Below are 72,089 nucleotides of genomic sequence, written 5' to 3'. Positions count from 1 at the left end.
TGTGATTTCAAGAACCAAAGCCTCCTTTATATAGTGTGGTGGATTAGGGTTACATCCATGTAAACCCTAATACCCATGTCTATTGATTTCCATGAGATCCATGGGTTAAAGCTCCATGGAGTATCCATGGACTTTCCAAGCAAGCCTAGCCCATTCCAAATAAGCATTAGCCCACACTATATAAATATAAGAGCCCATATTTAATTAGTAATACTTTTGATCTCTAAATTAATTCTAGATTAATTATAGATCAATACTAATTAAATAATATGATTTTATATTAATATATTAGAACTTATAATATATTAATAAATCATAACTTATACTATACTCAAAAGATTATCCATAAATTGTTTGGGTGAAGTGCAACCCAAATGGACCATGTCGGGTCGGGTCAAGTACATACCAAATATAGTTATAATCTTCTGCAAGTATGACTTCAGGAACCGATTAGCAATTGTAGCTCTTTAACCTCTGTTGAACTCGAACGCGACATTTTAGATAAGTGATCATATAATCCTTTGTTCTAGATATCAGCCGGACAAATACATGGAACATGGTCTTGCTTATTGTCCAGCATTTGTTTCCCGATTTCCGATTTGTTTGACATAGAACATAACTGAACACATCAGTTTAGTTCTGGCCGGGCCCGGTACATAGGTCAAAACAAAATCATCGAGGGGCCCAGATATCACTTCTAATCCTAGAAGGAACAGATAAACTTTGACTCATATGTTTGCTCTACTACTTGTTGAATTACACACAAAAACACGGTTTATAACATCGAGTTACCAATGCGTTTACGTGAAATCAATGCATAACCAACTCATAGGCAACAAATCATATCTCTAGGTTTGAAGACTTATATGATATTACCGTCTCACGATCACTCGAGATGAATTCCATGAAGTGATACAAGTGAGCGTGGGTTGAATCCAATACTCAGAACTTATGAGCACTCATGAGTGTTGTAGCCACGCTTTGTCTAACATCTTAGACCTCTAAAAGCCAACCCATGACAGTCTTGATTCATATCTACTTCCAACATATGACCGACTGTGGAGAGTTTGAATAATATGATATAAACCATAACATAATTATTCTGGAAGTCAAAACATGCAAAAAGAAATAATAGTAAACGATTGACAAGAGATAGCAACACTTTACTCACAAGTAACAGCTTTTATTTATCATCAAATGTCAATTACATTTTACAAATTTCAAGATTATCTAATGACTAAAACTAATATCATCCTTCAGCCCTATGCTCCGATCATGCTGGAGATGCTTAGCCCGAGTCAGTCCCTTCGTGAGGGGATCTGCTGGGTTCTCATCCGATGATACCCTCTTTGCCACGAGGATTCCTTCTTCTATTTAATGTCTGATGAAGTGATACTTTCTGTCAACGTGTCAGGATCTCCCATAATCTCTTGGTTCCTTGGCTAAGGCAACCGCACTATTGCTGTCACATAAAATCTCCATTGGCTCCTTTACAGCTGGTACAACTGCAAGGTCTCCGATAAAGTTCTTTAGCCATATAGCTTCGTTTGCTGCCTCGCTTGCTGCTATATACTCTGATTCACAAGTGGAATCAACCAATGTCTCCTGCTTGGAACTTTTCCAAGTGATTTCCCCTTCGTTTAGGGTAAAGACCCAGCCCGAATGAGAGCGGAAATTATCCTTGTCAGTCTGAAAGCTAGCATCACTGTACCCTACAACTCTCAAGTCATCACTCCCACCGAGGGTAAGGACCCAATCCTTAGTCCTTCGCATATACTTGAGGATATTCTTTACCACAGTCCAGTGTGCCTTGCCAGGGTTCCCCTGATACCTGCTAACCATGCTCAAAGCAAAGGCTACATCAGGTCAAGTACACGTCATAACATACATGATCGATCCTACAGTTGAAGCATAAGGTATTCGACTCATTTCTGCTATCTTAGCCTCAGTACTAGGGCTTTGTGTCTTACTTAATCGGGCGTTACTCTAGATGGGTAACTCTCCTTTCTTGGAGTTATGCATGTTGAACCTTTTCAACACTTTTTCCACATAGGTGCTTTGACTAAGTCCAATTAGTCTTTTACTCCTGTTTCTCAAAATCCTTATCCATAGGATATAGGCAGCTTCACCAAGGTCCTTCATAGCAAAACACTTCCTAAGCCAGGACTTAACTTCCTGCAGGGTTGGGATGTCATTTCCTATGAGTAGTATGTCATCCACATACAGTACAAAAAAACTGACTATACTCCCACTAGCCTTGACATAGACACAAAATTCATCTTCACTCCTTGAAAAGCCAAATTCTTTGACTTTCTCATCGAAACAAAGATTCCATCTACAAGGTGCCTGTTTCAATCCATAAATGGATTTCTCGAGCTTACACACTCTATTGGGATACTCTGAACTGACAAAACCCTCTAGCTGAACCATGTAAACATCATCAGCCAACTTTCCCTTAAGGAAAGCGGTTTTGACATCCATTTCCCATATTTCATAGTCATGAAATGCAGCAATGGCTAACAGAACCCTAATAGACTTAATCTTGGCCACTGGTGAAAATGTCTCATCATAATCAACTCCCGGAGTTTGAGAATAACCCTTTGTAACCAGTCGTGCCTTATAAGTGTGTACATTACCATCCATGTCGGTCTTCTTCTTGAAGATCCATTTGCACCCAACTATCTTACGATTAGGTACATTGTCAACCAAGTTCCAAACTTGATTGTCATACATGGACTATATCTCGCTATCCATAGCCTCTTTCCATTTAGCATCCTCAAGGCCTGCCATGGCTTCCGTGTAGCTGTTAGGCTCATCCAGATTTACTAGTGTGTTATCATTGATAAGTGTCTCACCTTTTGCAGTAATATGGAAAACATAATAATGCTCAGGTGCATTTCTAACTCTGGTGGAACGCCTCAGAGGTATAGATTCTTCAGTCGGCTCAACAGGAGTTTCCTCCTCAGGTTGAGGGCTAGGGTTTGAGATTCCTTCTCCACTTGACTCTTGAATTTCCTCAAGGTCAATTTGCCTCCCACTGTCTCCTTGGTTCATGAATTCTCTCTCTCGAAAGAATCCTCTTCTTGCTACAAAGACCACATTATCACTGGGTCTGTAGAAGATGTAGCCAAAGGATTTCTGTCGATAGCTGATGAAAATACACCTTTCGCTTCGGGGTTCGAGCTTATTGTGAGTCTTGCGTCTCACGAAAGCCTCGCAACCCTAAATCTTGATGTGGTCTAGATTGGGAACTTTTCCAGTCCACACCTCGTGAGGTGTTTTGGCAACCTTCTTTGTAGGGACTAGATTAAGGATATGGGTGGCAGTTTCTAAGGCATACCCCCAAAATGAGATCGGTAGCGAAGCTCGACTCGTCATGGAACAAACCATGTGCAACAAGGTCCGATTGCGCCTCTCAGCTACACCATTCAACTGTGGTGTCCTAGGAGGTGTCAATTGTGAGTCAATCCCACATTCCTTAAGATAGTCAAGGAACTCAATACTAAGATACCCACCACCACGATCGGATCGAAACATCTTAATGTTCTTGCCCAACTAATTCTCCACTTCTTGCTTAAACTCTTTGAATTTCTCAAAGGTTTCTGACTTATGCTTGATTAAGTAGACATATCCATATTTACTAAAATCATAAGTAAAAGTCACATAGAACCGATTAGCATCTCTTGTGGCGGTTCTGAAGGGTCCACACACATTTGTGTGTATGAGGTCCAACAAACCTTCACCCCTAGCACAAGTTCCAGTAAAAGGTGACTTTGCCATTTTACCAAGCAAACAAGATTCACAACTATCATCTGACTTTAGGTCAAATGACTCCAAGACTCCATCCTTTTGGAGTTCGCCTATGCGTTTCTTGCTTACATGTCCAAGACAACAATGCCATAAAGATGCTTTATCTAAGCAAGTGGAAGAGTCAATACACAATACATTATTTCCAAGATTATCTACAACAGATACAATTTCATACACTCCATCACAAGGTAATACTTTAAAATAAAGAACATTATTAAAGAAAGCATCAATACTACCATTATTATTATCAAAATAAAAGGTGAAACCTTGTTTATACAATGCATGAAAGGAAATAACATTTCTTGCCATTTCTGGCGAATAATAACATTTATTCAAATCTGTAAACCCACTATTTAGCACTAAGGGATAAACTCCTATTTTGGTGACAGGTGAAGCTTTCCTGTTTCCCATGATCAAGTTTATCTCTCCCTGCTCCACATTCTCACTTCTTCTTAGTCCCTGCAAATCACAACATCTGTGAATACCACAACCTGTATCAAGGACCCAATACTTAGAATGAGGTGAGTTATTAGACAATATATTGTATATACCTGCATGGTTGGGTTTTACTTTCCCATCCTTCAAATCTTGCTGGTACTTCGGGCAGTTTCGCTTCCAATGTGACTTTTCATGGCAATAAAAGCATTCAGCCTCATTAGGGTTAGCAAAAGGAGTAGGAGTAGGAGTAGTAACAACCGACTTACCCTTTAGACCACTTTCGGCGGTCTTCAAGAGTCCTTGAAGTTTGCTGAGGGTGACTTCTTCCTTGTTCATGTGATATGTCATGCGGAATTGATCATAGCACGATGGCAAGGAGTGCCAAAATGATGTCTATTGCTAACTCCTTAGGGAAGTTCACATTCAGCTTCAGTAAACGGTCCACATACCTTTGCATTTTCTGCATGTGGCCCGGGATTGGTTCACCATCCTTCATTCGGGTTGTTATCATGGAGGAGATTATTTCATATCGCTCTTGACAAGCACTCTGATGTTAGCGGTCCATCAAGTCCTGGTGCATCTCAAAAGGATAATAGTCCTCATAGGACTTTTGGAGCTTGGCTGTCATGGTGGCCATCATGATGCATGCCAATTTTGTAGCATCTCTTTCATGTACCTCATATTCAACAAGCTCTTCAGGAGTAGCAGTTGGCTCGGGTACCTTCATCTCTTTGTCGAGAACATATTCTTTGTTCTCATACCGAGTGACCATCCTGATGTTTCTGATGACTCTCCCACAAAGATTCATGAGAGAGAAGGAGCTAGTAGGGTTTGAGCCAGAAGCATTTTTATTGGAAGACATCTGAAAAGAAGAGGGAATAGATTAGATTAGATTTAGAGATAGTCCTTAATAAAACACCCAAATGTAGTATTAAGGCTAGGACCCAACACAATATTTTATAACTTAGAAGAGGGATGTCATAATCTAAGCTATAAGATATTTGAAGGTAGGTGAATGACGATTCACCAATTTCCACCATGAAAAATGAAATATTTAATTAGGTTTTAATTGGTTTAGAAACTCCTAGATTCTTTGAGATTCATTGAACTTTCTTCAATGGCATGTTTCAATCTCGAGTGTGCCCTTCAAGTTTTATGACTGGGATGCCGAGGATCACAAAACAAGGTGTGAAGTAACCATGCAAATTACTTGGTACCCTTAATGTATTACCCCTCAATCGATGTGCCGGTTAACCACACACTCTCCATCGATACTATGATAAACATTAACTCACCCTTTACCTACCTTGTTAAGTTCAAGTTAGTGTGCCTGTACCACACACGCTCCACTAACGACTTAAACAGAGTGGAAAGTGTAATTTCATGGATTAGCACCTTATTCACATATTCCTAAAATAACTAATATTGGGAATTTAATAAGGTTTAGTTACTTTGGTATTATCATTATACTTTTAATGAGAATTTATAAGTCCTTGTCCTACCCGTTCGGCTAACGACCCTCCACCGATCAAGGAAGCGGTGGGTGAGAGTGGACACCCATTAAGTTTCCATTTTATAGGCAACAACCTTATACCCCCTTATAGACTGGCTTCGTGAATGAGGTGTACTAGCGGTAAGACGACTTGATCTTATACACAAATATATATATATATATATATATATATATATATATATATATATATATATATATATATATATATATATATATATTAACTTATAATATTATAAAGTATAAGGGTTGAATTTTAACTTTTAAAATTCTAAGGGTTGGAACTAAAGTTTTAATCATGACTTTACTTGTTCCAAAACTTGAGGGCAAGTTTTGTAAACTTTCAAAACTTTCCATTTCTTATAACTTATTAATTTAATTGAGTATTAAAAATGAAAACTCTTCATTTTTATAACCCTTGTGTTCTTTTAATGGTTTTTATTAAAGTGTGATCTTTGGATTTCCATAACTTGAGGAAAAGTTATGGACTCCATTAAAACACATAATGATCAAAAATTAATCCTAAACAATTCAGCAAATAATTCCTATCATCTTCTAAATTCATAAGAACATGAACATGATCATCAAAGTTTCAAGGATTATATGAACACATACAAAGCATGAAATTTTGATATAAGCTATTGTAAATGGATTAGAACAACCATTACACCAACTAAAACAAGTTTTAAAACACCAAAACAGTTTAGGGTAATGTTTCTAGTCCATTTCCAGCAGCAAAAGTCGAAAATCTGCATTCTAAGGCTTCTACTCGTCGAGTGAACGAACCTACTCGACGAGTAAGATGAATTTAGTCATGGACTTGGCGAGTTCATCATGCAGACAGCAAGAAAATCGACTTTTTTTTCACTATTTTGCATCAAGTATCAAACAGACAAGTCTAGGCTCTGATACCACTGATGAGTTTTGAGCATTCTAACACTCCTATGGTGTACATGCAACCCTAAAAACCTTGGATCTATGTTTTACTAAGATACATTCAAATAATTATTTTTCCAAGGTTCTTATCCTATCTAGCATGGCATGGGGAACTTGAATCAAATAAAGCTAGTAGAATTACTTACCTTGTGCTTGTAGTTGATTTCTTGGAGTTTTAGATCCTAGCACCAATAGTGTGGATGCCTCAAATGGAAATCACAAATCACCACAAACTTGGAACTTTGAGAGAATAGTAATCTTCTTTCTTGAAATCGGCCCTCTTGCTTTACTCACCACAACTAGTGTGATTTCGAGAACCAAAGCCTCCTTTATATAGTGTGGTGGATTAGGGTTACATCCATGTAAACCCTAATACCCATGTCTTTTCATTTCCATGAGATCCATGGGTTAAAGCTCCATGGAGTATCCATGGACTTTCCAAGCAAGCCTAGCCCATTCCAAATAAGCATTAGCCCACACTATATAAATATAAGAGCCCATATTTAATTAGTAATATTTTTGATCTCTAAATTAATTCTAGATTAATTATAGATCAATACTAATTAAATAATATGATTTTATATTAATATATTAGAACTTATAATATATTAATAAATCATAACTTATACTATCCTCAAAAGATTATCCATAAATTGTTCGGGTGAAGTGCAACCCAAATGGACCATGTCGGGTCGGGTCAAGTACATACCAAATATAGTTATGGACTTAGACACTATATCCAACACTCAACACAAAAAATCTCGAGCATACATCCCCGAATCACATCAATCGCAAACACTACATGCTCGTCGGCTATGGAAACTCTCAGAGGTCAACTCAGCGCCTCTCGTCGGATACTGATGTGACAACTAAACGCTAACGATACAAATGACCGACTCGCACATGAGTCAAATAACACCAAAACAGGTACAGAACTCACAAGAAAAGTACTTATGCATATCACAATGTAAGCACAATATAAATCGAAACAGAATAAGTAAAAGAAAACATATCGGCCAAAACATCAGGTCTTGTGCGGACCTCCTCCATTGTTAGTTGGAAGGCTCTTCCATGAACCCTTGGTACCTCGGCCTTCACTGGCCAGCTCTTTGTAACTCATGTAGCAGCAGGGGTAGATCCGTGTGCTGATCCCTGTAGCAGTTGTGGGCACTCGGCCTTCTGATGGCCGGTCTAGTTGCAGTGAAACAGACTGTGAACCCCTAGGGGAAATCCCTCGCGATATGCCCCTCCTTGCCATACTTCTAGCAAAAACCAGCTCAACATACCCCCTCATGACTCTTGCCGCACTTTCCACAAGTGCAGCCCTTCTGGCCTCCAGATCTCGAATCAGCGGGCTTTGCCCACTTGGCTGCCGGCTGAGACTGTGTCGGTTGTCGATCCCTCCCCTGAGACTCCGCATCCTCTCTGGCATGAGTCTCCAGCTCAATCTCCCTCTTCCGAGCATTTTCCTGAAGCTCAACAAATGTCCGATAGGTCGAGTTCTCCACAAACTCTCGAATATCCCTCCTCAGAATGCTCAAATACTGGCCCATTCATGCTTGCTCGGTAGACACGTGATCAAGGCAGAACATTTCCCTCTCATGGAACATCCTCGTAATCACTGTCACTAACTTTGTCCTCTGCTTGAGGGACAGAAACACCTGGTCCAACCATTCCCTCTCCACCGGGGGAACATACCCATCTCGAAACATAGCAGTAAACCTCTCCCATGACACTGCAGCGAGCTCTGCAGAAGTGAAACTGGTTGTCACAAACTTCCACCAGTCCTTCGCTCCTAAGCGAAGCTGGTTCAGCGCGAACCGTACCCTCAAATGTTCCGGACAGGAACAAGGGTAGAAACACCCCTCGATGTCAGAGATCCATCTCATCGCGATAATCGGATCCTGAGTCCCGTCAAAATTTGGTGGCTTCGTGTTGTTGTACTGCAGGGCCACACCACATCTTTGATCACCCCAAGTCCTCCTCCTAGGATTCTAGATTGCAAGTACTCTATATCTCGTTGAACATACACTACTCTCATAAGATCATTTCTGCTACAAACTCGTTCTCAAAGCAAATCACATGTAGCAGTAACTCCTAGGCTAAGGCATCACAAATCAGGTCACTCTAGTCCTAAAATATCAAGTACCTAGCCTACTATCTGGCATGTATAACATATCTGTGACAACCTGGAATTTGTATTCAGTACAAACATATCAAGTCAATAGAAGTCAGAACAGTTGCTGTTAATTTTCAGACTTTCTAGAATAAGGTTGAGTATTTCAGGATTTACACTTTAAGAGATATCAGGAGAGAGGATGCACTAGGGTTTATTGTGCAACACTGTTATTCCAAAACTCCAACAAATTAGAGTTTACTGCCTGAATAAAATATTTACAGCCAAAAACCCTAAATTTGGGAGTATATATATGACGATTAGTCATTATTTACACTTTTTCCAAATCTCAAGATCCAAATCCATTTCTCTCTCAAGTATCATCCAAACGTTTTTCAAGATCTTCAATCTAGTAAGTGTTCTAGCCTTCTTAAGTGATTATATGCCTTAATCTAGTGTTTTAACACACTTCTAACCGTGAAATCATTCCAAAAGGTTGATTCATCAGTTTTCACCAAGAACACACACTAGTGTTCTTGGACTTTTAGCTCATTTCAAGCTTCTATATAGTAAGTACTTCTATCCTAGAGTCTTATAAAGCTTGTTACATTCCCTTACATCAAGAAATCGTCCCAAGAACACCAAGAACAAGGTGTTTATGGTCCAAGAAGTTCTTGGACCGTAAACCCCAAATAAAGGTGCCAAAGTGTGCCCTAGTCCTTCACAAGCCTTAGAAACATGTCTAAATCCTTTCCTTGATGAGCTAAGGACTTGGAAAACCTCAAAAGACCATTAACCATATGATTTTACGGTAGTAAACTCAAAGGAAAATGGTTTAGGAACCGTAAACTCCAATTAGGAGTGAAATGGTGCCCTAATTCGTACCATAGACACATACTTCAAGTAGAAAAGCTTCTAGGTACTTTTAAGGCTTCAAATCATCAAATGGTCAAAAGTGGAGGAGCTTATGGCCGTAAACTCAAGGGTTTACGATCGTAAACTCATTTGTTGATGACCATAAAACTGTAAACTCCATGATGGAGTTTTCCTTGAACCCCAAGCACACTAGCCATGCCCTACAACACTTAGATGCAATCCTTGGGACTTATAACACTTATATAAGGTGTTTAGCATGTCCTAGGGTGTTTTAACTTTGTTATTAGTTGTTTAGAGACTAATTGGATACATATATGTGATATTATATGACAACTAGGATCCTTGTGTGTGTTCAAAAATTCACTTGACACCTAGCAATTCTGTTTCATCAGTTTATCCATACCACTCACTATAGGTGAGTTCATACCCCTTAATTAACTTTTTAAATGTTTTTAAATGCTTTTATGGGGGGGATACATGTTGAACGATTTCTGGTTATTATATCAATCACTTGTGATTAATAACTACCAAACTAGTGGATTATTACTTTTCAAACTGTGTTACCAAACTACTTTACTTCAAACTGTTTTACAAACTCTTTTACTTATCAAATACTTTTACTTAAACTCTTTCATACTTATATATTGTCAAATTCATGTCTATGTATGTATAGTTATATAAGCAATGTTTAAAAGACTTAGAAAGGCCAGCTCGCTTTAATTCCTTTTCCTTGTTTGGATGTGGCTTTAGGGCATCGGTTATCCGTCCGAAGGTCGTTTAAATATTAGTTGTATATCATGTATACATGCATAGTCATAAAAGTTCCTTCAATCAGTTCTATACCTTTGGGTAGCAAGGATATACAAACATGATCATACATTACTAGTAAGCTATCATAGGGGTAGTTTAGGAAGATACTAAAACTATTGCTAGAACAATGAAACATACAATGAGTCAGTTCATTCATGAGTCAACACTTTCTAGATAGAGAGAGAGAGAGCACATAATACAGGTAGTACACACAGTACATTACTATACATGCTAGATAGAAAGAGAACACACATTACAGCTAGCACACGCAGAACATTACAGTACATACAGGCTAGATAGAGAAAGAACACACAATACAGCTAGCACATTCATTACATATACATTCATGCAGTTATGTGAACTATTAAACGGGGCATGACACTACCTGCCATGACCATTTTTGTATCCAAAATCTCCTTAATTGGGGAGCGTATGAGTTTGCGTATAGATCTATACTGGATTGACTATCCTACACCTTGCTGCTCGATACAGTGGGACTTGCAAGTCTACGGGTGCCAAATGTCATTTCTTATGGCGTCTTACATCGTCGTTTTACTAGAGTCGGTAGCAGGATACATGTCGATCACAGGTTACTTTAAATATCAATTGGTTTAAGGTAGTTAGTACAGCAGTAGTCACTTATTACAAATACTACAGTACTATGATATTTTCCCATTACATTCACTTCGTGAATATTCACACGATGCACGGTAATGTAAAAACTATATTTTTGGTTAATGATAGTCGGATTTGGGAAAATACGCATTTTTACAAGAGACACATACACCGATACTAGATGCCTTGGTAGAAGGCTATAATTAGTAGGAAACATAGGGTTTTCTAGGAGAGTTCAAACATTTTACAAAACATCTTACAAATGCTTTCATACAAACACAGACACTAATATACTTATGATCTCACCAGCTTTAAAGCTAATACTCGCTTTGAAAATAACTTGTATTCTCAGGTCACCAGTAGACAGGTACAGGTGCCGGATTTTGAGAAGATGGAGTTCGTTCAAGACTCGTCTTTTATTTTTGATATGTATTTTTGGTGTCTATATAACCTGTCTAGAACACACTTGTATGAAATTATATTATTAATGCAATGGATGATGTTGTTGCTTGTTTACTACTATTTATTGTTGTGATATTGTACATGACGTCCTCCGCCCCAGAACGTTTCCGCCGTTCATGGTTTTAGGGTGTGACAATATCCCATAATATCTCATAAATATCTCATAACACTGATAGTAATGGTATTTTGGGAAAATCACCGTACGGGCGCTGGCTGATTGTACACACTGCTCTTTCTTGTTTTTCTCTTTATAACTCTTACTTATTTTAGAAAAAATTATTTCTCTTGAAATGTTTTCTCAAATCCTCAGTTTGAGTCCAGACATACCCGAAGGTGCATCCGAATCCCTCAAACCAAGGCTCTGATACCAACTTGTAACGACGTAATTTTCCAAACAAATTTATCATTTTTAAAACACGTAAAACTCATATATTATATTTCATAAAATCACAAGTGTCTCAAAGTCAACATAAATCCACAACAAAAGTCAAATCCCAAAATCCTCCACATAATCTTGAACAAGTGTGTACAATCACGCCGGTGCCTTCCCGCGATCCTCGGAAGTACCTGAAACACATAACACACAACATGGTAAGCATAAAGCATAGTGAGTTCCATAAAATACCATGCACAAGTAAGTAGCCACTCGAGGCTATAGCTCTGTAAGACCCTCTAGTCAATGTGTCTCAGTGGGACCCTCCAGTCTCACAGCTCGTCAGACCCTCTGGTCCGGTCTAAGTGAGGACCCTCCGGCCTCATAGTTCATTGGACCCTCTGGTCGGGTCTACGTATCAAATAATAGAGTACACAACACATATCACACAGAAAATGCATAACTCAAGTAAGCACATACTCTGGTCACACATAATTACCACACTAGGTAAAGTATAGTGAGAAGACTCATCTGGTAAGCTAGCTAGTAAAATCTCGTGCTCGAAATCCTCGATCTAGCCTCCGCCTATCACAAGGACAATATCTCTAATTAATACTCTCCTCAAAATCGGCTACACCATTCATTAATCTCTCTTACACCCTTAGTCCTAGAAATGGGTAAAAGACCATTTTACCCTTCCCTGACCTTTATTATTCATTTGACCAAACCTTAAAGTCACCAAAAGTCAAACACTAGTTAACAATCCGAAATTGACTAGACTCGCCGAGTGTATTCGTGCGACTCATAGAGTCCCGTCGATTATTGACCATCTCATGAAGGTCCAGCTCGTCGAGTTAACCCCAAACTCGCCGAGCTCTCGCATGATCCAACTAACCAGGACAATCCTAATCTACTCGCCGAGTCGGCTCAACAACTCGGCGAGTCCATTTAGACTCAACTTGCATTCAGATGATTTTAAGGCAGGATACTTTTCCAAACTCCAGATCCACACTCTCAGGGCTCATTTATCACGTACAGTCATAAACTTTATGTTCATGCATGGCATTTTGGGCATAAAATGCCAAGAACATGATCTAAATGGGTTTTTCACTCATAAATCTCCCCCAAGGTTGAATAAAGTAGGAACCTTTAGATGCTAGGGACCTCTGATGGTCCAGATATGGAGTTCAAGCTTCCTCATGAACCCCAAATCCTCAAAGTCCCAAAATATAAAGAAAAGAAGCCCTAATCTTCAAAAGGGGAGATCTACTCAAACAAGAGAGAAAGGTTCGAACTTGATACCTCTAACAGAAGCCCTTGGATGTATAATGACAAATCTACAACCTTCTTTTGCTCCTTGCTTGATAACCTTCTTCTTTCCTTGTAAATATATACAAAATGCTCAAGATTATCTCTCTCTCTATATATATTAGCTCAAAGATCGTCTAGGGTTTCTCTCTGGGGAAAGTGGCTGCAAGGGGGGGCTATAAGTGCCTTTAAATAGGCCACATGCCTGAGAAATTAGGGTTTCCACTCACAGCGCCTACTCGGCGATTCTTCCCTCGGATTCGTCGAGTAGATCATTAGACTCACGTGGCCAAACCCCCTTCTACTCGGCGAGTCATAGCACCAACTTGTAGAGTAGATCAATGAACCTCAAAATGAATAATAATTAAAATAATATACCTGGGAATCCGGATGTTACATACTAAGTCGACGACATTCATGGAAGCTTGAAAAATGTTCCTGCAACATTGCAGGTTTTGTTAAGTTGCTCACCTTCTTCAACTTTATACGCAATATAATGTTCTTCAATCAATTAAATCATTTCTATAATTGTTTCTTGATGCATGCCCCGATCGTCGAGGCCCTTTTAATTTCATTTTCATTAAAAAAAATTGGTTTTGAATTTGGGGTTATTGAAGGTTCGAAAAAGGGTTTCGTTTACAGGTTTTAGGAGAAAGAGAGAGAGAGAGAGAAAGAGAGGCCCCTCTTACATTTTTTAATTATTAAAATAAATAAATAGGTATTAAATTTTAAAATAAATGAAAGAAAAATAGAAAATAAATACCCAAGCGTATTACATTCATTTCAATATTCGGAGGACCAAATACGTAATGAAACTAGCTCAAAAGGACCACTAATTCAAAAAATTAAGGTTTTGATCAAAACGCGGAAAAATACATACTATATGGACCATTTTTGTAGTTTTGTCATGAAACAGAGAAGGTAGAACTAGAAGCCCATTTAATTGTTGCTCCAAATCGGAAAGGGAAACATAGGAAGCACAATACACTCTCGATCACTGCATCCCTACCTATTTTCTTTACTACATTCTTATTTGCCAACCTCCTGCTGCCGAAAACCTCATCTTTTGGCAACCTCCTATCAGGCGACGTCTACTTCGGTGACCCCCCCCCCCCCCCCTTCAATCCCACCCTACCCCTTCATAACGAAACAAGCAGGTTGTTATTGTTAATAGTTATTAGGTTATTTTAATTTTTCTTATTTATCATTGTGTTGAAAAACTTAAAATTCGCAATTAGGCATTTAATTAGAAACTTATGTTAATAATTAGTCTGATAGCTCTGGGAACCTCCTTGTCCGCTTACAAGATTGAAACAAGTACGATTTAAGTTGTTTTAAGGGTTATTTCAATTATTTCTCATTTTATTGAAAACTTGAAAAAACTAGAAATTAGCAATTATGTTTGTTTGATTAGGATTAATACTTAGTTATTACTTGTTTTTGTTATTGAATTCAAGTTTTTTACTGAATCTTGAAATTAGCTATTCCTTATTGGAGAAGTTTATTATTAACAATAGAATTTAAAGTATAAGATGGAAATGAAATCAATGTTTTATGATTTCTCCATTAAATGTATATGCTTTATAACTATAATTTTTGTCATTAGAAACTTAGGGTTGATAGTTAGTTATTGTTGAAACTTGAAAGCAAGTTTTTAGTTGAAACTTGGAAATTAAGTTTTTAGCTGAATTGTTGAAATTAAGTTTTTACTTGAATTGTTCAAATCTTTTCAAAAGACAATTAGATTTGGTAACAAGGAGCTTCATTGAAATAAGGCACTACTCACCAAATGTAAGATTCAACTACCGAAATTGCAATTATATATAGTCTCTCTAAATTGCAAAAAATTGAACCCGTTTAACCCGAAACCATTTAACTTGAATGTGACATCCCCAATTTCACGATCATTTTAAAATTTTTATTTATGCTTATTTAAAAATCAGAGTATCTATTTTAATGAATAATATTGCGGAATTTGTTCCCAGAAAACATGCTAATGATTTTATCAAGGCATTTCCGAAGAAATGTATTTTGTTTATATTAAAACATTGGGTTGTCATCGTTAATACAAAAACATAAGCATAAAGAGACCTTACATTCATTTACGCTAATGATTTACATCTCTGTTAATCTCTTAGTGTAATGTAGTTTCGTATCGACACATGTGATACAAATAAACTGAGTGTGTCGGGTTGGGTAACCTGGTAAGTACATAGGATTTCAACCTACAATAATATAATTATAGGGGTTAATCATCAAACAGTTAACCCAGTTACCCATCCCCGTTATCTTCTTTATTCATAAGTATCTTCCTTAAGAATCATCTATTCCTCAATATTATTCCTAAGGATTTTCCTAAGGAATAGGCGCGAAGTCCATCACCGTTAGGGTTTATCTAACAGGCACTAAGTCCATAGTTGCCGATGAAATCTGTTAGGAACTAAGTCCATAGCTGCCAATGTTCGTCTATAGGGCACTAAATCCATAGCTGCCAACGTTCATTTGTAAGGCACTAAGTCCATAGTTGCCATGGCTTTTAGAGTGCATCTGGTGAACACTTAGTTCAAAAACACCTACATGTTACAAGCCTGCTAGCGTTCCATTGGACCGTCTAGAATAGTCTATGGTCGTCATCTATACTCTGTTAGATGACTGGATCATCATTAAGGTCAAGGCTTTTCATCATCTTTCACCTCTCATCATCTATATCTTCTTTCATCTAACCATCTTTACCCATCATATTTATAGGTATAAAATACATATACAATTTAAATTGAATAAAACATGTATATTTTGTTCATCCAGCATAGATATCAAGAACATAGGTAATATGCACACATAACACGTAATTTATATTAAATACTTCATATCTATGTGTAAGATGAAAGTAATTATGCACTCACTTGTTAAAGTGATGATTCCAAACTCGGACAGTGCTTTGCTTCTAACAATTTTATTATCCTTCGACGAAACCTAGTATCATTATCACTAGATTTTAGTCAATTATTTATTGCGACTAATTATTAGTATAGATTTATCATTAACTCAAGGTCTACAAGCAATATTGTTTTTCTTGTATTATATAAGTGTCAAATAATGTTTTTCAACTATTATGTACAGACAGGGGCCAGACTTGAAACACCGGAGGGCAGGACCATTTAGGCATTTAAGTTGTTCTGAAATCCAACAACCCTGTGCGGCCCTTCAAACCAGATTCCCCGTACCGATAGCGGTTAAAAGGTATTATAATAACACTTTGCATAATTTATAATACTTAGTTCATGTATATGCTCATAATAACGATAATGAACTCAAACATAAGCTATACTTAAAGTAGGGTAAGCATAACTCACTTACAATGGAGTTTAGCTAGGAGCCGGGCTCTGCGGGGACGGAACTTCTGAGCCAAAAGCTCTTTTTCTCGAATCCTTATAGTGCTCCGGGACTCGCCTCTAACACTTAGGAAGTGCTAGGGTATCACACCCCCAAACCGGATGGCGGAAACGTCTGGGGGTGGAACGATGATCACAGTATCACAATAATTGTATACATTGAAACACAAGTACATAAACAACCACCATATCATATGATTATATCAGTTACATGACCCAAATGTTACTTAGTATCAAAATACATTAAATGGTTTGCATGTTATTAAATAGAGTGGTTCTCGTAATGATATTTGGTGTCTTGTCTTCAAAAGTAGCTCCACTGACCCGAGCTTAATTGTTTCCTGAGATTACACGCCATTTTAAAAGTCAACATAAAGTTGACGAGTTCATAAGAGTTCAGTTGTAGAAAAATCCGATATTTTTCCTTGTGTAAAAACCGTATCCTTGTAAAATGTTTTATATTTGTAAGCCTTCAGTGTAAAAGAAGAATGTATGTGTTTAGTATGTATCCAAAAGCATTTATAGAATAAAAGTTCCCATAACTTCTAAACTTATAAAAAGTGTGACTTGTCATGTGATTTTTATTATTCAAAAATCGAGTGTATAAGTAAATAACCATACTTATAAATGTAGTATATAAGTAAATAACTATACTTAGAAATATTGTGTATAAGTAAATAACCATACTTATAAATGCAGTGCATAAGTAATAAACATACTTATAAATGTAGTGTATAAGTACATAACCTTGCTTATAAAAGTAGTGTATAAGTAAATAACCATACTTAAAAATGTAGTGTAAAAGTAATAACCATACTTATAAATGTAGTCTATAAGTAAACAACCTTACTTATAAAAGTACTATACAAGTAAATAACCATACTTAAAAATGTAGTGTTTGATCCCAGAAAATCCAATATTTCCTTTAAAATGAGTTGTAGTCTTAAAAACCTTAAGACCAAAAATGTATAAGTAATTCTATACTTAAAGTAGTATTACTTAGTCGTATTCTTATATCAAACCATACGAATGATGTTACCCCGTAAATTAAATGTATCGTTGATTTCCCATTTGAGTTATTACAACCTTGCTAAAACCAAAGTTAGCCTGCTCCGACGTTCTTCAGGCATCAGAATGTTAGACATTTGTCACCCCAGACCTGTCGGTCTAGCTGTAGCTAGAAGCTTAGGTGCGAGATTATCAGTTCCGTATAGATCTATACACAAGTATCACACTCTCTTATCGAGATTATGGTTATAATTTAGGACTTTAGTGTGTACTCTGGAAAGTACGGTAAAGAATTTGTCTCACATAATTGTTTTAACAAGTTTACGTTTTTGTGTAATGAAAACCCTTTGCATGTGTAAATATCACTATTCCATAGTATTAATATAGTGTATAATAGTATTACCCAATTGATAATGGTATTATCCAAGGGGTAATGGTTTTATCCAATGTGTAAACACAAAATTTTAATCTTTCAAAACTAGAATTTTGGTAAAAATGTTAGTTTGTGTAAATCCAATGTGTAATAATATTATCCAATGGATAAATGTATTATCCATCATACAATAGATCTAGTACTAGGAACTTGTGCATATAATGGAACGAGACTTGTGTGCTTTCTTTGAAAACATGAATATATGTATATATCTTCATAAAAAGAACATAAACAACATGTAATGGTATTACCCAAAGGTTAAAAGTTTTATCCAACATATTAGATTTATGACCTTTTTGTAAAGTTGTTGTCCAAAATGTATTTTGTTTGCATGACATGTAACCTCCCCCAAAAGTGTAAAATGAGTGAAAACTAGTAGAAAAAGGGGTATGAACTCACCTTTTGTGCTTTCCCTAGAAGATGGAAAGAAATGGTGAAAAATATGAGGTAGGAATCAAGCTTTGGAAGACAACACCTCCTTCAACTTCAAGATCTTGCCTAGGGTTTTTGTTTCAAGATTGAAATGAGATAACCAAAAGCTGATGGTAGGGAGAAGATAGAAATCACGAAAAAATGAAGAGAACTTACCAAAAATCCTTGCTAAACACTTGCCAAAAATTTTGGAATCAACTAGAGAGTGCTTGGAGAGTTTACAGAGAGTGAGAGTAAGTTTGAAGATGAAGTGAGTGAGGGGGCGGGGGGAGGGGCTTAGGCCGAAATTTATAAGGGAGGGGGGGATGGGGTGGCTTGCATGGGGAAGTAGCATGGAGAGTTCTTTTGATTTGTTTATTTAGGGTTATGGTCAGTTGAATATAAAATTTCAAAGTAGAGTTTACTTTATGTTATTATATATAAAATATGTTTTCTTTTGATTATAAAACATAAAGTTGGTACGATTGTGTTGGATATGGGGAGATATGTTGGAAGAGGAGAGACATAATTTTCTTATATGGTTTTTATAAAAGCCTAGCCCTTTTTATAAAAGTTTTACATTTTTATAAAAGTGTGGTGGGATTTGAGAAATTGGTAAGGTTTAATAACTAATAAAAATATTGTTATTTAATATTATTAACAATAATATTAACACCTTATGATAAAATTGTTTTCTCAAATTTGTCGTATAAAATGTGAGCGTTAACGTGATAATTTTTGTTTTCTTGATGTATGATCTTTTCTGGTAATTTACCGAAGTATCAAGCTAAATGCTAGATCATATAATGTTTGCAACATGTTTATGGCTTTGTGAACACGTAAACCTCGTGTCATGAATATTACCCAATATCTGGCAATATTTGTGTGTTTTATTGAATTGCTACTCTACCGTAGTTTATTGATAGCAATAAAAACGTGTATTCAATAATGGATTTAAAATAGCGTACGTAGCATTATAATATTTGATAATACATTAGGGATGTTATGAAAATCACAATTCGCCTTTTTGACCTAATATACGAACAATTAACTTTTGTTGACCCTTGTTGACTTTTGTTGACCAAAATTTGACGGTTGTCACATAGGGAATGGGAGGGGCTAAGAGAGGTAATTGAGAGAGAAAGAATGGGAAAGGTGTGAGCTTTTTTGGGGTAATCCTCACATCTATTTATAGGCTACAACCTCAGAGTATGTTGGGCGTAACTTTAGAGTACGTTGGGCTTACTCAGTACTCAAGGCATCCAAAGCCTTACGCTGCACATACGAGGGGCAGGTGTCATCATCTCATGCGAAGCCGCGGGGAGAAAGGAAGGGTCCGGATCTTGCCACGTGTCAGCCTCTCATCAATCCATAATTTAATTAACTTTCTAAATTCCGTAACTTTCACATATGAGCTCCGTTTTTATATTCTTTATATCCACGCGTAGCTAGCGACGTGATCTACAACTTTCGTTTAGACTCTGCCGGCTAAGTTTTGACTTTATTATTAATGTTATATTTTAACAGACTTAGACAGGTAAAATCCGTTAAAAATTCATAACTTTGTCATCCGACGTCCGTTTTCGTCTATCTTTATATCGTTGAGTTCATATTAATTAGGTCTTCAATTCTTGTTTAGGTTGTGTCGACTAAAACTCGATCGGTCTAAAATTCGATTTATGAGTTGTTTACTACTATGCAAAATTTTAGAAAAATCATAGCGTCATCAAACGGAGTCAAATTTGTAGGTTCTCTATATGCACGCTCTCGATTTAACGTATACTACGACTTTCATTTAGATCGATAAGGCTAAAAAGTAGTTTATCAAAAATTCACTTTTTACGATACGCGGCGTCGTGTCGGTTTTGTCGCAAAACTTCGACGGGTCGTAAATTCTTTGTTATAAGTAGGAGTGTTCGTTTGGATGGATCGGTTTGATCCGACCCAATCAAGTAAATGCAAATTGATTTCGGTTTTCAAAACATGGATTCGAATAGTCCAAACTAAATTCAAATCCGATCCGATCCGATCTAATTACAATTCGGTTGGATCGGTTTTTATAATTCGGTTTTCAAAAACCGAAACATTTTAAAACGACATATAATTATAGTATTACCCAATTTTACACAAGAAACGAAAACGAATTATTTAGTTGTGATTTGAAAATTATAAACAATTAATAAGAAGATATATTATAGTTAAATATTTTATCAAATAGAAATTTTTTTAGAGATAATACATATTGATGTTTTTTTTTGTCGGGTGAAATGTCTTGAACTTATTTGAAAAAATAAATTACAAAATTAATAAATAACTATAGATATATATTATAAATAAATAAACAATAAATGTTTATTCGGTTTTTTTAGACTATTTGTTCTTATTTTATAACCAAAGTCAATCCGAAATCCAAAGTAATAATTCGGTTTTGTTGAAAACCAATCCAAAAATCCAGATATCCGAACCAAATAGTCCAATCCAAATTATCCGCTTGGACAATTCGGTTTTATCCAAATAGTGAACAACCCTAGTTATAAGTCGAATTCCAGCGTTCTTTATATGTACGAAATCTTTGTGACATATACTATACTTTGGTTAAGATTATTTATTCTAAATAATCTTCTATCAAAAAGTCATTTTTAACGATTGTTGTCTCTAAATTGACTAGCCCAAATCTGCAGGTGTTATATCGAACCCAAAAAAAGTCATATTATATATTATGCAGTAAAAAATTATATTACCCCTGCTCTCTCTCTCTCTCTCTCTCTCTCTCTCTCTCTCTCTCTCTCTCTCTCTCTCTCATAAACAAGTATTACTTTTAGTTTTTACTAAACTTGTTCAATTTACTTGTTTTATTTTAATCTACTTGGTCAAGTGGTTAGTGAAATTGTGAAGTTTTTAATTCTTTAATTGTGATTTCAATAGTTTCGTTGGATTTTTAAAAAAAATCAAATATGGATAACAGTGATGAAATTGGTGGAGGAAAAAGTCCCAACCACAAGTTTCACACTCTATTCTAAGAATTAATTTTGATATTAACGATTTTCCTTCATACTCGACATATTATCATCCAAATCAAATGGATGAAATAAGAAGAGCATATCGGATTAAATGGCTTTCTTAACCAAACGATCATGATTTTCCAACAACAAAAGTTAGTGCTAAGAATAGACATTTTGGTACTGTGTTTGGTAGAGAGAAATAAAGTTATAGTAGAGAATGGAAATGCAGAGAAAGAGAATTAAGATGGAGAAAGAATTTACACCATTATTTGGTAGAACTGAGAATTAGCTAGAGAAATGTTTCTAAGGACTACAATTTGGAAAAACAATCAACTCATGCTAAGTTCGTATGAAGATTTTATGATTGTTTAAAGTTAGACAAAATTTCTAAAAACCGTTAAAATATTATACAACAATCCTAAAAGCCCATATTTATGGTTGCATAACTCAGGCCGAACTTAACAAAATAAGCTATATTTTATGCTAAAATGTGGACAAGGCAGATGACTACAATCTTAAAAAAAATCACTTCATTCGAGCTCATATGAAGATTTTATGATGGTTTAAAGTTGAAGAAACTTTTTACAAAAAGCTGAAATACTAACCAATATCCCTAATAACCCTTTTTAGGGCTAAATAACTCAGTCAATCTTAACCAATTAAACTATTTTTAGCCTAAAACATAGTCAAGCCAAATGACTACAATCTAGGAAAACAATCTATTCATTCCAAGATTGTATGAAGATTTTATGGGTGTTCAAATTAGAGAAAAAAAAATCTACAAAAAAACTCGAAATTGTAAAAGAAAAAATTGTTTTTGTACATACAACTCAAACACAAACAAGTAACAAATGGCAATTGATCATCATTCAACACTTTTCTACAAGATTCAAACATCAAGAATCGATTTTAATATAACAAGATTCAAAAACTAGGAATTAAACACTAATCTACTAGTATGTAAACCTTGAATCCACACATAATTGGTTTTAACATAGAAAGAATCGATTTTAAGATCAAGAATAGATTTTAACATCAAAAACACAATTCAGACATGTACAAATAATCGATTCATAGCAAGATTTTAACATAATTCTTGAATTGGAATTTAAGAACATAATTCAGAGCAAGATTAATAATCATATCTTGATGGAAAGAATGAAACTTGATGATCAACTTGAGGTCTATTAGGACTCTTTTATATATGATGCAAAATTTGATAATTTGAGGGAAATTGCGATTTCTCATTGATGGTGGAAACAAGGAAACATCGTTCATTTCCTTTGGTTTCCAGGGTATTAAAGTTAACTTTGGTTTTATCTGTCATGGTCGCAACTAGAATAGTTAAAAGATGTCTTTTTCCATGATGAAACTTCACAAGATCGGCTTGCATAATAAAATCGGTGATGATTTTATAAACAGAAGCATTGATTTATAATGTACAAAAAAACACTTATTAATGTTAAGATGGAAAACTTAATAGAAACTAATTCAAAAAACTAGTAACAAAGAGATGAACCTAAAAAAAGGTAAGATATACACCAGTCTCTTTTATCTAAATTTTGGAATTTTAAATTTTGTTCATATGTTATAATTTCTATCAAGAAAATTTTAGTGTGCTCCACCTATCAAAAGGTTTATCCCTTGTATATGTAGAGGGTGTTTGGGATTGTTTTTTTGGCTTTTAACTTTTCCAAAAAGTTAAAAAGATGTAAAAGATGTTTGGGTATTGAAAAACATCTTTTAAAATAACCTTTTGTATAAAAGGAAAAGATAGTGTTTCAAAAGTCATAAAATCTTATCTTTTTATGACTTTTGAGACTTTTTAACCTGAAAAGTTAATTTTTACCCTAAAAATAAATACAAACACTTTTTTAAAGATTTTATTTTGAAAAAAATCATCGGGTAAAAAATCCTTTTACAAAAAGGACTTTTTCCAAAGACCCCGTAATAAAATCCTTATTCTAATAAAAGAAAAGTTTTATTCTCCTTTTGACATGTGTCATCCTATTAGACCTCCTAATTAATGCATATTTTATTTTCATTTTGCCATATGTCACCCTATTATGTCTCCTAATTAATGCATGACATTTGTCATTCTATTTATTCTTTATTTCAAATTTCTCATTCTAATTATATTAAATTAATAACATTAGAATAAAAATTAAAATAAAATTAATACAAACTATCTAAAGTGATATAATTTCACATATTTATTTAAATCAATAATTATAATTTTGTATAACCAAAAAATCTCTTAATTAATAATTTATTTAAAATAATTGATTAATGATTTGGAATTTTTTTTCTATAAAAATTTAATTTATTTTTGTAACCATGGTTATTCGTTCTTCGGTTATAAACTAGTTTTAAAAGTTAAATGAGATTGGTTTCAAGTAAATCAAATCCAACTTTTTTATTGTTTCATGAGACGGAGTACGATCACCGCTGAGCGATTAAACATGGTACCACGTGATCACCTCTTGGAAATAACCCCAGTGACACGTGGCATGCTCCGATAAAAGTAAACAGAGAATGGCATTTTAGAGAATCTTGGTAAAGGCAAACCCTTTTCTTTAACCAAACCGATGTATATAAACAATCCCCATAAAAAAAATCTAACTTCCCCCTCTCTCTCTCCACAACTCAACTTCTCAGATTTGTTCTGTTTCTTCCACTTCACACACCTCCAACATGAATTGCCTTCAAAATCTCCCAAGGTTTGTTTCAATTTCACTAATAATCAATGCTAATTCGTCGAATAATTACTACAAATCTGTTTACATTTTGAGTTTTTTTTCAGATCGTTTTCATTTATGTCGTTACAAAGCTTCGGAATTCAATCTGCAATTCACCCGTGTTTTGTCAATACGATGGTAATTAAACTCCATTTCCATTTCCACTTCAGATTATATGTGTTAACGTATGTTTATCACTATCGATTAATTTAGCGTGATTGTAATTTTATATGTTTAGACAAATCAACATGAAAAGCGTTTGATGAATGCTACTTGTCTCCATAGAAGCTGTTTAGTTAAGGTAAACTTCATTTTAGTTTCTGAAGATGAAATTCTTCATCGATTTTTTTGTGTCAAGACTTTAGTGTCACTAATTATACTTTGATATAAACAATTAATTTGCATCTGATTCTTTAGGTAACACCTAGCTCAAGTACATCTATCGACATGGAAGGTGCTAAAAGTGAAGAGAAATCTGATGTTTATAGTAATAACATGACTGAAGCCATGGGTGCTGGTTAGTTCCTTCACAATTATAATGTTAGTAATGTGTACTTTAATAATTAATCTTACGAAAGATTTATTTGAGAACCATATTTATATTTTAAGATATCATCAAAAAGAGTTTTAGTAAATAATTTGTTGCTTATAAATTGATTTCAGTCTTGACATATAGACATGAGCTAGGAATGAACTACGACTTCATTACTCCAGATTTAATCGTTGGGTCATGTCTTCAGGTGATTTTTTTTATCCAAAATATGATAAATAATCCATTATAAAATGACTTCTGACTTATTTTATTAATATTATAGACTCCCGAAGATGTTGACAAGCTTCGAAGTATTGGAGTGAAAACCATTTATTGTTTGCAACAAGATTCAGATCTTGAGTATCCGAAAGATATTTAAAATACAAAACTGTCTCTTTACATCAATTTTTAAAGTTTACATACACACATGATGGTTTCTTTTTTTCTCGAAGATTACCCTTTAGAGAGGGACATTTTTTTCCCTTTACTTGTTTTTTCAGATATTTTAGCGTGGATATTGGTGCTATTCGTGAATATGCATCCACTTTTAATGACATTCAACATTTGCGTGCAGAAATAAGGTTGAGTATGATTTGTCCAATTGTGCTTATTTCTATAGTCTTCTTTTTAACTTTTTCATTTAAAGTTCATATTTTGGTCAAGAGTTAATATGGAAAACACAGAAGACCACAACTTACTCTTATCAGCTAACTTTAGGAATAATCACATAAAAATCATTAAGTTTGTAAGTTTTTGTCGGTTTTACTCTTTTGAGGATTTTAGGTTCATTAAAACCGGATGTTTGCATCTTACTTTATTTTAATTTTTTCAATTTTATCATCTGATTTATTAAAACCCTTACGTTTGACTGAAATGTTCATGTTTAACCTTTTTTTTGGTTCATAAAATCCCTTAAGTTCGGTTTTTTGGTTCATTAAAGTCCTTAAGTTTGGCAGAAATTTTTAGTTTTATTTGATAAATTTGCAAAAAGGGTAAATTTGAAAAAAAAAAAAAGTTGAAAATTTGAGTAATTAATGGACCTAAAATATGACTATAGATAAACAGACAAAAACTTGCAAACTTAAGAGTTTTTACGGCATTTTCCCATATTTTTATTTAAGCAATGAAGTATTTCCTATCGTGATTAAACCATTAAACTATCATTAACCTTCTAAAAAGAATCATTTTATATACAGTTTTGATATTAGTATAAAATACATAAAAACACAACGTATGTAACTACTTAGTTAATGAATCAGAGACTTTGATGCATTTGATATGCGGTTGAGGCTTCCATATGTTGTGAGCAAATTGCACAAAGCCATCAATAGAAACGGGGGAATTACTTATATACATTGCACAGCTGGCCTTGGAAGAGCTCCTGCAACCGCGGTATACCTAAAGTCTTAACTTATCAGTATCAGTATCAGTATCAGTAATTATGGTTTCTATGGATTACAGCTGGCATACATGTTTTGGGTTCAAGGTTATAAGCTAAATGATGCTGTTACTTTTCTACTGGTAAATTTATTTATCAACATTAAATTCATGTAATTAACTTATCAGTATCAGTATCAGTATAATGTCAATCAGTATCTGTAACAGTAACTCCTGATTTTATTTGTATGCAGAGTAAGCGGTCGTGTTTTCCCAAAGTGGATGCTATAAAAAGTGCGACAGCTGACATTGTGAGTCATTATTGGTCATAATTTATAAACCCAAAAATTATGTGAAATATTTACAAGTGAATTTACTGTTTGTTAATGGTAAATTTTGTTTGCTCATGAATTGATCTTTTTTTACAGCTTACTGGCCTAAAAAAGAAACCTGTCACGTTGACATGGAAGGGCGATAAATCTTCTACAGTGGAAATATCTGGACTCGATATTGGGTGGGGTCAGGTTAGATTTTCAGAATATACTTCTGTAAATATAAATATAAATATAAATATATTATAATACAGTAATATTTTCAATTTAGTTTTTCTAGAATCAGAAGAAGTCCATCTTAATATATTATTAACGTCGTTTGTTTTTATTACAGAAAATTCCACTGGAATATAACGAGAAGGAAGGCTCGTGGATTCTCCATAAAGATCTACCAGTAATTATCTCCTTAGACTAAATTACATAAATTTCAAAATGGTCCCTATGGTTTACAAAAAGTCACAGGTTTAGTCCCCAAGTATTTTTTGACATGAATGGTCCCTGTTTCAATTTCTTGCATGTTTGTTCCATGTGGTTCCAGTTTGTTTCATGTGTAAAATTACTAAATTACCCCTGGTTAGATATGTTTTTTAGTTGAATAATATTTTACAAACCTGAGGGACCATTTATGTAAAATACAGGAAGGGCGTTATGAGTACAAGTATATTGTGGATGGTGAATGGCTAACTAATGAACATGAACTTGTTACTCCTGCCAACAAGGATGGCCACGTCAACAACTATATCCAGGTGTGATTTTGCTTCTATTTCATTAAGAGTAAATTACTGAAATCGTCTCTGTGGTTTGGTCAAAATTGCACGTTTGGACCCTAACTTTTTTATTGCATTCGGATCGTCCCTGTGGTTTGATTTTGTTGCGTTTTTTGTCTCTGTGATTTGATTTTGTTGCATTTTTCGTCCCTTACATACATAAAGTTAGGGACTAAACATGCAACTTTTACCAAACCATAGGGACGAAAAACGCAATAAAAACAAACCACAGGGACGATCCGAGTGTAAAAAAAAAAAGTTAGGAACCAAACGTCCAATTTTGACCAAACCACAAGGACGATTTCAGTAATTTACTCTTTCATTAATTATGCGGTTATCTTCCAAAAAAAAATATCATTAATGAATGATATCACTTAATAGCAAAAAATAAATAAAAATAAATACTGAAACCCTAAATGATCGATTTAGGTAAGTGATAATGACCCAAAGAGCGTAAGCAGTGAATTGTGGGGGAGATTGGCGCGTGATGATTTTGATCTATCAACAAATGAACGAGAGATCATAAGGCAGTTCCTGGACACGTGTCCAGATGACGTGTAAGAATGAAGTCATAGATACCATTGACTGGGGTACAAATATGATGGTTAACGTACAAGTTGTAGTTGCACTTTGTTAAGGCCAATTTGGTCATTTAGGAATAGTAGGTACTCTAATAAACTGTCGTGACTAACAATATAGAAATGTCATATAATATTCAGTAAATGGTATAGTGGTTGTTATTGTATCCGCTTAAATATATGTTTGAGTATAACTTTACAAAAAGGTTAAAAGCCAAGGAAGCCTTCACTACTACACAAATGATTTAATAATGCGAATCATTCTTTATTTTTGAGGCGGTTTATGGTAAAAACCACCTCATTAAATGTATAGAGCATTAAATAATACACGAACCGTTTTAAAAAAGCATCAGATAAATTTTCAGAAGCTTTTGCTAAGGCGGTTAACAACAAATATCATCAAAAAAAAGATTTTTTAGTGCTATTTCATGTAAAAGCATTATTTTGGATTTTTGATGCTTTTTTTTTTTATAAAAGAGCATCATTAAATCTTTATCTTTTGATGCTATATTTTAAAAAACACATCAAATGAAAACGCTATGATTTTTTAGTGCTACTTCATGTAAAAGCATTATTAAATAAGGATTTTTTGATGCTCTTTTTAATATAATAGCATCATTAAATCTTTATCTCTTTCCCGCTAAAATTTTCGTTTTAGCTTTCTAAAAACCCTCCATAACCACCACCAAATTCCACACAAATTGCATCAGTAAAATCTAAAACCGCCCCAAATCATCTCTTTCCCTCTAAATTTTTGTTTTAGCTTTCTAATATTTTCAGCGGATTTACCCCCAATGGCGGTCGAAAAATTCTAATCTCCCCCCAAACCTAAGTTCCTCTCGCCTTCAAAAAAAATTCTAATCTCCCTCCGACCTAGGTTTCCCTCCCACTAGAAATTTTTTTGATTGAAATCCAACCGAGCCCTCATAAATCTATGGCTTCATCAACCATTCATATTCCTAAACGTTACTGGTTATCTTCATTTCGCATCTGATGAAACCACTAAATCCTCTGCTTCTTCTTCATAAATGAGAATTTACTCCTAAGAATTCAACGTCATCTCTTTTACTTCGACTAAACTTCTCCCTAGTGCAAAACCCTAAATATCTCCATCCTTGTAGCGGTAGATTTCAGGGTGCCAAGATTCAGTCTCAAAATGAACGCAATCAAGTATGTCCTACACCTTATACATGAACTTCTTCCAACTATAGTATTTTTTCCCTAAAAAAGGCTATGGAAGGTACGCAATATTGATCACATTAACTATTCAATTAAAGAGCATTATTCAATTTGGTGATTTTTTTCGATTTCATCAAGTATAGTTGAAATAATCATGTTTTGTGTTGTTTTTCTTTTATTTAAATCGGGATTTCTATGACTTTTCAAGGAGGATCGATAGATATAAGAAAAGTGATTCAGCATGAAGATTATATTAGAGGATGTGGAGCATATTTACATTTAGGAAGCACAAGTAAAGAAGGAAATGATGATGGGAAGAGATATGCTGGCAATGAAGAGAGGAGGTGTTCGATTTGAAGAGTTGCCACGGTTGTTTGATTGACCTGATCGGACCCTTCCACGAGAGGTATTTGCAGTAAAAGCAGCAGGGGGAGGTGTCGATTCATGCAAGGAGGAGAGAAAGAGCTCGTGGCCTTCAGTATGAGCGACCAAATCACGAAATAGAGGGCGCGTAGGGAGAGCACGATGGGCAGTGGAAAAGGTCTCGAAGGTCGGTCCCAAACCACACATGAAACAGTGACTTTTATCATCGTTAGAAATGGGTTTTCCAATGGCCTGTAACTGATCACAAATACTCTTAAATTGCTTAGCATAATTAGAGACAGAGAGCTTACCCTTCTTAAGTTGACGTAAAGAATCTTTAAGATTCTGGGATCGTTCCTGGGAATCATGGATATAGGCAGATTCCAAAGTAGTCCACACTTCACGGGGGGTGGAAAGACCAAGAACTTCTGCCATGGATTCTTTAGAGAGGGACGATTGAAGGATCAAAAGAACCTTTTGATCGAGTTCCACCCAAGCATCATGGGCTGGGTTGGGAGCTGCTTTTCCGTCAACGATGGTGGTGGATGGCGGGATGGTAGAGGAACCATCGACATGACTCATCCATTTTTGATGAAGAAGAAGAGGTGTAATCTGATTCTTCCAGAGGAGGTAATTAGAAGAATTTAGCTTGATGGTCAGCATGTGAATGAGGGTATTGAGAGAGAAGGTATTTTCAGAGGAGCCCATCGTCGATTTCAGAGAGGAACAAGAAGAGGGGAGGGGCGATTAGGGTTAGGAACGTGAGATGGCTGATACCATGTGAGAAAGTGATAATTGTTCACCTTGCGTGTTATTAATCAATAACATGTACTTATACAAAATACAACAAGAATATAGGAGATATACATGGAATATTGTAAGCTAACTAAAGTAAACAAATAATCTAATTATGTATGAGATTTATCTCCAATAATCTTGCAAGAAAGAAACATCAAGCCAAAGTGGCATATTTGACAACCGAAAACTCTATCAAATCCATGGAGTCTGCTGAGAACTCATCTGCATGTGTTCCAAATGATTCAAAAACAGATAAGAAACCACCACCACCGTCATTACTAGTTATTGCAGGTTCAAGTGAGGTTTTAAAGAAGAAAATGGAGTGGATATGTCTTATTTGTAATGTGAGTTCATCAAGTGAGATTGATTTACAGAAGCATCTTGAGGGAAGAATACAAGGCCAAAGTAGCAATCATAAGAAAAGGAAATAACAAGTGAGATTGGCGTCTTTCTTATCTATATAAGGCGGTTATATATTTTCTAATTCTGTTGACTAATAGCATCAACAAATGATTGATGATATTTTATGTTGCCATTCGTATTGTGTTTTAAAAGGCAGTTTAATTTTTAAGGCTATTCAATAACATCATCAAAAAATAAGTCTATTTTATGAAGCTATATTTTATAAGGCGGTTTTGGACAGCATCAAAAAATAAGTCTATTTTATGAAGCTATTTTTATGAGGCGGTTTAGGACATTTTCTAAGGCGGTTGTAGAACCGCCTCAAAAAACAACACTATTTTATAATGCTATATTTTTTGAAGCGGTTGAATAACCGCATCAAGAAATAAAAAAAAAACCGCTTTATTAAAATTCTTCTGTACTAGTGCTTCCTCACAAACTTTATAGTTCATACAATTAAGCACCGAGCAAATGCGCATGCTATATCACGAGGTGCTAGCCAATTTATAGGAGAATCGATCAAAGCGTTTGAGTGGAGAGAGAAACAAAATTAAAGAGTAAATTACACGAATAGTCTCTATGGTTTGGAGTAATTTGCACGTTCCTAAAAGGTTTCACACATCACCCCTTTCTCCTAAGATTTCGTCATTTGATCGTCTCTTATAAGCCACGTCAGCAAAATAACCCTGACATCACTTTTTCTGCACAAAGTACAGCCATCAAAACACCAATATTTTTTGAAAAGATACAACGAGTGAAATTTTGAATAAGATCAAAACATTTGACAAACAAGAATAATAAGTCTTCATCGCAATTACACTCTTCGTAACGAAAGATAATCACGCCAAAAGTTTGTCATTTCATACAAATAGAAAAATAATCACTTCGATATTCCCAAAACACTTCGGAAGGAAAATAATTTGATTATTCGGAATTTGAAATAAAGAAAGAAAAAATATTTTTTACTTGATAACTTTTAGAAGAACATAAATAAAGTTTTTTTTTTTGGATTTTCATTTTTCAAAAGAACATAAATAAATAAAATATTTTTGGGTTCTTATTTTTTAAAAAAAATATAATTAAGAAAGGAAAATCTTTAGAAAAGTGTTAATGTTTTGTTCCGGTTTTAAAGAAAAATCATAAATTTTATTTGGTTAACAAAAAAGTTATGATTGTTGGATAAAAAAATCAAATCAGTCGGTTAGTTCCAGAAAAATCTTATTATTTTGGTTTTTAATATAACAATTTGTTTTCTTTAACCTACTTTTAGGTAGATTGTAATAAAGTGTGCACAACATAATTTGAATATCTTATAAAACTTGTGGTATAAATTTGTGTGGAAAATAGATTATATGGAGGATGATGAGTTCAAAATGATGCTAATGCCATTGTATTGTGGCAAATAATTGGTTATAGATAAATTTGATTGCTAGTTTTATGGAACTTAATGAAGTTTATTCCTATTCATAATTTGAACCATCACATTTCTATATTTTTAGTGAAAAAGTAAAAAAAGTTGAAGTAAAAAAATTAGTACTTTTTTTTTCATAAACTAGGCTAAAATAATGAGACTTTTTTGAAGATAACCATGTACAAAATAGTTTATGGGTAAAAAATGGTTGATTTGAAATTTTTCCATCTAGTAATTTAAACTTTTTGTTAATAAAAGAAAATTGGAACTTTTTATAAACTAAACCAAAATATTTGGACTTTTCTGGAGATTTCGCATTAAGAAAATATATTTTAGGGTTTCTTGATATCAAAGAAAAAAATAAAAGAAAATCTTTTTGTGAAACTTTCTGATTATAAACAAAAACAAAGTATGAGTACAGAAAGTAAGAAATGAAATTATGAAGCAATTAAACTTGTAATGTAACGGAATTTTGAAATTTCAAAAGAATAAAATTCATTTCAAAATGAGCAAACAAGCCAACTCTTTATACTCAAGAACTTTAAAGTTTTGAACCTTTCAAAAAAGTTAGTAAGAAATGAAATTATGAAGCAATTAAACTTGTAATGTAACGGAATTTTGAAATTTCAATAGAATAGAATTCATCTCAACATAAGCAAACCAGCCAACTCTTTATACTCAAGAACTTCAAAGTTTCGAACCTTTCAAAAAAAAAAATAGTTAATATTTTCATTGATTAAATTTTGAAGCCTGATATGGTTAAGACATAATGCACTGAGACTACATACAAGTAAATCAATTATGTTATACCCTATGCAAAATGTCCTAATTCGCAAAAGAAAAAAAAAATCTCGACTGGGAAGTTCATTAGTTTCCTTGAAAAGAAAATAACAAATTTTCTAGAGTTTAAACACAACACCTTATACACTAGTCATTGTGATCATCAATATATTGTTTGATTTAACTTGCAATCAGTTGAATTTCCGCCTTGTTTCACCATGTTGTGTCATATACGTACCAAATATATGTCATGAGTAACAGATATATGCCATACATAGATTAGTATAAGGAGATGTTATATTTATGACGAGATATCATGGGTAGAAAATTGGTGTCATGTGAAATAAATTAATGTGTAAAAACATGAGAGATTGTGCCTCATTGAAATAAAATGGATCGTAACTTTCCGTGTTATGAATTTAGAAAGATCATATGTGATATGCATGAGTTTTATCTATAGCTCAAAATCCTCACCCTATCAAGCTCTATGGCCCTAATGTATCACATGCCAATTTTATTGTCCAAAAAAGTCAATTTGTAACAATCCAAGGTAAATCATTGAATCTTAATTTATGGGAATCATTAAGGATTCTAGTTAGTAAATCGTTGAAGAAAAACAAGGATGTAGCACCCAGCCAAATCAGGTAATTTCCATTCTTGACTCAAAATGTAACTTTTTTACAAAAATGATCCCTACAACGGGCGTACTTGGGGCATATCTTGGGCATAGGTCATTAAAAGGTAACGTGTGTGTGCCTTTAAGTATGCAAGGCATACACAAGGAGAACGTAGGGTGTACTTGGCTGATGAACAAACCCTAATATTGAGGGTTCGAGCCCTATTTAAACAACCTTAACCATCAAAAATCCATTCCACCTTCAACCTCAATCCTCCCAAACAACCCCTTGCAAACCCTAATCTTCACTTGTGAAATTTTAGGCCTTTTTAGAGTTTTGTGCTCATTTTTTAAGAAATGAAGCTCTTGGAAAGCACTTGAGAAGTGTCAAGCCTTGTAGATCTGGACCTTATGTATCCTTAGCAACCTCCATAAGGTATAAAGAGCTGAGCTTGATGAATACTTTATTAGATCTTGTTAGTTCTAAGGTTCTTGTGCATTTTGGTCCCATAATATTGGTCTAGTTGAATATGAGCTACTCCAGACATTATGAGTAGCCTTTCAGATGTTTTGAAGTGCATGGAGTCATAAAAATGTGATCTTTATCCTTTCCTTTCATCTATGCATGAGTGTTGGAGCTTATAATCTTGTGATATGTTAGGGTTTTTAGATTTGGATACTTAAAGTCATAAAGTTGGAAACTTTATGACTAAGGAGGTTATTTCTTGTTAGATTTAAGATTTGGATGTAAGGACATATGGGAATAAGCACTTAATGAGGATATTGGGATTTGACTCAGTACATAGGGCGTACCATAGGAGTACACAACACGTACTGGATTGAAGCCCCGTATTTTGGGCAGGCACTCTTTACACCATGCGTGGAGATGGAGTACGCATGGCATACTCAACCTGGCTTGGAACTTTGACTTTTGACTTTTGGCCATTGACTGTTTACTTTGACCAAGTTTGATTTTAGGTCATTTTGGGTAAATTGAATAGTAGATTGAGACTGGGTCCCTGTTTATTGTATAGGTGACATGTAGAGATAGTATTTGGAGCAGTGATCAGTTCAACTACCTTTCAGACTATGAGGTAAGTTTTCCTCACTGTATATATAACAGTTGCGAAAATTGTTACCGGTCGTTAATCGCCAAAAGTAACAAATTTCAAGTATAATAGAGTTAATATGTAATATTTATCGAACTATGACAAAAAATACAAGTTTAGTATTAAGATAAATAGGAAAAATCAACTATATATGTGTGTGTGTATAATAAAACGAAAATACCAAAATAAACGAAAATAAATAATAAAATCCACTTAATTGACGTTTCATGGACGTTCACCGCATATGATTAAATCATCGAGTCTGTATTAGTTACCACAGACATGGGTTACATGAGAACGTACCACAACCAAGTATTTGGGTTTGACGTTTGTGCCCTTAACGAAAAGGATGGTGCAGAATTCTCCTCGCAACCCTCACTATTTTTTTAGTCCTCACGAGAACCAGACTCTCTCTCTCTCTCTCTCTCTCTCTCTTTATATATATATATATATATATATATATATATATATATATATATATATATATATGTTGTGTACCAATTAAATGGACACTGAGTACACATTTATTTGGAGATCTAACTAGTAGTTAGGATCTTTAGTAAGAAACACTTCTTGGCCCCATTTGACTCCTCAATATCATGAACCTCTTAGGAGGTGTTGCAGTTGAAATTTAACTTCAATTTAAGCTTCCATACCTCTTTTAGAAGCTATTCTTTGACTTTTAAGAAGGGATGTCCCATTATCTCACTTGCCTTATTATATAAAAGAAGTGATATAGGCAAAAACAAGCTAGTTTTTTTTTGTCACAAATTCGTTTTTTTTTCTGCTAATTTCGTGGTTTTAAGCCTCTCTCCATCTCCTTCTTTCTTGCAATTTGGTGCTTGAACTAAGTGCTTATAAATTGGGTCTCCTTAAGGCTTATTTGTTATAATCTTAATGACTTAAGAGCAACTTAATACAAGTGAAGAATAGCATCTTGAAGTGAGTTATCCTTGCTTGGTGGATACTTCTAGAGAAGATCTAGATTGAGTCTTTTGCCATTTATTTTCATCAAGTTCTAACCTCTCGAGAGAAATAAAAGTCTTCAAAGGTTGTAACTCTTTCTTTCTATGGTTGTGTTAATCTTTCCATGCTTTGCAAAATGATCATTGATGGGTTAAAATGAGTTTTATGTTTATTCATAATTTTAAAACTCTCGTTGCCGTTTTTAATGTTTTAGAAGACCGATTTTGAATAAAACCCAACACTAACTGGATGGCTATAGAATCTTTGTTGTCGCGAAACAGACCTTCGAGACTTTGCTACATTTTCCAAGTTGTCTCCTTCTTCTTTAGAATCATCAGAATGAGAGATTAAGAGATCATTGTGTACATCCGCATTTCCATAATGGAATTGATATGATCCTATTCAGTTTTTTCAGTTTTTTCAGAAAATGTTAGAAATGTTTTCATCATGCTCTTCAAAGTGATAGGAAACATCAAAGCCATTACAATGAGTTTCAAACAAATCACGTCATGCATCATAGTTGAGTTTGTCAAGATCTAGAATAAGAGGGATGAATGCTTTAGTGTTCGAGATACCATAAGGTTTCTCGGAGGATGCAGCGGACGAGTTGTTGGTGGGGGTGTTGTTATCGACGGCTATGAAGACAGGATGAAGAGAAGATAACAACGAGACGAGAAGAGAAGGAGACTTGCGCCAGAAGAAAAATATAAATTTGGCAGCTATGCTAGAGATGGTTAGGAATGGATCAGGTTCTATGATATCATGTAATAAACTATTTTTGAATTTATTTCCTTGCCTTCATTTCTCATTAAATCAAACATCTATATAATATAGATACAAGCCAAAAGGGCCGAAATGTAATACAAGATAAATAATGGGCTTACAAATATAATACGCTAACAATATTTACCCAACAAGTTAAACGGTTGAAAATTGCCCAATTTAGTGCTATTATAATAATATAGTTCTTTAATCATATTTAACACATTAATAATTATGTACAAATTTTTTTTGGGGGTCAACCCATTCCGTTTTAACATCTCCAAAATACTTAAGTTTCTAAATCTAAAAATGTTTAACTTATTATCCAACCTTGTATGTATGTAGGCTGGTCCAAAGGATTTTCATATACCTGGCAAAAAGCATAATTAATGCGTTGTGTATCGAGGTCATTTAAATTATAACTATATAAAACAAAAAATACAACACATTTTTATATAAGAAGATTGTACCCATAAAAACTAAAACTTGAAAAATTCACCTAAACAAAAGATTAAACATGTCTAATATCATGTTAAATTTCATTACCTATTTGGATCACTTGATGGTTGTGTTGGGAAATTTTGCTTATTCTTCGATATTTAACAAATACATCTTAATAAACAATAACGAAGCAGCGAAGAATAAAATGCTATTTCACTATTTGTTTAAAGGTCATCTTGTTTTTGTTTATTGTTCTAGGGTTATTCATAATTACGTATTTGCTTAATGCGCAAGGCGGCAAAGTGGGGCCTGGTGTGAAAATTGATTTTTTTAGGGTTGATTGATATATTAGCTAAACCTTATTTGGACGTTTATTATTTATTTTTCATTTGAATCAAAGTATGAGCCCTAAGCCACTAACTAGGCTTTGATATAGTCATTTGTTGTTAGGGAACATAGACTTCGTGACTGACTTCGCCGTATTAGCTAAAGCGTTATGTATGTCTGGTGGAGATCATATTCACTCTGGTACCGTATTAGGTAAACATGAAGGGGTAAGAGAGACCTCTTTCAGTTCCTTTTCCCTATCTCATAAGAGGGTTTATAATTTGGGGATTTTTAAGGTTATGAGTTAACGAGGTATATAACCTCAATACATGTGGAAATTATGAGTTCTTGAGATGAAGATAATCTAATATATAAGCTCCCAACTACGAATGTTAGATTTTATCCTAAATTTGGGTGGTGCAAGTGGATTGTTGGGTTTTAGTGATGAAAACGTTAAACCCTATGGAATTATAGACAAATGTAATATCTCGACTAAATGTTATGATATTTGTAATTTTCACATTCGATCCTATCCTATACCAATCATACCAAAAGCTATACAGTCTAGTAGTCTACTATACAGCCATAAAGTAATTTTTATGTGAAATACCTACTAGAAATAACCGAAACTCAACTTTTTTTCTTGGTGGATTGAATATTTGTTTTAGCATAAACTATACTTGTCGACAATTTAAAAAGCGAAAGGTGATTGAAACCTGGATTATGCTATATGTACAAGTAGCTGGTTACAACTCCAGGACAAAGCAATTATGATTAGAAGCAAAGAATCATTACAATTCAGAATAAAACACATCAAAGCAAAAGCTTATTCTCAACCTACATGATTTCCTTTACTTCACTCACTATTCTGCTTCCAGAATAAAACTTTTCAATAACATGGATCTTGTTTCTTGGAAATCTTGGTCTTCAAATGGTAAAAAGTATAAAGTAAAAAAAAAAATAGAGTTTTACTAGCTGAAGCAAGGAAGTTGATTCACTAAGTTGTACTATCACTTTATTCCATTCTAAATAGTAAATACACACACATACATATACATATATATATATAAACCCAATCATCTTATAACAACAACACAACCAAAAAACCAAAACTTATCATAAAAAAATGGAGTCATTCTCCAACTTTATGAAGGGCATTCCACCACTAACCACCGAAAAAAAGCCCTTAACACCCACCACTAATCCCTCCACAAACCCAATTCAACAACAACACAAACCTCAACAACAACAACAACAACAACAACAACAACAAAAGCAACTCATGGGTCCCGCAAGCAATCCACCTCAGCAGATGGTGGGACCCATACATAATCCGGTGCGTCAGCAGCACGCCAGAAGTGATGGAAACTCGATCTTTAGTGCATCTGATGACAATGTGATAATGAAGCAAGTTATTGATACTCATCTCCCTGATGGAACCGATGTTGATGTCAGACCTCTTGTCGATATCATACAAGACATCCTTCGACATGCTACCATCAATCCTGATCCCCTTTCATCGGTATTATTAATTACTAATTTACACATCTATTAATTGAAAATTACATTTCTAATCATTTGTAGTTCTTTTATCCGGGGTAGGGTCCACACACAAATGGAGATAAACCGAATGGTAAACAACATCAGACGAATGCCATTGTTATGCTCCATTCATTGTCTCATATAATCGATAAACTCGCTAGTGAGGTAAAAAAAAAATCAAACTAGTGTTTCAACAAGCTTATTGAGTTTTTTTTTTAATGCTCCCAAATATATCTTCTATTTATTATAGAAAAACTCAATCTTCTACATGTCTTTGCATGTCATTATCATAAGATGATCCAAATGTAACTTTTTTTACAGTTGGCGTTAAAGTGCTTAACGGTTGCAGATGGACATACCACAGCCCTTGCGTTATTCCACACTGTTGGAAACTTCCATTGGGATGCAAAGCTGGTGCTAACGCTAGCAGCTTTTGCTCTCAACTATGGAGAATTCTGGCTTCTGGCTCAAATCTACTCATCAAACCAACTAGCAAAATCTATGGCGATTCTTAAACAAGTTCCAACAATCATGGAGCATACAGCTCCACTGAAACCTCGATTTGAAGCTGTTAACAAACTAATCCATTCAATTCTGGAACTTACAATATGTATTGTCCAATTCAAGGAGCTTCCGTCTATGTACATAACTCCTGATATGCCAGCCATGTCATCAGCAATCAATACCATTCCGACAGCTGTCTACTGGAACATCAGAGGCATCGTCACTTGTGCTACACAGATTGCTCACTTGACTAGCATGGGCCATGAGTAAATAAACTTTAACCCCATTTAACAAAATAACATTTATAATGTACATACACTTAATTATAAAGTTATGGGATTTCAGGTATGGGATTTCATCAACAGAGATGCAATCATGGGAACTATCGTCATTGACTTCAAAGATTGATCACATACATGACTTTCTCAGGCGACAGTTGGAGAATTGCAATCGTGTTGTTGGTATGCTACAGATTTATGTAAACATAAAAAAGATTTGATTACTTATATATAAATAGTAACGGGTATCTTAACTCTTATTCTTGTTTGGTTGATGTAGGAGATAAGAAAGAAATTGAATTCAGGAGGTCTTTCAATCAGCTGTTTGAAACAAGCCATATGGATAACATGAAAATCCTCAAAATCTTGATTAGTCCAAGGGATGATATACAACCACTCTTCGATGGCAATACAAAGATGAGGGTATGCTATCAACACTATCTATATTTATGATTTGTTACTTGAGGAGGACATTAATGTCTTTTCCACACACAGGTTAGTCTAGAAGTCCTGAGGAGGAGGAACGTGTTGTTGTTGATATCAGGGCTAGACATGTCTCGTGAGGAGCTTTCGATTCTTGAAGAAATTTACAACGAGTCCCGCATTCATGGATCAAGGACGCATGCTCTTTATGAAGTCGTGTGGATGCCCATTGTGGATCCTTCCGTAAACTACACCAAGGAAATGGACAGGAAATTCGAGGAGATGAAGGAGAAAATGCCATGGTATTCTGTATCCCACCCTTCAATAATAGACAAGGTGGTTATCAGGTGCATAGGAGACAGGTGGCACTTTAGGAAAAGGCCTATACTAGTTGTGTTGGACCCACAAGGAAAGGAGTTGAGCCCTAATGCAATCCACATGATGTGGATATGGGGCAGCAATGCCTTCCCTTTCACCAGCATGAAAGAGGAACAATTATGGAGGGATGAGACTTGGAGGCTAGAGTTGCTAGTTAGTGGCATGGACCCCACCATAGATAATTGGGTGAGTTAAATCTTTAAAATAATAATATTTTTCTAATATTATTAATTTTATGTGATGAATGGGTGTAAATGTGTAACGCATGTTTTTTAGATAAGAGAAGACAAATACATATTCTTGTTTGGAGGTGATGATATCGAGTGGATACGCAAATTCACAACCACAGCTCGGGCAATGGCGACTGCTGCCCGAATCCCATTAGAGATGGCGTATGTTGGAAAAAGCAAGAAAAAGGAAAGTGTACGTAGGGCAGTTGCTACCATTAATGTGGAGAAGCTTAGCCATAGTTGGCAAGAACCAACCCTAATGTGGTTCTTCTGGACACGTTTAGAGAGCATGTTGTACTCCAAGATTCAGTTAAAGAAGGCTGATGATCAAGACCCCATGATGCAACAGATCAAGAAACTTCTAAGCTATGACAAAGATGGATCATGGGCTTTGTTGTGTAGAGGGTCAAAGATTCTGACTAATGGACATGGAACCACTATGATGCAAACACCATCTGACTTTGATATGTGGAAGAAAGATATTGAAACAAAGGGGTTTGATTTGTCGTTTATGGAGTACCATGATAAGCTTCATGTTGCAGCGAATAATTGTTGTAGATTTGAGTTTCCAGTTGCAGCAGGTAGAGTCCCTGATGGGATGCGGTGCCCTGAGTGTCATCGTTTCATGGAGAAACACATTGCTTTTCTTTGTTGTCATGATCAAGATGGCCTACTTGAACTTGATTGAGAATCATCTACATACTACTACCAATCACAAGGGTTCAGACCATGAGCTTTCTTGATCCTTGAATAAATGAGTGTAGTATGTTTTCTGTTTCGTTTTCTATGAATCATAATAAGAGTATTTGCACCTAACTAGAAAATGTCGTCAATAGTACAAAATGAGTCTCAATGGCACATTACATAAAAGGAACAAACTCTAATTTCAATCAATAAGTTTCAAGCCTGAATAGTAATTAATTGATGCAAGAAAACAGTTATATCTACTAATTTGAAATTTTTCATCAAGTGTAAATAAACCCTATGCACCCAAAAAAATCCCTCATTTGAAATTTTCTAGAGACAAAATTTTCCAAGCTTTGTTTCTGCCTGGTATGATGTTGATACCATGAAAAAAATATACATTAGAGTATTTGTCTGTGAATGAATGTTGTCGGAAAATAGTGTGTTTGGGAAAGAACCCACTAATCATGAACGCTACTACTGAAATTGTGTAGACACTTGTTAGACACTAATCGGATGGTACCTCCCTTCACGAAGAAGTTGTCTACTTCTCTTTTGGAGCACATTCCAAAACGGGAAAGAACCCAGGAACAAGCTCCGAGACAGGAGGTTCATGGGAGCAAACTCCAAAACAAGGTTGCAACCTAGAGAGCGAAGTACTAGAGGAGGACTGATATGTTATTCCCTTCTTAGTACATTTACGTCCCCTCGAGAGACACAAGCCGGGTTTTATCTGTTTTCTTTGTAATCTATTGTGCTTGGAATCATGTATTCCACTTGCATTGTTTGTTGTTGCGTTCAAAATAATGTACTTACTTTATGGATGTTAGAAAGCACACTAATGCTTTTGGAAAATATATTTTGTCTCTAAAACCCATATAACTCACAAGACATTGTTGTCTCGAGTAATATATTTTAAATGTTATGTATTATAGGTACAATTCTACTTAGCATTGGATAGAAGAGATGAAGAATATATATATATATATATATATATATATATATATATATATATATATATATATATAGGTTACACGATACTTCAAAGATACAAGCGGAAGATAGTTACCTCTATAGATGGTATTATTGTACCATGATATTTCAGGGTGAGAGCATATACAAATTTGATTGACTCTAATCGTTCCCGGTCGCTATCGAAACATGGTTTACCTTATCTTCCGGATGTTCTTATGGGATATAAGTTATTGGGTGTTACATTCATCTCTTATGGTTTCTCCTAAGATGAAGACCTTGCATAACAAGGTAATTGGATTGGTGAAGGTGTAGTGCCAACATCAGAAGTGTTCTTGTTGGACTTAGGAACCGAGGACAAGATGCACTAGCATTACCTAGAGTTATCTGTGGATGCGGATTTAGAGGAAGAAATATAATTCAAATGGGAGAGAGTTGTAACACCTGGTTTTCAATATGTTGTTTATAAAGTTGTTTTCCATTAAGTTATATTTCGAAGGATTTTGGGAAGACCGTAGTGCAATAACATGGTGATCACGGTGCATTCCACATCATCAAGTCACAAGAAGACTATGTATTGGTCGTGACACATGACCACAGTCAATCCAAACCGTAACTCAGACATAGGGCCCTACATAAAGATACTTACTTCAAGGGTTTGTCAGTTTACAGCCTCCATTTCCATTGAGAGCAAATCTTATCCCTTGTAAGTGTTCTTGAGTGAGTTTAAAGATCCGTATACCTTTGGTGTGATCACTAAAGAAGGAGGATTGAGTTTTGGTGCAAAAATGTAAATTCTATAAAGAAGATCCAACATCTTCTTTTACTTATGGACCCTTGGAGGGTACAAAGCTTCCATTTTTATGGTTTTCAGTTCAAAAATCTTGTTATTATGTCCCTTTTGGTTCCTTTGGATGGATTTTCTTGGAGTTTAAGCAACTCTATAACCTTATAAGTGTATTAAGATGATTTCTGTACTTAGGATGCATGATAGAAAATAGGGCATTCATGGCCTCCTTTTTATCCATGCACAACTTCTTGGCTATTTTGCACCATTTATCAGTTAGGGTTTGAGTTTGGGTTTGATTGGGGGAAAATTTTGGATAAAGTTGGAAACTTTAATAATTATAGCTCAAAAGGATTCTACGTTTAAAAGCACATCACAACCAATAAGAGGTCATGGTGCGAGTTTTGGAAGGAAATCATGAATATTTTCTCACCATGTGATCTCGACATAACTAGTAGTTGGGTCGTGACGCATTGACTGTTGACTTTGACCAATTACTCGTTGACCATTGACTTTGACCACTTGACTATAGCATGTTGACTTTTTGACCACTTTGACTTTCAGTCAAACTTTGAAGGTTAGAACTCTTTGACCTATATTTGACTTAGGTGGTGCATGTACTTGATTCATTCGAGGACTCGAAAGAATGTGTATTTTTAGCTCTTCAGATTCAGGTGTGTCTTCTTACTATATTATGTTCATCATTATTGGATCCATTGTGTGTAAGATGCTTGTGTAATGCTTGATATGATTGAATGACTAGATAAAGTAGTGGATTCTTACTTAGTTGATTGAGAGCAGGTTATGACATGAGCCTATAGGCCAAAAGGGGGTAAGATTCTTGAAAGTGGGTATAAGCTTGTGTTGCGAAAGTAGTCATTGACAAATTTCACGAAAGTAGGCGTTGCCATATCTCATGAAAGTAGTCATGTATCACGAAAGTGGTCGTGATGTCTACAATTGTATGCATAGTTGTTACAATGATATATGTTGGATGTTGGGGAACTCACTAACCTTTGTGCTTCCGTTCTAAAGCTAAATGTTTTTAGGTAGCTTTACAGACAAAAGGAAGGGCCAACATGATGGTACTTCATCTGTATCGATGATGATTTTATGATTTAGAACAAAAGGAAGAGCCAACAAAAGGAAGGGACAAAATGATTGTACTCTATCTGCATCGATGATGATTTTATGATTTAAACTTCTGATGATTTTGTGATAATTATGATACATTTTTTTGATATGGTTTGGTGATGTCAAAACAATTTGTTATCTTGGTCTTTTATCGAAAAATGGCTTTAGATGTTTTACTTATGCTTTTAAAATAAAAAAAATACTTTGAAATTTGGGACGTTACATCATTTAGTTTGTTTATATTGCTAAAGGGTTGCTAGAGTAAGATCTATGGTAGGAAATGATGATCAAGTTTTTTTATGTTATTAGCTTATGTTGCTTTGTTATCTAGTGATTATCATAACCCAAGAGGTCCACTAACGAAATTTTTTACTACTAGCGACATAGACAACTTATATGAAGTGGGGTGCATGGACCCCACTCAAAAGTGGGTCCCACCCATAAATATTACTAAAAATACCTTTAAAAATTCATCTTTTACAAAAATCCCTCTTTTTGGCATCCATTCTTTCAGAAAAAAAACCCTATTTGAAAAAAAAAATTGGCTGAAATATCCCATATTTTCAAAATTATATACTTTTATATATTTTATATGATAGGTTTTATTGATTACAATAACTATGTGCTTGTGGAATTTCACTTAAAATTTAAGGACACATGCAACCTAAATGATTTATGTCTTTAACACTTTGAATGTAACATGCCATGAACAATAACTTGAACCCTAATGAATCCCTCATATAAAAAATCACAAGAATTAGGGTTTAGTACCTTTTGATTTGTTGTAGCTAACAAATCAAACCAATTTTCTTCAATAGCTCTTAGAAGCAAGCACGAAAAATCTTGTGCCTCTGATGGTTCACACCCAAACCTTAGCAACTATGGAAACTTAAAAAGAGAGGAAAAGGGAGGTATATCCGGTTGTGCTCTTAGCAAAAGGGTTGGTAAAATTATGAGGCTAATAGACCATATTTATAGCTGATAGGAAAACCCACTACTAGAAAAACAGTCTTTTACGACGCACAATGTGGGTCGTAAAACGCTCAGACGACACGCAAATGTGTGTCAAGGAAGGCTCTGTCATAGCGAAAGACGACACGCTTTTACACGTCGTATATTTACAACGCGTAGTTACGACACGCATTTATGACGATCATTTATGACACGCAATGTGTATCAAGGAAGACCCTGTCATAAAAGAAGACTACACGCATTTGCGTATCGTAACATTACGACATGCATTTAGGACACACATTGCGTATCATTAAAGCCCATGTCATAAATGAAGATGACACGCATTTGCGTGTCATAAACTTCAGCAACCATTTACGATATGCATTTACGACGCGTCTTTACGATACTCATTTACGAATAATACAAAAATATGGAAACAAATATATACCAAAACAATCAATTTCATCCAATAACATCATGTCAAAAAATTGTAATACATTGGTATTAAGGGGATCTGTATTAAGAGGTTTTCCGTAACTATATAACCTAATACTACATTGCTATTAAGGGACACCTTGTTTCAGATCTCATGTCAAAAAAATCCTCCATGTCAAAAAGTTAGTTGTTGTCCATCGGGTGTAGATGGGAAGTAATGACTTGAACATTAGCTGAAACAAAGAAAACTTTTATTGTAAGTTCATTCGTTTTAAAAGAATGATATCAGATATTTAGTTTATTTGTATTATTTTTATATTTAAGACTTCACCTGAATATTGCGAAGGTGCACACACAAACAAAGTAGAACATGATCCACGCCACTATTGCTCCCTCTGTTGTTCCCAATAAACATATCCAAGCGGTCAAAGAAAGCCCAGTTAGAGAGTCGTTGTTGATCTCTTGTAAAAAGACAAAAATACCCTTCGTGTTGTCATGATCGAAAATAGCTATAGAAACGTAGAAAAACTTACTTGAGTAGTGCAAGAACCATAAGCAAAGAAAATCAAAGAAGTTTAAAAAAAACCCATAATTACTTCTTATTGCTCAATTTCAAAAAAAAAAGTAATAATAATAATAATAATAATAAATAAATAAATAAAAAGGAATCAAACATAAAAACTGATAAACATCATATTTATTCTAAGGTAAAGAACCAAATCTCGAATGATAGTTTTCATATTTTAAATTGAAATCGGTGATTAGAGTAACTGAACTAATCATAAAATCAATAACACACACAAAAAAAACACTTTTAGCTTTTTCTATAGACAAGTAAGACAGCTAATCACCTTTCTCAGTTAGATGACAATTTCCAGCGTTTAAGCTCCATGAAACTTAGAAATATATAAAAACCCAGGTGAAAGCTAATTTCTGGAAAGTGTCTAATTCCTTGAAATTGATTTCGAAAACTAACACTCGCCATGAACTAAGAAAACAAAGAAAGGAGTTGTACTTTGTTTGATTTTTCCAATCAATACTTCACCATGTTCGATTGTTATATCCCACGCCAAAAATTCCCATACCAGAAAAGACAAATGGTTATGAAAAAGTGATTAAGTAGAAAATATTTAGCACAAATCTTAAGATAAGTACCTTGTAGATGCACAATACAGAAGGTTCCTTTGTTGTAACACCCCCATCCGCTTGAAGGCAGTCCACCTGACAAAAGAAACTGAAATGAACTTTGAAGTAAATGACTATAATATTAGGTGATTTAGGTTCTCGTTGTGTAACAGAGACAAGCACCTTGTTATATTCCTTCATGGAGTAGTAACATAAGCAGAAAAGCGTGATCAAAAGGACTTGAAAATTACCTGCCAAGGATACAGTTTTGATATACCATTTCTCTTATATGTGTTGCATTACTCTGAAGGGAGCCAATTCCCAAGTTTGTCTTCAAGCACTTATTGTTCTTAATTGCTTGGACCAGCTTATCTGATGATCGCAAATTCTTTATACACTTTAACATTAATAACAAGGAATCAGGTGACATAGAGCCTATTTGTTGAAGCAAAAAGTGAACCTCTTAAACTTATCGATCCGCAACTCTTCTTTAATCTCATCCGCAATCATCTGCCTACCGCAACCAATCTTGTCACCGCAACGGAGATTTCCCTACCGCAGTAAAAGCATTTGTTTTGGACCGCAATGTTACATCAACTGACTTGTCGTATTAGCATTTGTATTATCCGGTGAACCTTGCATGGTCACATAGAGTCAGTAGTTTATTATAGTTTATTCAAAATGTAACTTTATGGAACTCTATAAATAGAGTCTCCGTCTTCATGAATCATTACATCTCTTTACCACTATTTCTTACAGATCTCTTTATCTCTTCTCCTTAATATCTTATTGATCTTTCTGAACTTTCACTCTTAAATATTTAGATCGGTTTCTTATATCTCTATCTTCGAAGATCCTCTTCACTTTAAATTGATCATGCATACTAACTTGTGTTTGACTGTAAACCTCGTTATGAATCAGATTGGTGTATACTGGATATAACTTGTTGTCATTTACATTTTCTTTACTTTTCAGCACTTTTTAATTCCGCAACTAATTATCTAACAAATCTAACTTATTATTGTTGAGCTTTTATGATCCTTTGAGATTAACTTATTCCACAACTATAATCTTGTACTAACGTTTGTTCAAGTGTTTCTCCTAAAGTTTTTCTCTCAACAATTAGTATCAGAGCCAAAGTGGTTGCTTTTTAAACAAAAATCTGATTTTGAAAAGCCTTCTATACCACTAAAGCTCATTCTTCAAAACAAAAAAAAAAAAGAAATATGGCACAAGCTTTATCATTGAATGTTTCCAACGGTGTTGGAGGCTCTAACAAAGCACCAATATTTGATGCAAATGAATACCACCATTGGTCACAAATAATGGAAAGGTATCTCAAGAGGCTTGGAAGAGATGTGTAGAGATCCGTGGAAGAAGGACCACATGTTCCTGTTCTTAATCTTGTTCAAGCAGATGGTACTCAAGCACGATTAGGTGGAGGTCCAGCTGCAATGAATCGACCAACCAAAGATGATCATGAAAAAATGGAAAATGATGTTATAGCCTTCTATGAAATCTATTGCGGTGTAGCTCCAGACAACTTTGACATCATCATCAACTGCAATTCTGCTAAGGAGATTTGGGATGTGCTCAAAAATCTTTATCAAGGGTCTGAACAAGCCCATGATAAGAAACTCACCACTGCTCTCAATGAGTTTAATAACTTTAAAGCTCTTCCTAGAGAGAGTCTTGATGATTCATTAAAACGGTTCAACCTCATCATCACGAAGCTATTAAATGTTGGTACAGTTCGAAGCAACCATGAAACAAATCTAAAAATTTTCAATGGTTTGGGAATACATTGGTCCACTACAAAGATGATTGTGCAAGGAGATAGAAAGATTCCTACTTTATCTTTGTTCAAACTGTACGGAGAACTTCAGGCACAAGAATCAATCATGCTCAAAGATTTTATTGATCTTGGTGGTCCACTTGCCCTGATAGCTCAATCTCCACAAGTCAAAACTCAAAAGTTCTCATACCCTACTGAACCATCTTATCCACTTTCATATAACAATACACTTCAGTCATATGAAGCTGATGCTGAAATAGATGAAGAAGAAGAATTCCAAAATGTCATATCCTTAGTTAGCCAACAATTTAACAGGCTACTACCACCATCATTTCGTAAGAATCAACAGTTCACAAAACCACCATTCAACCGTAACTTCAATCCGCAGTCTAACCACTCAAGATACCCTCGAAACCCTCATCACCCACCGCAACCACAGAATGCACATCATTCCAAAGAGGCACCGAAGTCCAATAAGCCATCAGACTCTAGTACCTCAACTGAAGAGAAAATGACGTCATCACCTGTCATGAATGTCAGAAAGGGAATCACTTTGACAAATATTGCAAAGCAAATGTGGTCAAGGATAAGGCATTCTATCTTAGAATGGCCCAAGAAATGGAAGAGAAAGAAAAGGCAAGAACATATGTGTTGGGTTTTGAGCAATCTAACACTCCTAAGGTGTTCATGCAACCCTAAAACCTTGCATCTATGTTTTACTATGAATACATGCAACTTTGTTTTTCCAAGGTTCATAACCTATCTAGCATGGCATGGGGAACATTAAACATAATGGCTAGAAGTATTACATACCTTTCAATTGTGAGTTGATTCCTTGGAGTTTGAGAGCCTAGCACCAATAATGTGGATGCCTCAAATGGAAATCACAAATCACCACAAACTTAGAAAAACCTTATGAGAGTGTATGCTAGCTTATAGAAATCGGCCACCTCTTTGCACACACACAACTAGTGTCATTTCAACCATCACAAGCTCCTTTATATAGTGTGGAGGATTAGGGTTACATCCATGTAAACCCTAATACCTATGACTCTTCCTTTCCAAGGATCCATTAGTTAAAAGCTCCATGGACTATCCATGGACTCCCATGCATGCCAAGCCCATTCCAAATGAGTATTAGCCCACACTTATATAAATACAAGAGCCCATATTTAATTAGTCACCTTTTTTTATCACCAATTTAATTCTAAATTAATTTATGATCAATACTAATTAAATAATATGATTTCATATTAATATATTATAACTTATAATATATTAAAAAATCATAAACATACGGTTCTCAAAGGTTCAACCATAAATAGTTCGGGTGAAGTGCAACCCAAATGGACCATGTCGGGTCGGGTCAAGTATATACCAAATAAAGTTATGGACTTAGACACCTTATCCAACAGTCTCCTACTTGGATAAGTCTAATAACTACATTTGCCTCTATTACTTCAGGAACCAACCGGCAATCATAGCTCTTAAAACTATGGTGAACTATGAAGCGCCATTTTAGATAAGTGATCATATAATCCTCTGTTCTAGATATCGGCCGGACAAATACATGGAACAATGTCTTACTTATTGTTCAGCAGTTTGTTTCTCGATTTCCGATTTGTTTGACATAGAACTTAATTGAACACATCAACTTAGTTCTGACCGGGCCCGATACATGGGTCAACACAAAATCATCGAGGGGCCCATATATGGCTTCTAATCCAAGAAGGAACAGATAAACTTCAAATCATATGCTTGTTCTACTACTTGTTGAATTATACACAAAGGCATGTTTTATAACATTGAGTTACCAATGCGTTTACATAAAATCAATGTATAACCAACTCATAGGCAACAAGTCATATCTCTAGGTTTGAAGACTTATACGATATTACTGCCTCACGATCACTCAAGATAAATTCCATGAAGTGATGCCAGTGAGCGTGGGTTTATTCCAATACTCAGAACTTATGAGCACTTATGAATGTTGTAGCAACCATTGCTATGGCTAAACACCTTTAGTCATCTACAAGCCCAGTTCATGACAGTCTTAATTCATACCTACTTCTGACGTATGACCGACTGTGGAAGTTTGAATAAAGTAATTTATTCTGGAAGTCAAAACATGCAAAGCTGAAAAAATAGTAAATAATTGGCAAAAGAGAGTAACACCTTACTCATAAATAAATACACCTTTTATTCATCATCAAATGTCGCTTACATTTTACAAGTTTCAAAAATAGCTATCTAATCTGTAAAACTAATATCATCCTTCAGCCCTATGCGCCTCGCATGCTGTAAGTGCCTAACCCTCGTCAGTCCCTTCATAAGGGGATCTGCAGGATTCTCTTCTGATGATACCCTCTTTGCCACGAGGAGTCCTTCTTCTATCTTGTGTCTTATGAAGTGATATTTTCTGTCAATGTGTCTGGATATGCCATGATCTCTCGGTTCCTTAGCTAAGGCAACCGCACTATTGCTGTCACAGAAAATCTCCATAGGGTCCTTAATAGCTGGTACAACTCTAAGGTCTCCGATGAAGTTCTTCATCCATATCGCCTCCTTTGCCGCTTCACTCGCTGCTATGTACTCAGATTCACAAGTCGAATCAGCTACTGTTACCTGCTTGGAACTCTTCCAAGTGATCGCCCCTCCACTTATGGTAAAGACCCAGCCCGACTGAGAGCGGAAGTTATCCCTATCAGTTTGAAAGCTAGCATCACTATACCCTACTACTCTCAAGTCATCACTCCCACCAAGGGTAAGAATCCAATCCTTAGTCCTTCGTAGGTACTTGAGAATATTCTTTACCGCGGTCCAATGAGCCTTTCCAGGGTTCCCCTGATATCTGCTGACTATGCTCAAAGCGAAGGCCACATCAGGGCGGGTACAAGTTATAGTATACATGATCGAGCCAACAACGGAAGCATATGGCAATCGACTCATCTCAGCTATCTCAGCCTATGTACTCGGGCTCTGAGCCTTGCTCAGTTTGGCATTGCTTTGGATCGGTAATTCTCCTTACTTGGAATTCTGCATGTTCAACCTTTTCAACACCTTATCCAAGTAGGTACTCTGACTAAGTCCAATTAGTCTTTTACTCCTGTCTCTTAATATCCTTATCCCTAGGATATAGGTAGCCTCTCCAAGGTCCTTCATAGCAAAACACTTCCCAATCCAGGACTTCACCTCCTACAAAGTTGGGATGTCGTTTCCTATGAGTAGTATGTCATCCACATACAGCAACAAGAAGTTAACTATACTCCCACTAGCTCTGACATATACACATGACTCATCTTCACTTCTTGAAAATCCAAACTCTTTGACTTTCTCATCGAAGCAAAGATTCCATCTGCGAGGTGCTTGTTTCAATCCATAGATGGATTTCTCAAGCTTACACACTCTATTCGGGTGCTCTGTACTGACAAAACCCTATGGCTGACTCATGTAAACATCCTCATCCAACTTCCCATTAAGGAAAGCGGTTTTGACATCCATTTTCCATATTTCATAGTTATGAAATGCAGCAATGGCTAACATAACCCTAATAGATTTAATCTTTGCTACTGGTGAAAAGGTCTCATCATAATCAACTCCCGGAGTTTGAGAAAAAACCCTTTGCAACCAGTCGTGTCTTATAAGTGTGTACATTATCATCCATGTCGGTCTTCTTCTTGAAGATCCATTTGCACCCAACTGTCTTACGACCTGGTACATTGTCAACCAAGTTCCAAACTTGATTGTCATACATGGACTGTATCTCGTTGTCCATAGCCTCTTTCCATTTAGCAACCTCAGGGCCTGCCATGGCTTCCATGTAGCTGTTTGGTTCATTCAGATTTACCAGTGTACTATCACTGATAAGTGTATCACCTTCCGCAGTAATATGCAAACCATAGTAATGCTCAGGTGTCTTCCTAACTCTCGTGGAACACCTCAGAGGTACAGACTTATCATTCGGATCAACAAGAGTTTCCTCCTCAGGTTGATTGCTAGGATTTGAGGCTCCTTCACCATTTGACTCTTGAAGTTCTTCAAGGTCAATTTGCCTCCCACTATTTCCTTGGCTCATGAACTCTCTTTCACGAAATACCTTTCTCCTTGCTACAAAGACCACATTCTCATTGGGTCTGTAGAAGAGGTAACCAAAGGATTTTTGTGGGTAGCCGATGAAAATACACCTTTCACTCCGAGGTTCGAGCTTATCATGAGTCTCGCGTCTCAGAAAAGCCTTGCAACCCCAAATCTTGATGTGGTCCAAGTTGGGAGCTTTCTCTCATGAGGTGTTTTGGCAACCTTCTTTGTAGGGACTAGATTAAGGATATGGGCGGCAGTCTCTAAGGCATACCCCCAAAAAGAGATTGGTAGTGAAGCTCGACTCATCATGGAGCGAACCATGTCCAACAAGGTCTGATTACGCCTCTCAGCCACACCATTTAGTTGTGGTGTCCTGGGAGGTGTCAATTGTGAGACAATCCCACACCCCTTAAGATAGTTGAGGAACTCTATGCTAAGATACTCACCACCTCGATCGGATCGTAGCATCTTAACGTTCCTGCCCAATTGATTTTCTACTTCCTGTTTAAAATCTTTAAACCTTTCAAAGGTTTCTGACTTATGCTTGATTAAGTAGACATAGCCATATCTACTATAATCATCAGTAAAAGTCAGATAATAGTGATTAGCATCCCTTGTGGTGGTTTTGAAGGGTGCACATACATCAGTATGTATAAGGTCCAACAAACCTTCACCCCTTTCACAAGAACCAGTGAAGGGTGATTTTGTTATTTTCCCAAGCAAACAAGATTCACAACTATCATCTGACTTTAGGTCAAATGACTCCAAGACTCCATCCTTTTGGAGTTGGCCTATGTGTTTCTTGTTTACATGTACAAGACGACAATGCCACAATGATGCTTTATCCAAGCTAGTAAAAGAATCAATACACAACACATTATTTCCTAGGTTATCTACAACCGACACAGTTTCATAAACACCATCACAAGGTAATGCTTTAAAATAAAGAACATTATTAAAGAAAGCATTAATACTACCAACTTCATTATCAAAAGAAAAGGTAAACCCTTGTTTGTACAAACCATGAAAAGAAATAATATTCCTCGCCATTTCGGACGAGTAAACACATTTATTCAAATCTAACTTTAACTCACTACTTAGCAACAAAGTATAAAATCCAATCTTGGTAATAGGTGATGCCTTCCTATTCCCCATGATTAAGTTTATCTTCATGTGCTCCACATACTCACTTCTTCTTAGGCCCTGCAAATCACAACATATGTGAATACCACAACCTGTATCAAGGACCCAAGAGTTAGAATATGGTGATTTATTAGACAATATAGTGTAAATACCTACATAGGATGGTTTCACTTTCCCATCCTTGACATCCTATAAGTACTTTGGGCAGTTTCGCTTCCAGTGCCCCTTATTCTGGCAATAGAAGAATTCAGCATCCTTTGGGATGGCAGAAGGAGTAGCAGAACCACCTTTACTTGATGAGGAGCCATCAAGAGACTTTCCCTTGCTACCCTTCAAACGGGTCTTCCTCTTCTTCCCTTTGCCTTTCCTGATAGCCAAAACAGGGGTAGCTGTAGGAGTAGGAGTAGTAACAACCAACTTACCTTTAAGACCACTTTCAGCGGTCTTCAGAAGTCCTTGAAGCTTGCTGAGTGTGACTTCCTCCTTGTTCATGTGGTATGTCATGCGGAATTGATCATAACACGAAGGTAAGGAGTGCAAAATGAAGTCAATTGCCAACTCCTCAGGGAAGTTCACATTCAATTTCTACAAACGGTCCACATACCTTTGCATTTTCTGCATGTGGCCCATGATGGGTTCACCATCCTTCATTTTGGTTGTTATCATGGAGGAGATGATTTCATATCGCTCTTGACGAGCACTCTGATGGTAGCGGTCCATCAAATCCTGGTGCATCTCAAAAGGATAATAGTCCTCATAGGACTTTTGGAGCTCGGCTGTCATAGTGGCCAACATGATGCATGCCACTTTGGTAGCATCTCTTTCATGTGCCTCATATGCAGCGACCTCCTCAAGAGTTGGACTCGGCTCAAGATCCTTAAGCTCCTTGTCGAGGACATATTCCTTGTCCTCGTAACGAGTGACCATCCTGATGTTCCGGATCCAATCCATAAAGTTGGAACCATCGAAGATGACTCTCCCACAAAGGTTCATGAGAGAGAAGGAGCCAGTAGGGTTAGAACCCGAAGCATTTTTGGAAGACATCTAAAAAGAAGAAATACAAGTTTAGATTAGATATATAGAGTCCTTAATAAAACACCCAAATGTAATATTAAGGCTAGGACCCAACACAATATATTATAACTTAGAAGAGGGATGTCGTAATCTAAGCTATAACATATTTGAAGGTAGGTGAATGATGATTCACCAATTTCCACCATGAAAACAAAATGAATTATTAGGTTTAATTGGTTTGAAATTCCTAGATTCTTTTGAGATTCATTGAACTTTTCAATGGCATGTTTCAATCTCGAGTGTGCCCTTCAAGTTTTGTGACTGGGATGCCGAGGATCACAAAACAAGGTGTGAATAACCATGCAAATTCATTTGGTACTCTTAATATTATCACCTAATCGATGTGCCAGTTAACCACAAAGGCTCCACCGATCTATGATAAACATTAAGTCACCCTTTGTTATCCTTACTAGTCCAAGTTAGTGTTTCGGTTAACCACACACGCTCCACCAACGACTTGGTAAGGTACAAAGTGTGAATTTCATGAGTTAACACCATTTCACATTTTCCTAAAGTAACTAAGATTGGGAATTTATAAAACATTTAGTTACTTTATAATAATCATTATACTTTTAATGAGAATTAAAATCATTGTCCTACCCGTTCGGCTAACGACCCTCCGCCGGTCAACGAAGCGGTGAGTGAGAGTGGACACCTATTAAGCTGTCATTTTATAGGTAACAACCTTATACCCCCCCCCCCCCCTTATAGACCGGCTTCGTGAATGAGGCCTACTAACGGTAAAACGACTTATATATATATATATATATATATATATATATATATATATATATATATATATATATATATATATATATATTAACCATTAATCTTATAATAGTACATGGTTGCAGAAATCGCTAATCGGCCGCTAATTGGTGGACTAGCGATTAGGGATTAATCAGCTAGGCGGGGATTAATCGGGGACCATTAATTCTTAATAAAATTATTAAAAAAAATTATAAATCTAACTTTAATTCTCCAAAAAAGTGATTAATCCGCGATTAGGTCCGATTAGGTCCGATAAGTCCGATTAGGTCCGATTTTGACCTGCATTGACCAAACCCGATTAGGTCCGATTAACTCCGATTAGGTCCGATTAGGCCCGATTAGGTCCGATTAATTCCGACTTTGACCTGCATGGACCAAGCCCGATTATAGTGACCGATTAGCAATAAATCTCATTGGTGGAGGTCCGATTAGCGATTAATCGGCTGATTAGGCCGATTTCTACAACACTATAATAGTATAATGGTTGAATTTTAACTTTTAAAATCCTAAGGGTTGGAATTTAAAGTGTGTGTGTCTTTACAAATTCCAAAACTTGAGGGCAAGTTTTGAAACTCTTCAAAACTTTTCATTTCATAACTTATGAGTTAAGGGTTCATAAAAGTGAAGACTCTTAATTTTTATGTAACTTATGTGTTTAAATGTTCATTAAAAGAGGTGACCTTTGGAAATACATAACTTGAGGACAAATTATGCTTTTAAATGACCTTCTTTTTTTGATCAAAAAGTAGTGTTTTCCCGTGTTTTTCGGCCATAAACTAGAGAGTTAGGTTAAAGGTAAGTCGGCTAAGAGGACTAGGAGCTTAGCTTGCTGGCGAGAAAGGGTGAGTGTTCAGTACGCTCTTTAGCCTTTAACAAGGGCTAAGCCACTAGGAATGGCTTGCTGGCCTGTTGGGAGAGTGGAACGAAGTGATTCTCGTTAGAGAAGCACGAGTGGAACGGCTTTAGTGTCAGTAGGTGCCTAAATGAAGCGATTAAGCGTCGGGGGCTTTACTGTCTTGCTGGCTAGCTCGTGCAATCAATAAAAAAGGATTTGCGTTAGTAAGCTAGCTTTGTAAGCTAAGCAAGCCTGGTTCTCCGGGCACTACGGTAGGACGTGGATCGACCATGACGAGAATGGACTTCTCCATAATGTAATAGAAGAGTTTCAGTCCAGTGGATTCCATTAAAACACATAATTGATCAAGAATTAATCATTAAACAATTTAGCAAGTAATTCCTATGATCTAACAATAACTCATAAGAACATGAATATCCATATTAAAATTTCAAGAACATCTGAACAAATATAAACATGGAATTTTGATATTAGCCATTGTAAATGGATTAGAACAACCATTACACCATCTAAAACAGGTTTTAAAACATCAAAACAGTTTAGGGTAATGTTTCTAGTCCATTTCCAGCAGCAAAAGTCGAAAAACTGCATTCTGTGTCTCCTACTCGTCGAGTGTAGGAACCTACTCGACGAGTAGGATGAATTTGTGCTTGGACTCGGCGAGTCCACTACCCAGACAACTCAATTTTGTGACTTTTCAACAGTTTGCATCAAGTATTCAAGAAAACAATCCTAGGCTCTGATACCACTGTTGGGTTTTGAGCAATCTAACACTCCTAAGGTGTTCATGCAACCCTAAAACTAGGATCTATGTTTTACTATGAATACATGAAACTTTGTTTTACCAAGGTTCATAACATATCTAGCATGGCATGGGGAACATTAAACATAATGGCTAGAAGTATTGCATACCTTTCAATTGTGAGTTGATTCCTTGGAGTTTGAGAGCCTAGCACCAATAATGTGGATGCCTCAAATAGAAATCACAAATCACCACAAACTTGGAAAAACCTTATGAGAGTGTATGCTAGCTTATAGAAACCGGCCACCTCTTTTCATACACACAACTAGTGTCATTTCAAGCATCACAAGCTCCTTTATATAGTGTGGAGGATTAGGGTTACATCCATGTAAACGCTAATATCCATGACTCTTCCTTTCCAAGGATCCATGGGTTAAAAGCTCCATGCACTACTAGAAAAAAAGGCCTTTTACGACGCTCATTGCGCGTCGTAAAACGCTCAGACGACGCGCAAATGCGTGTCAAGGAAGGCCCTGTCATAAAGAGAGACGACGCGCTTTTGCGCGTCGTCTATAGACGACGCGCATTTACGACGCGCATTTATGACGCGCATTTACGACGCTCGGTTACGACACGCAATGCGTATCAAGGAAGGCCCTGTCATAAAGGAAGACGATACGCATTCGCGTGTCGTAACCTTACGACGCGCGTGTTAATGACACGCAATGCGTATCAAGAAAGCCTCTGTCAAGAAAGGCCATGTCATAAATGAAGATGACACGCATGTTTGCGTATCATAATTTTAAATGTTAAAAAAAAAATTATTTTTTATAGATTTACTAATTTTCAAATTAAATTTGCATTTAATGCCTCACAATATAAAATAAAATATCATATACAAAAAATATAATCCATTTCATAAAATTTAATGTCTTACAATTCTATTTCTTACAATATATAAATTTACATGTAAAAACATCTCTACATTCTACATGTTTCATGCTTGATTTCCATCTTTTATCGTTTTTAAAAACAAAAGTTCTAACAAGAAACCTTCTTTTAGTAATGCAAGTGATGCTCTTGATAAGCTGATATTCTTAAGTGTAACGGATCCCTCATTACTTGGAGATGCTGGCGAGCTTGAAATCCAAATTAAACCTGATCCAGAAAAAGGGACAAACAACTATCAGTAAGCAATCAAGTTCCAAATTAAAACATTAAGTCACAAAGATATTATAATGGAATGAGACATTTTGAAAAGTTCATTATTTCATGTAGTTATTATTATTTATTTTTTCTTTTAACCAAACCCATAATTCCATTTTCAATAAAATGGTAAGTCAAAGATACATCCCTGTTTAACCTAAAATCCATCAAAACATTGAACTAACATACTAAATCAAGGATAATGCAAAGCAGTTTCTTTTGGGTAACCCACCAGCAACAGGGGTAATTTGTCCATCTACATGCAGTAGATTGTACTAGGGACTTAAAGCACTTATAAAACTATCTTATGGAGGGTATTTTGGTAAACCCACCAGCAACAGGGGCAAGTATGTCCAAAAAAATATCTGAACGGCCTAATCATATTTAAATAGCATCAAATCAGCACCAATCTCTCTATATCTTCTTCATTTTGTCCAGAAAAACAACTAAAAGACCTTGAAAGCACAAATACAACAAAAAAATATTAAAAATATGTATTTGAAGGATTATTTAATGAAGAGAAAAAAACAAAGTAACTTTATTTACAATTTTACCCCTGTAACTGCAGTTTCTGTCCATGCCCAAGCTAATGGAAGAAAATACCATGGGGATTTAGCAATCATGAAAAGCCCCATGCATATGAAGTGGCAAATATCAAAACAGATTTCCATGCTTTCATGTTATCAATTTCAAATACCTTTTGAGAAAAAAAATAAAAAGTATTAAATATGAATATGTTCAAATAAAAAAGGATAAAAATTAATAAGTAAGAGTGTAATACGGTCTTGGGAAGAGTATCGATGATGTCTTCAAAGTGATATTATCTGAAAGTGGTTCTCCAATTTTTCTAAAACCGTAATTTCGCATAATTCTTGTCTTCTTTCTACACTGTCTGTTGGTAATGGTGGTGTGATAGGACTGGCTACTGTTTTGACTATTTTACCCTTTCATAAAGGAATCATTGCAAGTTATATATCAGGGTTTAAGAAATACCTTAGAAAGACCATCAGTAAGGGCCTGTTTTGACATAATCACAAAACTATAAGGACTTAACTATTATATAATTTAAAAAAAAAAAAGAGGGGGAGGGGGTTTACGTATCAAGGCAAAGATCTGCCAAAGAACTGCGTCTTCAATAAAAAAAAGGAAGAAATCAACCAAATGCAACCAAAGATTCAAATTACAAGAAAAAACCATACCTTCTTGGAAAACCATTCATGTTTCCAAAAGAGTTGTTTGGAAATGAAAAACCAACAACAGGGGCCACAATGTTTAATCCCACAATCTCTATATTCATTGGCTTCCCATCAAGTTCGACATTGTTATACCTTTTGACAGCCGCTAATGCATCTTGCCTTCTTTAATACAATATCATAGCCATCCCCTGAAAGAAAATTTAGTTACAATAGAATCACAAACATGAAACTTTACAAAAGGTACTAAAACCTTGAATTCATGCCCTTGCACACGAGTAAAAGAATATGGAAATAGATTTACACATCTTCAAAGAATCTTTAAGATGTATTGTAATTTATACTAACTTTTCCTTCTACCAAGTACCAAACTTAGAAGTATAAGGATTTCAATTTCACGTTTATTAGATCGTCAATAAAGAAGAAACAACCAAATCAGTTTGATTTTTTGAAATATTCTAAGTCTGATTTTTTATGGTAAATCCAAACATTGGAGTACGGTATCCAGATCTAACCAAAGTTAGCTATAAGAGGTAAAAAGAAAGTATCAATCACCTTAATATCGTCATTCGAGATACTGTAATCAAGGTTTGATATGTAAAACTTCGTCCCAGTTTCAATCGCAGATGGATGGCCGCCAGGTCCAACTTTACCCATGACATTAGCATAGACGAGATGCACCTTTGTCTTGTCTGAAGGGTTTTCAAGAACAGCTCTAACAACCTAACACAGAATATAAATTACCATCTTATTTTATTTTATTTTAAAAAAAGGACTTTATAAGGTTTAAAATAAATAAATAAACACCTGAAACATCGGAGTGATGCCAGATCCACCAACTATCATTCCAAAGGCTCTAACCTGACCTGGTTGATACCTAAAACACCCCTGTAAATGTAATTTAAAATATTTAAAGCTCAAGTCCATTCAACTCCAAATAGAAGAATGTAATTAGTTTAATTACTAAAGGCAAGGATGCAGAAAACTTCTGAATCAAAATCAACTTTCTTAAGTGTTGATACATCAAATCCAGTTATCAAATAATCCAACAGAAACCATAGAGGAGTAGCATTACCTCAGATTTCTCCACCAGTTAGTGATCCACAACCTGAAATTAAACAAAAACAATAATAAGTTTTGTAACAGATCTGGGAAGAATCAGAACAGGTGGAAGAAGGACGTAACAAAAAAGACTGGTGCTAACTTCTTTAATGACCTTAATATGAACAAAAAAGTTATTTTATATCTCACCATAATCATCTTAGTATAGTATGAATCTTTAAGAAATACTTAGATCAAAATTTGAGCATTCAGGTTGTTATTTCTTGAATGGAATATACCAATTGCTATTGTTGAGGCAGTTGTAAGCTTCAATTCAGGAGTTAAGTCTTGTGAAGAAGCAAGAGCAACAATGACATTGTTAGCTTGAGAAGCTTTAGCAGATGAAGCAACAGATTCACCAAGACTTCGATAAGCAAAAATGGAAGAAGATGAAGATATTGGGGCGTTTCCAAGCCCAATTAAGCTGACCCGTTTGGTTCTAAGAACCAAAAGAGATCTTTCATGTTTCAGAAAAGAGAGAGATTATCAGATTAGGATAGGAAATTAGTCAAGTTATGAAATTAGGATAGTGTGTAATTGTGTATGTGTATTGTTTAATTTCTTAAACAGATAGACGCACAGAAAATGATAAGCAATTCGTCGAACAGTTTAAGGGCATTAATAGCTCAAAAGAAAGATCAAGTTTGAGAGTGGGACCTCTAGGCTGCAGTTTTCTCTCGAGCATTTCTTCTGATTTTTGTACGATTATCAATACCTTCTTCAGTTGACAAATGCTTCTGAAGAACGCCATCTGTAAAGGGTATCCCTAACCACAAATATTTTCTCTTTTGAGCAGCCAACAATGTGCGATTATACACAAATGCATCAATTACAATCGTTCCCGTTCTCAAACTTGAAAAGGGGTGAAAACGTAATTTTAGAGTCGGGACCTCACCACAAGAGAACTCTTCCTTGTGAGGCCCAATCCAGCATGACTCCAATGTAATGCTCAAAGGAGAAACACTTTGAGCTTTACAAAAATGAAGGTCGCATTGGATATAATCGCTTAATGTTGTGCAAACTGAAGGAAAAAGCTTTGATTCTATTAATGTATTTGCTTTAAGTTGACTGTACCATAACAACAAGCACACACCAGATATCATAGCATAGAAAACAGAACACTGGAATAGAAGCAAACCTTCCTCCCAGACTGTGGATAATGACCTAACTATAGCTTTGCTTCTAGTGAAAGGCTCTTTCACGGACTTCACCACAAACCCACTTCTTAATCCCATATTCTTCCATAAAATCTCAACATTTTCCCCGAATGATTGTGAGAACCTAATCCCATGAGATATCCAGTCGTTTTTCTTGGCACGTGGAATGATATCATACCGAGGTTTTCTGGGAAATTTGTTTCCAAGATAACCCAAACAGTTCACGTTTCTTGGCTTTAAGGAAGATTGGAAAGCCGCCCCAACAAATGGGTTTTGAAGTCTGCTACTCATTATCTTCACTAAAAACTCATGTCACAGCTTGCAGATCAAGTATTGGGGACTCAGGACTTACTCCTAAGAGGAGAGGTCGTCATTCCAAAAAAACAAATGGAGAAGAAGAGAATAATCTTCGTACCTAATTTAGGGAATAAAAGAATCTTCAGAGATTGAATGTAAGAGAAAGAAATCTAGGGCACATACATGAAGAAGAAGAGAACAATCTTCGAACCTGATGCCTCCTCCGCTTTTTTTCTGCATCTTGATGCTTCCGATCGTACCCTAAACCTCAGACTTTCGATCCCAAATCTGACTTGCAACCTTCGATTTCTGATCTTCAACCTGTAATTCGAGACATATAGTTTCAAATCTCAGAAAATTGACCTTGCTACCTCCTATTTTTAATGAAAGAGGAGTCTTAAATATAAGAGAAAAATGAGGAGTCGTCCGCTCAAAATGACATTATTTGTACGTCACACCTATTAATTGGTTCCTACCTGCGAGAAAAATGAGGAGTCGTCCGCTCAAAATGGATTAGGGTACAGGAGGCCTGGTTAAATAGATAGACAGGTGAGGAAGGAGAGAAAAGAGTCGAATGAGTGTTTTAAAAAGCCCTAGAAATTATCCCAATGATTTTCTGATATATGAATTGTTGAGGTATACAACAGAGATGGTATCGTGATTAGGGTTTGCAGAGAAAAGGGAAGAATAGAACGAAGGGGATCTTGAAGCGGGGAATTAAAAATTTTAAGAATTTTGAGGGGATTTCATTTCCCCCTTTCAAGAATGCGCGTTTTAGTAAAAATCATAAAGCGACAATCACAGAGGACGCACGTTTTAGATAATGTGCCCTCCGTGTTTTTTTTTTTTTTACATTAGACACTAATTTAAGGGCACGCAATAATGCGTGACCTAAATCCTCAAATTTTTTGAACAGACGACACGTTTTTATTGTCACTCTCTTTTGCGTAACATAAATCAGTGAGCGTCGTGATTTGCGCGTCGTGAAAGGGTCTTTTTCTTGTAGTGATGGACTATCCATGGACTCCCATGCATGTCAAGCCCATTCCAAATGAGTATTAGCCCACACTTGTATAAATACAAGAGCCCATATTTAATTAGTCACCTTTTTTATCACCAAATTAATTCAAAATTAATTTATGATCAATAGTAATTAAATAATATGATTTCATATTAACATATTATAACTTATAATATATTAATAAATCATAAACATACAATTCTCAAAGGTTTAACCATAAATAGTTCGGGTGAAGTGCAACCCAAATGGGCCATGTCGGGTCGGGTCAAGTATATACCAAATAAAGTTATGGACTTAGACACCATATCCAACAATATGTTGCTCATGTGAAAAGAGATCATCAAGTGTGGTCATCCGGAGATGAGGATGAAGATTTCAACAACAATAAGAGAAAAGGGAAGATATGCATGGTTGCAAATGTTGAAGAGGATGGATCGACAAAGCTGGAAAGAAACTACTGCTACATGGCCAAAGATGGCACTCTCAGCATTGTCGAGCAGGTAAAAATCATGATCCATTCTAATAATTTCAACATGCATGATTGTAAACCATACTTATAAAGACCTAATGATACATGTGTTGTCGTCCTTTCAAACTACAACAAGGCTCTAGATGAAAAGAATATTGTGTCCCAAGAGCTATATCATGTGAGAGGAAGACTTGAGGATAAGAGACTTAAGGTTGCCACGCTAGAAAAGGATTTGTTGTTAGAAAAGGATGCTAGGATGTTGAATGAAACTCAATTCGATATTGCTTTAAATCAAAGGGATTTAGCCCAGAAAGAAATTGTACATCTGAATCAATTAATAGAGAAGCTTTTTAATGAATCCAAAGCAATTGAAAACTTAGTTAACAATGGAACTGTGGACAACACCTATAATTGGGGATGGTCCAATGGACACTCAACCAATGAGGATTCAACTCCCCGATTCAATGTTGACCGACCATATGTCCCACCGGATTGTGAGTTTCATTACCCAGTTAATAATAATATGTTTCCTGAAGACATAAGATGTCACTTCGGTCGACTTCATGAACTAAGTAATAATTGTGTCATCGAGGAAATTCTTCCAGAATCCTCTGATTATCCAAATGATCAAATACCCATCTTTTGTCCCAATTCTCAGCTTTCTTCGTATGTTGATGAAGAAATTATTGTGGAAGGACCAAAAATAGTGGTAAATTGTCCATCTTTTCCTTCCATAAAATGTCCTACTAGTGAACCATCTTTGACGTACTCTGCGATTGTCCAGTCATCCGCACCGTAGACCGCAGTCAAAAGGACAGTGACCATTCAGCCCATCCTTCACAAATTACCAATTGAAAATTTTAAATATGGTCAATGTTCACAAAGTCCTGAACTCTCTAGTTCAAATGAGTCTAGTCCATGTTTTTCAAAACAGTCAAAGGTTTTCAAGAAACTGCAGTTGAACATTACTGATTGCGGTTCTCCAAAAACTCAAGCAAAACAAGCTTTCAAAGAGGAACTCAGATCCCGAGGAAAAAAACGGGATACTGAATGCAAAAACAATTTCAAAAAGGTCAAAGTTTCAAAACAAAAGAACATAGAAAAATCTGCTACTGCCAAAACTCTTTCAAAAATCACGGCAGTCAAAGGATCAGACAAAATGGATTGTGCAGCAAAAAAAGTTTTTTCAAACACTCCTACGAAATCTCAAAAGAAAGTCACGTCTTTTCAAAGATACTCTTTTCAAACATATTCCTTAAACGATCCAAAGTGGAAAGGTATTTTACCTACTCCTGAACCTTCAAAATCACTTCAATCAGTTGTCAGGTCAAAGCCTAGGAGTAATTCACGTGCAAAACCTTTTTTCAAATTCCAAGGGTACTACAACGAAACACCACTCACGGACCGAATATAAGCCTCGAACTACATCCTCCGGACCGTTGACCAAATATGGTGTCTGGGTAAATGAGAAAAATCTCTCTTTTGGATTTTATCCACTGAAAACGTTATGTCCCATCCAACCTCGTAACATTCCAAAAGTTACCAAACACCCAGGACTAGGTCTACTAACTGACACAAAAATTGTTCCTACAACTCATGTGCATGCATCTAGTAAGAAAGTCTCTCATGTGACTCCAAACACCAAACTTGTTTGGGTTCCCAAACTAACCGTTTAATTTCACAAGCAATGTGCAAGGAGGAATAAGAAGAGGAGTTGTTAATTGATAGTGCCTTCTCCTTACACATGACTGGAAGGTTAAAATACCTTCGTGATTTTAGGCTTATTTGTAACGGTGGAAATATCACGTTCGGGAACAACGCCAATCAAATCATTAGGGGTTACAGTGTATTGACTACGGGAAATTTCTCAATTCAAAAGGTTGCTTATGTAGAAGGTCTCAAACACAACTTAATCAGTGTAGGCCAACTATGTAAAGCTGGTCACCGGGTTGAATTTGATAATGAATATTGCTACATAATGACGAGTGATAGAAACACCTACTTGATCAAATCCAAATCCAAAGGGACAATGTACCCCTAGAAATACCGTAAGCTAGCTCATATGAATTTCTAGTATATCAACAACCTGGTCACCGAAGAACTTATCTGTGGTCTTCCAATTCTGAAATACAACAATGATACACTTTTCCCAACTTGTGAGTGTGGAAAACAAACAAAGGGAAGCCATCCACTGGTTATTGATTCTTCAATTGTTGAACCATTAGAGCTACTTCACATTGATCTTTGTGGTCCATCTACCGTAGCCAGTCTTCATCACAAAAATTACATACTTGTTATAGTTGATGACTTCACACATTTCACTTGGGTCTTCTTCCTAAGACTCAAGTCAGATACACCGCAGGTCATGATCAACTTCATAAAGGAAATCGAGCTTCAAATCAAGTTACCAGTTAGAAGAATAAGAAGTGACAATGGAACCGAATTTACTAATCACCTCTTGAATAGTTTCTTGGTTTCTAAGGGCATTAGCCACAACTTTTTAGCTCCCTACACACAGCAGCAAAATGGAGTAGTAGAGCGAAGAAACCATACATTGGTCGAAGCAGCAAGATCAATATTAAACTTTGCCAACCTTCCTCTATACTTATGGGCCGAAGCAGTAGCAAATGCTTGCTTTGTTCATAATCAAAGCATCATTTGCAAGCGTCTAAACAAGACTCCATATGAGGGTCTTAAAAACCGCAAACCTAATGTTAGATTCTTCCATATTTTTGGATAAGATGTTTTGTGATCAACAACAAGGATCACCTCAACAAATTTTCACCGAAATCAGATGAAGGAATTTTCCTTGGCTACTCACCAATAAAGTGGCCTACCGGGTTCTCATTAGACGCACAAGACTGATAGTAGAAAGCTTCGATGTCAAATTTGATGACTACTATGTCCGCAACACTACTCCGTCAAGTGAAATAAAAGCAATCCTAGAAAGTGATATCCCAGCCTCTTCAGGTTCCTTAAACATAGTTGAAATAAACTATGATGACCTTTTTGACCCCGCAGAGGCTACTCATCTCTCTGAAATCCTGGTGTCTCTGGTAGCTCATCAACAACACGCTGAAGTATCTGGTCCAACCTTATCTGAAGATTTGTCACTCGATACTTCCACCTCGCCGATTGAGGGGGAAGTTTAACTCCAGTTCCTGTGACAACCATCGAGGTTCCTATACTAGAAGATGTCACTCCAATGTCTAATCGCAGAGTCAATTTCCAATCAAATGCTTCTTCGGACTCTGAGGATGAAGAGGTTGAGAACATAAACACAAGATCAGATCCAAGGGTTATCGCTCAATCATCAATCCAAAGGGAACCATCCTTGGTTCCAGGGGAACTCTCATCCTCAATTCCGGGGGGAACCTCCATCAACGGTTGTCGTTCAAATTACCTCAGTCCAAGATAATTACATAGGCTGCTCTCAAATCGAGGGGGAACTACGTTCTCCTACTGCAGAGTCATCTGACGTTGAAGATATTCCCTCCACCGCAGCTGCTGGTCACCAACAAACTCGTCTCCACATCTAGACAAAGGATCACCGGCCGAGTCAAATCATTGGAAACCCATATGTATGTATACAAACTCGATCCTCTAGTGACTTAACGGACCACTGCCACTATGCAGCTTTCATGTCCTCAGTCGAGTCTCGAACCATAACAGAAGCACTCATGGAGCCCGACTTGATCATCGCAATGCAAGAGGAGTTAGCAAAGTTTGAAAGAAACAAAGTTTGGAAGCTAGTACCGAAGCCAAAAGGCCACACAACTGTTGGTACTAGATAGGTATATAAAAACAAGCTTGATGAGTCCGGTGCGGTAGTTAGAAACAAAACAACTTGATCGCGATCCCCCCCCCCCCCCCCCCACACACACACACATTCAAAACACTTGAACATTATATATATATATATATATATATATATATATATATATATATATATATATATATATATATATATATATATATAAACACTCCGAGAACACCACCGTTGGACACCAATTTCTGTCGGAAAAATAAGAACGCCACCACTGACATTGTGTCTCTTTTTCTCCGGCGACACTTGGCACTTTGTCTCTCCTTCTCTGGTGGCATCATCTCTCTCCTTCTCCTCCCACACCGTCGCACTTCTAATCAAAAAAAAAAAAAGAAACTTGTGTCACCACATTTTTCATCCAGAACTAGGGTTTTCGTCTTCCAGATCTGATGAGCACCAAGGGTGATGACGAGAAAACAGATATTCAGATATCGACAAGGGTTGAGGATGATGGTCCTTTTTATCCGACATCAATGTAAGATCTGAGAAAGGGGCAACGTATGCTTCTTTTTTGTTCAAGCTTTTTTTTGCTGTCAGGTCTGCTTTAGATTTGTTCATCGATTGGTACATTTTCCATTTTTCGTTAACGAAGCTCGGACCTCCTTTCTACGAATTTCTAGATTCGAAATAGAATCTTGCCAAAAAGAGAGAGGTTATGGTTTGGTTATGGTGTGTGTTCATCAGATTTTGTGTGTGTGTGTGTGTGTTCATTTGATTTTGTGTATGTATGTGTGTTCATCAGATTTTGTGTGTATATGTATGTTCATCTGATTTCATGTATGTATGTGTGTGTTCATCTGATCTGATTGTGTGTGTGTGTTCAGGGTCGTTCCAAACATATTTTGTGCCCATGACTAGAGAAAAAATGAGCCCTTAAAATACATAAACGTCATCAAGTTTTTTATAATAACTCAATAATTGAAAGAAAATTACTTGTATTATCTTTTAAATATAGCAATTTCCATAAAAAAAAATGGGCCCCTTTAAAAGATGGGCCCTGGACGATCGCCCCTATCGCCCACCTTCTGGGACGGGCCTGTGTGTGTTCATCAGATCTGATTTTGTGTGTGTATTCATCAGATAGGGTGGAACTCAAGAACAAACCCAGATTTTGTGTATGGTTTTTGTTTCTTAGATGATTTTTTGGCAGAGATGAAGTAGCAGAAAAAATTTATGTGGAGATTGAGTTGGTAGACGTTGGTGGTGGCGAACTGTGGTGGTGGCAGACAGTAGTCAAACGGTGGTGGTGGCGGAAGATGTTCTTGAGTGTTCTTGAATCTATGAATATGTTCTTGGGTGTTTATCAAACACAAACCCAAAGAGAGAGAGAGAGAGAGAGAGAGAGAGAGAGATTTTATTTTTCTTTTTTTATTTCTATAATAGGAAAAATTGAAAAAAGAAAATACAAATGACAAAATCGTCATTTAAAAAAACAAAACAAATTATATCAAACTCGTAATTAAATGACACTTTTGGACAAGTGATGCTAGTCCAAACTTGTTTTTTCCAAAATAACAATTTTCGACATACCACTAACATCATTGCAATTTTGTTTTAATTTTATCTATGTACTGATATATTTCACCCTAACTCAATCATTTCACTGAGTCGATTGGGCATTACTTCCAATAATGATTTTTGAAGAGCTTCGGAAAGGTAAGCTACATGGTAATTACTTCCAATGATTTTTTAAGAGCTTTGGAAAGGTAAGCTACATGGTAAGACTGTTCTGTATGCTTGTGCAAATACACTTATATGAATTATTTCGTGGCATCAACTGCCAATCAAGCAAGAACAAAACTTGAAAATTTTGTGTCTTCATATTTTTAAAAAAGGGTTTTTTGGGTGCACATGATATTGATCATATTTCTACCGATAGCAATTGTTCAAATTAGTAGATATAATCTTATGTAAACTCTTTTCCTACATCAATAGCTATTCAGGCTTGAAACTTATTGATTGAAATTTATTCCTCAATGTGTATTAAAATTTATAGGAAACAAACAAACATAGTACACTCATTTATTCAAAGGATCAAGAACACTCATGGTCAGAACCCTTGTGATTGGTAGTTCCATAGTTGTATGTAGATAATTCTCAATCGAGTTCAAGTAGGCCTTCTTGATCATGGCAACAAAGAAAAGCAATGTGTTTCTCCATAACACGATGACACTCAGGGCACCGCATCCCATCAGGGACTCTACCTGCTGCAACTGGAAACTCAAATCGACAACAATTATTCGCTGCAACATGAAGCTTATCATGGTACTCCATAAACGACAAATCAAACCCCTTTGTTCCAATATCTTTCTTCCACAAATCAAAGTCAGATGGAGTTTGCATCATAGTGGTTCCATGTCCATTAGTCAGAATCTTTGACCCTCTACAAAACAAAGCCCATGATCCATCTTTGTCATAGCTTAGAAGTTTCTTGATCTGTTGCATCATGGGGTCTTGATCATCAGCCTTCTTTAATTGAATCTTGGAGTACAACATGCTTTCTAAACGTGTCCAGAAGAACCACATTAGGGTTGGTTCTTGCCAGCTGTAGCTAAGCTTCTCCACATTAATGGTAGCAACTGCCCTACGTACACTTTCCTTTTTCTTGCTTTTTCCAACATACGCCATCTCTAATGGGATTCGGGCAGCAGTCGCCATTGCCCGAGCTGTGGTTGTGAATTTGCGTATCCACTCGATATCATCACCTCCAAACAAGAATATGTATTTGTCTTCTCTTATCTAAAAAAAATGCGTTACACATTTACACCCATTCATCACATAAAGTTAATAATATTACAAAAAGATTATTCTTTTTCAAGAATTAACTCACCCAATTATCTATGGTGGGGTCCATGCCACTAACGAGCAACTCTAGCCTCCAAGTCTCATCCCTCCATAACAATTCCTCTTTCATGAAGGTGAAAGGGAAGGCATTGCTGCCCCATATCCACATCATGTGGATTGCATTAGGGCTCAACTCCTTTCCTTGTGGGTCCAACACAACTAGTATAGGCCTTTTCCTAAAGTGCCACCTGTCTCCTATGCACTTGATAACCACCTTGTCTATTATTGAAGGGTGGGATACAGAATACCATGGCATTTTCTCCTTCATCTCCTCGAATTTCATGTCCATTTCATTGGTGTAGTTCACAGAGGGATCCACAATGGGCATCCACACGACTTCATAAAGAGCATTCGTCCTTGATCCATGAATGCGGGACTCGTTGTAAATTTCTTCAAGAATCGAAAGCTCCTCACGAGACATGTCTAGCCCTGATATCAACAACAACACGTTCCTCCTCCTCAGGACTTCCAGACTAACCTGTGTGTGGAAAAGACTTAAATGTCCTCCTCAAATAACAAAATCATAAATATTAAAAGTGTTGAGAGTATACCCTCGTCTTTGTATTGCCATCGAAGAGTGGTTGTATATCATCCCTTGGACTGATCAAGATTTTGAGGATTTTCATGTTATCCATATGGCTTGTTTCAAACAGCTGATTGAAAGACCTCCTGAATTCAATTTCTTTCTTTTCTCCTGCATCAACCAAACAAGAATAAGATTTAAGATACCCTTTACTATTTACATATAAGTAATCAAATCTTTTTATGTTTACATAAATCTGTAGCATACCAACAACACGATTGCAATTCTCCAACTGTCGCCTGAGAAACTCATGTATGTGATCAATCTTTGAAGTCAATGACGATAGTTCCCATGATTGCATCTCTGTTGATGAAATCCCATACCTGAAATCCCATAACTTTATAAGTCTATGTACATTATAAATATTATTTTTCAAAATGGGTTCAAAGTTTATATACTCATGTCCCATGCTAGTCAAGTGAGCAATCTGTGTAGCACAAGTGACGATGCCTCTGATGTTCCAGTAGACAGCTGTCGGAATGGTATTGATTGCTGATGACATGGCTGGCATATCAGGAGTTATGTACGTAGATGGAAGCTCTTTGAATTGGACAATACATATTGTCAATTCAAGAATGGAATGGATTAGTTTCTTAAGAGCTTCAAATCGAGGTTTCAATGGAGCCGTATGTTCCATGATTGTTGGAACTTGTTTAAGGATTGCCATAGATTTTGCTAGTTGATTCGATGAGTAGATTTGAGCCAGAAGCCAGAATTCTCCATAGTTGAGAGCAAAAGCTGCGAGAGTTAGCACCAGTTTTGCATCCCAATGGAAGTTTCCGACAGTGTGGAATAACGCAAGGGCTGTAGTGTGTCCATCTGTAACCGTCAAGCACTTGAACGCCATCTGTAAATAAAAATATCAGGCCGTGTTTGCCAGATTAGCTGAAAAACTAACTGATAACTGAAATGCTAGTTGTTTGTTGATAATAAAAATGGCGTTTGTTAAACTAGTTGATATATGTAAAATGACATAAAAAACATATAAAAGATTGAGTTTTTATACCTCGCTAGCGAGCTTGTCGATTATATGAGACAATGAATGGAGCATCACAATAGCATTCGTCTGATGTTGTTTACCATTCGGTTTATCTCCATTTGTGTGTGGACCCTACCCGGGATAAAAGAACTACAAATGATTAGAAATGTAAATTTAGATTAATAGATGTGAAAAATAGTAATTAATAATACCGATGAAAGGGGATCAGGATTGATGGTAGCATGTCGAAGGATGTCTTGTATGATATCAAGAAGAGGTCTGACATCAACATCGGTTCCATCAGGGAGATGAGTATCGACAACTTGCTTCATTATCACATTGTCATCAGATGCACTAAAGATCGAGTTTCCATCACTTCTGGTGTGCTGCTGCTGCACAGGATTATGTATGGGACCCACCATCTGGTTTTGCTTTTGTTGTTGCATTGGGTTTGTGAGGGGTGTTAAGGGCTTCTTTTCGGTAGTAAGTGGTGGGATGCCCTTCATAAAGTTCGAGAATGACTCCATT

General features: G+C 35.9%; 3 protein-coding genes across 4 annotated transcripts in view; 2 read left to right on the top strand and 1 right to left on the bottom strand.

Moving 5' to 3' along the window:
- The first annotated feature begins 24,075 nt into the window (after positions 1 to 24,075).
- On the top strand, positions 24,076 to 27,991 carry LOC111905571 (phosphoglucan phosphatase DSP4, amyloplastic). 2 transcript variants are annotated; one of them, XM_023901262.2, is made up of 14 exons: positions 24,076 to 24,220; positions 24,304 to 24,376; positions 24,477 to 24,539; positions 24,656 to 24,755; positions 24,902 to 24,978; positions 25,054 to 25,130; positions 25,271 to 25,351; positions 26,030 to 26,162; positions 26,232 to 26,291; positions 26,402 to 26,458; positions 26,576 to 26,671; positions 26,814 to 26,873; positions 27,118 to 27,225; positions 27,676 to 27,991. In XM_023901262.2, the coding sequence occupies exons 1-14, from the start codon at positions 24,195 to 24,197 to the stop codon at positions 27,805 to 27,807; spliced, it is 1,143 nt and encodes a 380-aa protein (XP_023757030.1). In that variant the 5' UTR covers positions 24,076 to 24,194; the 3' UTR covers positions 27,808 to 27,991. The 2 variants fall into 2 exon arrangements, with proteins under 2 accessions (XP_023757030.1, XP_023757031.1); XM_023901263.2 differs by lacking the exons at positions 24,076 to 24,220; positions 24,304 to 24,376; positions 24,477 to 24,539 and having other exon boundaries at positions 24,656 to 24,778.
- Positions 27,992 to 38,059: 10,068 nt separating this feature from the next.
- Positions 38,060 to 41,149, top strand: LOC111905572 (protein SIEVE ELEMENT OCCLUSION B). The gene is made up of 7 exons (XM_023901264.3): positions 38,060 to 38,500; positions 38,581 to 38,685; positions 38,842 to 39,290; positions 39,370 to 39,485; positions 39,583 to 39,725; positions 39,798 to 40,289; positions 40,380 to 41,149. Exons 1-7 carry the CDS (start codon positions 38,105 to 38,107, stop codon positions 41,019 to 41,021), a joined length of 2,343 nt encoding a protein of 780 aa, XP_023757032.1. The 5' UTR covers positions 38,060 to 38,104; the 3' UTR covers positions 41,022 to 41,149.
- Positions 41,150 to 69,097: 27,948 nt separating this feature from the next.
- LOC111905573 (protein SIEVE ELEMENT OCCLUSION B) overlaps positions 69,098 to 72,089 on the bottom strand; it is a 3,230-nt gene continuing 238 nt past the window's right edge. Inside the window, exons 1-7 of the mRNA XM_023901266.3 lie at positions 71,774 to 72,089; positions 71,589 to 71,693; positions 70,981 to 71,429; positions 70,790 to 70,905; positions 70,551 to 70,693; positions 69,986 to 70,477; positions 69,098 to 69,894 (exon numbers count right to left, since the gene is read on the bottom strand). The exon at positions 71,774 to 72,089 is cut by the window's right edge and continues 238 nt beyond it. Coding sequence (XP_023757034.1) covers positions 69,253 to 69,894; positions 69,986 to 70,477; positions 70,551 to 70,693; positions 70,790 to 70,905; positions 70,981 to 71,429; positions 71,589 to 71,693; positions 71,774 to 72,088 — 2,262 coding nt within the window. The 5' untranslated portion in view covers position 72,089 and the 3' untranslated portion in view covers positions 69,098 to 69,252. The remainder of the gene's footprint in view (positions 69,895 to 69,985; positions 70,478 to 70,550; positions 70,694 to 70,789; positions 70,906 to 70,980; positions 71,430 to 71,588; positions 71,694 to 71,773) is intronic.

The sequence above is a fragment of the Lactuca sativa genome, chromosome 9 (assembly GCF_002870075.4).
Source record: "Lactuca sativa cultivar Salinas chromosome 9, Lsat_Salinas_v11, whole genome shotgun sequence".
Taxonomy (NCBI): domain Eukaryota; kingdom Viridiplantae; phylum Streptophyta; class Magnoliopsida; order Asterales; family Asteraceae; genus Lactuca; species Lactuca sativa.
The sequence above is the reverse complement of the archived record's forward strand: the minus strand, read 5'-3'. Positions and strand labels throughout refer to the sequence as shown.

What these genes read in the sequence shown, in the direction of transcription:
- LOC111905572 (XM_023901264.3), top strand. Translation starts at nt 38,105, where the DNA reads ATGGAGTCATTCTCCAACTTTATGAAGGGCATTCCACCACTAACCACC. An exon ending in ATCCTGATCCCCTTTCATCG is followed by an intron (nt 38,501 to 38,580) that starts GTATTATTAATT and finishes TATCCGGGGTAG; the next exon opens with GGTCCACACACAAATGGAGA. An exon ending in ACCCCACCATAGATAATTGG is followed by an intron (nt 40,290 to 40,379) that starts GTGAGTTAAATC and finishes CATGTTTTTTAG; the next exon opens with ATAAGAGAAGACAAATACAT.
- LOC111905571 (XM_023901262.2), top strand. Translation starts at nt 24,195, where the DNA reads ATGAATTGCCTTCAAAATCTCCCAAG. An exon ending in GACTGAAGCCATGGGTGCTG is followed by an intron (nt 24,756 to 24,901) that starts GTTAGTTCCTTC and finishes AATTGATTTCAG; the next exon opens with TCTTGACATATAGACATGAG. An exon ending in TCGTTGGGTCATGTCTTCAG is followed by an intron (nt 24,979 to 25,053) that starts GTGATTTTTTTT and finishes TTAATATTATAG; the next exon opens with ACTCCCGAAGATGTTGACAA.